This window comes from Hibiscus syriacus, unplaced genomic scaffold (assembly GCF_006381635.1).
Source record: "Hibiscus syriacus cultivar Baekdansim isolate YM2019G1 unplaced genomic scaffold, ASM638163v2 tig00110388_pilon, whole genome shotgun sequence".
Classification (NCBI taxonomy): domain Eukaryota; kingdom Viridiplantae; phylum Streptophyta; class Magnoliopsida; order Malvales; family Malvaceae; genus Hibiscus; species Hibiscus syriacus.
In genome coordinates this window covers 476,795-535,145 of record NW_024062718.1, presented here as the reverse complement: position 1 = coordinate 535,145, position 58,351 = coordinate 476,795, and the positions used below count along the sequence as shown (strand labels likewise).

The 58,351-nt window shown below is 33.0% G+C and overlaps 4 protein-coding genes, 2 non-coding genes and 5 pseudogenes across 6 annotated transcripts; 1 reads left to right on the top strand and 10 right to left on the bottom strand.

Annotated features, from left to right (window-relative positions):
* Nucleotides 1–8,296: 8,296 nt before the first annotated feature.
* Nucleotides 8,297–12,033, bottom strand: LOC120122869 (annotated as a pseudogene).
* Nucleotides 12,034–13,112: 1,079 nt separating this feature from the next.
* LOC120122939 lies at nt 13,113–15,745 on the bottom strand (annotated as a pseudogene).
* A 766-nt stretch (nt 15,746–16,511) lies between these two features.
* On the bottom strand, nt 16,512–18,090 carry LOC120123005 (annotated as a pseudogene).
* Nucleotides 18,091–19,516: 1,426 nt separating this feature from the next.
* On the bottom strand, nt 19,517–21,585 carry LOC120122987 (RNA exonuclease 4-like). The gene is made up of 7 exons (XM_039142008.1): nt 21,527–21,585; nt 21,267–21,418; nt 21,041–21,171; nt 20,725–20,945; nt 20,302–20,511; nt 19,958–20,038; nt 19,517–19,842 (listed from the first exon to the last, which is right to left on the bottom strand). Exons 1-7 carry the CDS (start codon nt 21,547–21,549, stop codon nt 19,605–19,607), a joined length of 1,056 nt encoding a protein of 351 aa, XP_038997939.1. The 5' UTR covers nt 21,550–21,585; the 3' UTR covers nt 19,517–19,604.
* A 1,882-nt stretch (nt 21,586–23,467) lies between these two features.
* On the bottom strand, nt 23,468–24,734 carry LOC120123050 (acetyl-coenzyme A synthetase, chloroplastic/glyoxysomal-like). Its single transcript, XM_039142059.1, has 4 exons — nt 24,560–24,734; nt 24,293–24,448; nt 24,085–24,207; nt 23,468–23,542 (listed from the first exon to the last, which is right to left on the bottom strand). Exons 1-4 carry the CDS (start codon nt 24,695–24,697, stop codon nt 23,468–23,470), a joined length of 492 nt encoding a protein of 163 aa, XP_038997990.1. The 5' UTR covers nt 24,698–24,734.
* A 5,629-nt stretch (nt 24,735–30,363) lies between these two features.
* LOC120122867 lies at nt 30,364–37,299 on the top strand (annotated as a pseudogene).
* A 625-nt stretch (nt 37,300–37,924) lies between these two features.
* Nucleotides 37,925–39,792, bottom strand: LOC120122866 (proteasome assembly chaperone 3). The gene is made up of 7 exons (XM_039141908.1): nt 39,666–39,792; nt 39,084–39,131; nt 38,894–38,940; nt 38,658–38,724; nt 38,534–38,577; nt 38,304–38,361; nt 37,925–38,182 (listed from the first exon to the last, which is right to left on the bottom strand). The coding sequence occupies exons 1-7, from the start codon at nt 39,723–39,725 to the stop codon at nt 38,132–38,134; spliced, it is 375 nt and encodes a 124-aa protein (XP_038997839.1). The 5' UTR covers nt 39,726–39,792; the 3' UTR covers nt 37,925–38,131.
* A 1,498-nt stretch (nt 39,793–41,290) lies between these two features.
* On the bottom strand, nt 41,291–41,390 carry LOC120123117. The gene has a single exon (XR_005516158.1). It is a non-coding gene; the product is annotated as a small nucleolar RNA snoR1 (small nucleolar RNA).
* A 595-nt stretch (nt 41,391–41,985) lies between these two features.
* LOC120122864 lies at nt 41,986–44,050 on the bottom strand (annotated as a pseudogene).
* Nucleotides 44,051–49,748: 5,698 nt separating this feature from the next.
* Nucleotides 49,749–50,531, bottom strand: LOC120122865 (50S ribosomal protein L12, chloroplastic-like). The gene has a single exon (XM_039141907.1). It carries the CDS (start codon nt 50,433–50,435, stop codon nt 49,866–49,868), a length of 570 nt encoding a protein of 189 aa, XP_038997838.1. The 5' UTR covers nt 50,436–50,531; the 3' UTR covers nt 49,749–49,865.
* A 54-nt stretch (nt 50,532–50,585) lies between these two features.
* TRNAP-UGG lies at nt 50,586–50,657 on the bottom strand. Its single transcript has one exon. It is a non-coding gene; the product is annotated as a tRNA-Pro (tRNA).
* Nucleotides 50,658–58,351: the final 7,694 nt, after the last annotated feature.

The following is a 58,351-nucleotide window of genomic DNA, read 5'->3' as shown; positions in this document are numbered from 1 at the left end:
TAACATTCTAATTGCTTCCATCCTAGCTACGGGAGCGTATGTTTCATCATAGTCTATGCCTTCTTCTTGAGTATAACCTTGAGCAACAAGCCTAGTCTTGTTTCTCACTATATTACCACTCTCATCAAGGTTATTCCTAAATACCCATCTAGTACCTACAATAGATTTATTACCAGGCCTTTCAACTAATGTTCATACTTTACTTCTCTCAAATTGATTTAACTCTTCTTGCATAGCCATAATCCAATGTTCATCATTTAATGCTTCTTTAATATTCTTAGGCTCTATGCATGAGATAAATGCAACATAATTACAAATATTTCTAAGAGAAGATCGAGTTGTTACCCCTTTGGATGTATCACCTATGATTTCACCATCCTTGATATAGTTTCCTCATCTTTCATTTCTTCCTTTGATGATGGTTCTCCAACGTCATGTCTAACGTCATTTGTATTTATAATACCTACATCATCATTCAAACAAGAATCCTTCCTCGGAAGGAGATTATCATCGAAAACAACATGTATAGACTCTTCTACAACTAAAGTTCTTTTATTAAATACTCGATACGCTTTAGAACTTAAGGAATAACCCAGAAAAATTCCTTCATCACTTTTAGCATCAAATTTGCCAAGATTGTCATTACCATTGTTTAAAACAAACATTTACATCCAAAAGGATGAAAATAGCTAATGTTAGGCTTTTTATTTTTAAAAAGTTCATATGGAGTTTTCTTCAAAATAGGCCTAATCATTACTCGATTAATAACATAACAAGCGGTATTTGTGGCTTTCACCCAAAAATATTTTGGCAAATTATTTTCACAAAGCATGGTTCTAGCCATTTCTTCTAAAGTTCAATTTTTCCTTTCAACAACTCCATTTTGTTGAGGAGTTCTAGTTGCTGAAAAATTATGACTAATACCATTAGAATTACAAAATTCAGTAAATCCAAGATTTTCAAATTCAGTTCCATGATCACTCTTAACACTAGTTATAGAGTAACCTTTTTCGTTTTGGATTACTTTTGAAAACGTGATGAATTTTTCTAATGCTTTATCTTTAGTACTTAATAATAGAACCCAAGTATATCTAGAATAGTCATCTACCAAGACAAATGCATATTGCTTTCCACCCAAGCTAGTAGTTTTGATGGCCCAAAAAGATCTAAATGGATCAATTGCAATACTCTACTAGTTGATATATCATTAATGGATTTAAAAGAAACTCGCTTTTGTTTTCCTTTAGCGCAAGCATCACAGATTTTATCATTATCAAATTTTAGTTTAGACAGCCCTCGAACCAAATCTCCTTGAATTAATCGTTGTAAAACACTTATACTAGCATGTCCTAGTCTCCTATGCCATAACCAACTATCATGCTCATCCTTAGCAACTAGGCATAAATTAATCATATCTATAGAATCTAAATGCACCATGTAACTGTTTCCTATTCTATGACCAACAAGCATAATCCGATTAGATGCAATGTCAATAACTTTACAACCATTAGTTTCAAACATGACATTGAATCATTTATCACATAATTGACTAATACTCAAAAGATTATGCTTTAATTCATTCACATATAAAACATTTTTAACTTGTATGGAAGAGGTATTACCTATTGTACCTATACCTTCGATGTGTCCTTTTGAATTATTACCAAAAGTCACTTCTCCTCCATTTTTGGCATTAAGCTCTATGAACCGACTTTTGTCTCCGATCATGTGTCTTGAGCATCCACTATCAAGGTACCATGAGTTTGAATTTGTTTCTCGTGCCTTGTAGCAATGCTCATTTTCCTACAAACATAGATTAATTTCTAATTTTTGGTACCCAAATTCTTTTGGGTCCATATTCATTAGTTTCCAAAATCCTAGTCCCCTTAGGTATCCATTTGTGTAGGATATCCTTATCTTTAGTAGTAACGAGTCCTTTAGGAACTCATATACTTTTAACGATTTTTTCATTAGAGGTTCTTCGGGGACCTCTATGATTGTAGTTTTTAAAACTTTTTCTAACAAAGTAGGATTTTGAATTTTCTCCATTTTCAAAACGTTTTGTTCCAACTTTATCAAAAGAAGCTTTAAGATCATCAAATTTCTTTTGATGATCATCATTGACCTTTGAAAGTAAATTTTGCAAATCTAAAATTTTCTTTTCAAACTCTTCTAGTTTGATTTGCAAATCACTAATTTTACTTTCAAAATCATTGTTGGTCTTAGATATGAGCTTATTTTCATTTTTCAATTTTGAAACATCATTTTTATATTTTAAAAATAATTTCTCATAATCCGAAGCCAACCCATTATATTCCTCTAATAACTCATCATAAGATAAATCATCTAATTCAAATGAGTTAGAGGTTACCTTAGAATCTTCCCCGAATGCCATCAAGCACAAGTTTGCTACTTCTTGTTCCTCTTCATCAGAACCTTTTTCATCGCTCCATGTAGCCACATGAGCCTTGTGCTTATTCTTTGATTGACTCTTTCTCTTCAATTGTGGGCAATCATATTTGACATGCCCCGACTTTTTGCATTCATAGTAAATGATAGGGTCCTTCTCTTTTGATTCATTTTTGAGGTCTTCATTTCGTTTAAATTTTCTTCCTCGGTAAGGTCTCATCATTTTTCTAAACCATTTGGCAAACAATGCCATTTCTTCGTCATCGTCATTTTCATCCAAATCACTCTCATCTTTTGTGGATTTGAGAGAAACTCTAATGTTTTTCTTCTTCTCCTTCTCCTTTGGTATCTCGTCAATCTTATCGAGGTCCACCTCATCTTCAAGCATCATTTCATGAGTGAGGAGGGAACCGATTAGCTCTTCAAGAGTTAAGGACTTTAGGTTCTTAGACTCGATGATTGCAGTCTTCTTGGATTCCCACGATTTTGGAAGTGAGTAAACTAACTTCCTCACAAGCTTTTCATTTGGAATGATCTCTCTATATGATTTGAGACCATTATCAATCGTTGAGAATCTATCCGTTATAACTTTGATATCTTCATTTGGTTTCATCTTGAAATTTTCATAGCTATGTGTTAGAATACTAATTTTAGATTCTTTTACCTCGTCGGTGCCTTCATGAGTGACTTGTAGTTTCCTTCATGAGTGACTTGTAGTTTATCCCATATTTCTTTGGCGGTTGTACAATATGAAACTCTTCCATATTCATCTGGTCCAAGAGCACAAAATATGATATGGATGGATTTGGAGTTGAGCTGGAACAATTTTGTCTCTCCTTTACTCCACAATCTTGGATGAGTAAAAAGCTTGATATATCCGTCTTCTACAATATTCCATGCTCTCATGTCACTTACTTGAATGAAATACATCATCCTATTCTTCCAATAGGCATAGTTAGCTCCATTAAAGAAAGGAGGCTTGTTTACGGGCATCGAATCGAGACCAAAGTGAGAGTTTGAAGCGCAGGCCATTGATGACTTGAAAATCGATATAACTCTTCCCGAATCAACTCAAGAAGCGATTAAACCTTAAAATGAGTGAGGCTTTGATACCAATTGTTGAGTTAATCAATCGATGGAGTTGGCCAAGAGGGGGTGAATTGACAAATAAAAATTTCGGTGGAAGCTTTGCAGAAAATTGAAAAGATTTGCACAGCGATTTAGAGTGGTTCGACTTTCTCAACCAAAGTCTACATCCACTACCTTAGCTATCCACACTAAGGATTTTCCACAAATTCACCAATTTTTATTTCTTTTGAGGACAAAGAGTAACCTTACAAATCCCTCAAGAATTATACCCCAAATTCTTGAGAACACTCTCTCCCAAAGAGAATAATACAAATTTTGCAAACTTACAAGAAAATCCTCACAAGGTAAGATGCTTGCATAATTCTAGAACAAAGAAAGAACACTCAAGAATAATAAAATTGAGCACAATAAGTGTTCTTGAAAGCAAAAATGAATATTGAATGAAATAGGCTTGAAAATGCTCAAACTTGAGGTTTGATGCTTTCTCTTTGATTCTCTCTTGATTCTTGTTATTGATCAATGACTTCTAAGCTTGTTTAAATACACCTTCAAATGATTCTGAATGTTGGGGATGATTAGTGGAGTCAATAGAGCCGTTTTAGTGTGAAATCAATTAATAAAATAGCTTGGAGCGTGGGGGGAATCGATACCCCTCATGGGGAATCAGTTCCCTAAGTGTAAAATTCAAATATTTCGACCGTTAAACAGGGGGAATCGGTCGGAGCCAAACCATTTAGGGGGAATCGGTTCCCTCTGAGCAATCTAGAATTTTTGACTTTGAAATGGTTTGAAATATTTTGTAAAATTGTTTTGAAATTATTTTAAGATTAAAACTTAATTTTACACTTGAGTAAGGATTAAAAATGACATTTGAAAGATTTGGAGTAATATTTTGATATTCGAATAATTATATCGAATATACTTTAGAAAATCTTTTGGAAAATCTTAAAATTCATTTAACTTAATTTGTTATATCGAAATATCAAAATGTTTTCAACATTAGGTGATACTTAAGCTTAAGGAAAGCTTAAGCCATCTCAAAAACAAAGAATGAATAAGTTAGGAGAGATTAAGTAAAAGGAGTTTTTAAGTGAATTATTGAAATAGAAGGTTTAAATGAATTTGGAAGTTGAAATTGACTTGTCATCTATGAGAATAAGAAGTTATAAGAGTAAGAATTAAGTTTGGATAACATGGAAAATTGTGGTAAGATTCTTGGTTTTAAGGATTTGGGAAATATATGGAAGAAAACAAGGTGTTGAAATGATAGAAGTTGGTTAAAGTGATTATAGTTAAGTTTGGTAGCATAATTAGGGCTTAATATTGGAAAATTGGGTAAAGTGTTGATAATTTTCGGGTAAAAACAACCTATTCTAAGAATGTGCATCGATGCACTATAAATGTGTATCGATGCACTAAGAACAATTTTGAATATGCATCGATGCACATTGGAAGGCATCGATGCATGGTAATTTCGAAGCTATTTTGTGTACCGATGCACCCATAGTGCATCGGTATACCCCTAAGAGAAAAAGTGAATTATGGTTCATTAAATTCGTTTAAGCTATCAATTTTAAATTTCAAGGTTTAGGCATATGATAATTACCTTAAATCTGATATTTATGTATATATCGAGCTTAGATGAGTTCCGGAACATTTGACAAGTAAGATCAATCAAGGAACGATAAGAGATCAACATTGACTAGTGAGGCCAGGTGAGTGCTTATTAGTTATTATACGAGGTTTAATGGAACTAAGACTTACGATAAGTCTAGTTCCTATATTAGAATGCATGAGTTTATGATTATATACATGTGTTTGATATGAGTATCTGCGATATATGTTATGGTAGGTGTTATATGATTTATGTGAATACGTGTAGTGTGATAAGCCATATGAACTAATATGAATGATCCATATGATTAAATGAGAATAATGATATTCGTAATAATATAATCATTGTTATAAGATATATGATAAGAGCATAATGGAATGGATGAACATGAAAGATGTGAGTATGAATGAAATGTTAAGTGTCTATATGAATATGTGGTAAAAGCTACCTGATATAATGAATGTGAAATATTATAGTGTGAACAATATGACAAGAAGTGATAAGAGCATACGTTTATGAGAAGACATAAGTGAATAAATTATTACACTATGATATCATATGAAATAATCATAAGAGATAAAGTGATATGAGCTATGTGAGCATATAAGAAAGTATATGAGTTATATGTGCTACATGTCACAAGCGATTTCATAAGAAATGACAAGAGATATGTGATATGTAAGTGATCAATGTGTACTTGTGAATATGTGATAAAAATAAATGATACTGCCCATGTATAGAAATTGAGAGCTAGAGATATAGTTGGCATGCCAAGAGTCGAGGGTTACCTATGTCTTTCGAGACATATGGACAGTGTTACCTATGTCATTCGGGACATATGGACAGGATTACCTATGTTCTAAGGAACATATGGACAGTTTACCTAGGTTCTTTGGGACCTATGGACAGTTTCCGAGGTTCTTTATGACCTTTGGATAGGTCATTCGGGACATTTATACAAGCTGTGGTGACAACATTAGTGCACAACCTCAATAGACTCACATATCTTTAGTTCTCCACAGTGTACATGGGCCAATAAAGATATAATATAAATAAGAAGTAATATGATTGTTAAATAATTGTGTAATTGGACATGAGTGTATGGGTTGAATGTATAGCATATGTTACATAGTTTAATGTTATAATTTATGATTGCTCAATATGTTGGATCATGAGAAAATATGTTGAACTTATATGAAATGTTATGAGTAATTATATGAGTAGTGTTATGAACTCCATAAATATAAGTATATATAATGAAGTTGTGAACTAAAGAATTATGTGAACATGAAATAGTATATAAACATAGATGATGTGATGATGTATAAGTATGCATGTGTTCATTATGTGGAAGGGTTTATGAGATTACTTGATATAATAGTGGAAAACATGCATTCATTGTTAGAAGTCACAGTTATATTATACATTTTATATGACTCACTAAGTCATAGACTTAGCATGTGAATGTTTCACACGTAGGTTTTCGAGAAGCAAGAAGAGGAGTTAAGATGAGCAAGACAGGCCAGCTACTAATTTACGAAGTTCATATTAGAAAAGAATTTATGAATTTTATGTATTTGGTTTTATTTAGTTGGCATGTACTAAAAGAGTTGTATTGAATATGCTCTGATAGGTTATGAAATACAAATCGTTTTTATTTTATATAAAATAAAGAATTTTATTTAATGAAAGTTAGATTTTTAATGATTTTATATAAGAGACAAGTTTTGAAAAGTCAATGTGACACTTCGGACTCTGATCCGGGTCGGATACGAGTTGGGGGTGTTACATATGTATTTATATATGTATGTAATATATTAATATGTATGTATGTATAAGTTATTTTTTTAATGCATGTATCATGTATTTATTACTTATTAGTCCTTAAAACTATATTTTTATTTGAAGTCGACACCAAATTATTTATATTTTTTTGTAATTTACTCCAAACCCTATAAATAACATCATAAACTTTATTTTAAGCCCTATAAATTATATCATAATCTCTGAACTCTATAAACTTTTGTTCACCAAATTTTCAAATGAATGCAATTTAGTCCATTTTAATATCAACTTTAGCTTTACATTTTACAATTGTTTCAATTTGGTCCCTACATATTCTTTAATTTATTTAAATTTCACTTTGTAATTTCATGTTTGTTTAATTTAATCCTTAAAAGTATATTTTTATACGAAATTAGCCCATAATTATTTCTATTTTTTGTTTTTTACTCCAAACCCTAAAAATCACATCATAAACTTCATTCCAAACCCTATAAATTATATCATAATCCCTGAACCCAATAAACTTTTCTTCACCAACTTTTAAAATTAATGCAATTTAGTCCAATTTGATATTAATTTCAACTTTACATTTTACACTTGTTTCAATTTAATCTCTGCATGTTATTTAATTTATTTAAATTTTAGTTTCTAATTTCATGTTTGTTCAATTAGTCCTTAAAATTATATTTCTATCAAAATTAACCCATAATTATTTTTATTTTTTGTAATTTACTCTAAATCCTATACAATTACAAATTACAATTCGGCGTTCATGAAAGGCGAAAAAAATTAACCCAAAAATGACCCGAGCTAAAGTCAATCCCGTATTCGGCAAGATTTGACTTGAATTTTGTCTGCTAATGATGTGACCCGATTTGAATGAGATCTGACTGAAGTACATCCGAACCAGAATTAACCTAGTATTTAGTTGCTTCAGACCTAAATTGATGACTGAATTGAAATTAACCCGACATGAATCTGATATCAAATCAACCTGAAAATAACCCGAACTAATTTAACTTGGACCTGGCCTGATTCGAGTCGAACCATTAAATTAACCTAACTCAACCTGTATCTGATTTGACTTGACTTGACAGGATCTGACTGAAACCTAAACGATTATCTGATTTTACAACCCTAGTTGAGTGATTTCGGATTTAGTCAAGCTGATTCGTGTTTCCTGTGAGGTATACTCATTTAATCTAAAATAAAATATTAAACCCTACAATCAAAATACTATCATTAACCCTAATTCCCCCCCTCAAATCCAAACTATTATAACCCCCAACATAATCTAAAATGACGAGAAACTAAAGAAGGATTAAAAGTAAAACCAACAAAATGAAGGCTTTACGAAATGTATGTTTAAGTTAGCGCATATTGTGGTGCATTTCTTAGTCAATAAGCTTCACAAATTTTGGTTTTCAGATCTTACATCGTTTGCATCTTTGCAATTCAATATGAATCAATTGGAACCCTACCCTGAAAACATCTTTAGGGTTCTGCTAATTGTTATCAAGGGCCACGATATTTCCGAAAACATAAAAAACCCTAAGGTTGATCATGAGGGATCATTCCTCTACCTTTCGAAGTATCAATGGCCTACAACATCGACACCACTTCGTCCATCTCCAGTCGTTTTCGGGGTTGGAATCCCAACATAACTTCATTACATTTGCAAGTGAACTTGGACAGCATCGAGGTATCTCCGGCCTTAGGTTCTGTAGTTTAAAAAGTTGAGTACAATTAGTATAGAATCATCTTAGTTTTAAAGTTTTCCAAAACTGAGAACATCATCTGCGATAGATTCGTTTACCTGGCAGATGACAGCGGACGTCACTTCCGAGAAGCTGAGATCAGGATATGGCATGTCACAGCAGTATATCTCCCACAAGCAGATACCAAAACTGTACACATCGCACTTTCTATTGTAGGGATTGCCATTAAGGACCTGTCCCATTTCAATTCATCAATATTAGATGATAGATCGGAACTCAAATGATTTCGATGCCTGTAAAGAAAGTCAGCATATAATCTCATTTAACGAAATCTGACTTATCGATGACCATCCACATGGAAAGAAAGTTTTGAGCACACAAAAGTAGCAACAATCTACCTCGATCTGATCTTTTTTCCAGGAAAACGCCATGAATATCTAATAAGTCATGGATTGGATCTCTTTTCTAGGGTTGCTATATCAACATCATAATCGCAGACCATAAATGCTTTCTAAAACCTTGGGCGGGACATAATCGCAAACTGGCCAATCGAGAGAGAGAGCAAATACAAGATCAAAAACTATACATGCAGTATAGTGTATACCACTGGTGCCATGTAACCAAGTGTTCCAGTCTCTCCGGTCATGTCATTAGGATTCGAAACCTCGAGACGAGCAACCCCAAAATCGGCTATTTTCACAGTTCGTGTCTTATCCAGAAGCATGTTTTCGGTTTTAACATCTCTATGCACAATCTTCTGGGAATGAAGATAGCTCAACCTACAAGGTACAAAAAGAAACAGTGTCAACAAAAATGATTGGGGAACTTTATTTAAATTACAATTTACACTTCAAATAGTCTTTTTTATATTGTAAATCTAAGAGAATAAAATAGAGTACAGAAAAGGCAGAGGACTTTGACCCTCGTGCGAGATCAGGCGCCAATTGAACGAGTAGAGGAATTTGACCCTCGTGCGAGATTAAGTGCCAATTGAACGACTACTTTAAAGGCCAGCTTCCTTCTCCGATTTTTAATCAGGTAAGATTTCAGTGCACCCCCAGGGCAATATTCAACAACACAACAAACATTACTTGGCATGCCAATGGGACCATTTTCTGTCGTTATGTTTAAGTCCAATGAGCCCATTATCGCCCCTATAAACTGCATGAGAAATTTAGAACACGGATTAAAGACAAATGCAAGTATTCAACCAATTTAACAGAGACTCCTCTATAAACATTCCCGGCTTACAGCCAAGCATCAGGTCTTACATATTTAATATACCTAACACTTTTTTCAACATCCTAATTACCGAGTTGAAATACTTAAACGAAAGAGTAACTGAAAATTATTTGATGGAAATAGGATACACCTTAACTTTTAGTACTTGGTGTAAGATAAAATAAAACAACTAAAAGCTTATTCATTCTGACCATGCAAGTTTTGGGATCGAGGTCAAGAACAGTGAGGGAAAGATGATTGTCCGATCTTCATCCTTCCAGCATACTGTACTAGAGACTACTTTAATCTGATTGCAGGGATGCAGAAAAAGTGAAGAAACCTGAGGAGGAAACAATACAAGATAGGAAGCATTACCTTCGTTACATTAGGATGATCAAGCTTATGCCACACAGCAACTTCTTGTGTAAAAGCCGCCCGAAGTGAAGCTATTTCAGCTGCTGATCTGTGACCCTCTTCTCCCCAGTCAAGAAGTTTAATTAAACAAGATGGAATAAATAATGAAAAACATGTAAACATTTACGAGCAAACAAGCAAAGGCCTTACATCTCTCTCTGTTTTTAAGAAATGATTTACCAGAAAATAAACCGAAAATCATGATAGAAACACCAACTAAACCGTCCTATGATCCATCAAAGAGTTATCAACTAAAGACCCAAATCTAGTTATATATTAATGGAGTAGTTAGGTTTATGTGGTTCATCGAAAATACTTGGGTGGTATTTTCCAGTAGATGAGAAGGTCCATTTGGCAGCTTTATAGGTAGCCAAAACATGAAAGTTGACAATGTCAATGAGGCTCTTCTAATTTTCTAGCTTTTTATCTCCAAAAATTGATGACAAAAGATGTGTGCATATGAACAATAAATTAGGACACATAAAAGTTTCGAAAAAGGAATAACATCAATTAAATCATTGCATTAGTTCAACTAACTACAACGTAAAAAAGTTATCGTGAATCATGGATTTCCTGAAGTTAGATCTGCCAGTTTTGATCACAAACTGCTCTATGAGAAAATAGAACTGGTTCACATTAATAGGAACTGTTTGTTAGTTGCCACAGTAGAAAATCATTTTCCGTCCAGGAAAATTCTGGTAGGAGATGTTTTTTTTTTGTTTTGCTTCTTTTTTGTTGTTGTTGCAGCTTATTAAATTTTGAAAAATAGAAAGTTCTGATTTCATTTTCCACTTTAACTGCATTTTCTTGACATCAAACAAATGGAACAGTCTAAACAACATTATGAAAACAGTACCTGCAAAATCAGAACCCTTAACGTATTAAGCCACAAAACGCCCTTAAAAAGTTTATTAAACCATTGGCATTAGAAACTCTGAATTTGGTCAGCTATGATGGAAGAACACTAATCAAATCAGGCCATGTAGACGCTAATCAAATCAGGCCATGTAGAAGTCAACAATCAACACCATTGCCCCCTACTGTGAAAAATTAACAGTTTCAGACTGTTCAACCTCTCAACCAAGAAGGCTTAAAGAGGTTCATTTCAAGGTGGGGTTTCAAAGAAACCAAAGGAGAAACGAAGAGATCTCTATAGTTTCATAATCACCAATCAAGTGAACATAAATTTCTCAAAAGAGAAATGTTTAGTGTTATAACACTAAATGGGTACACTAAAACATATGTTAAACATAAAAAAATGAGAAAGGGAAAAAGTTATAATACCGGCAACATCTTGGCCATCATAAACACCACGATGAACGGTACCAAAAGTGCCACGAGGTATAACACTTTTGATGATAAGCTTGAAAGAATCAATCTCCCACTCTTGTCTTCTCTCAGTGTTGATTGACCTTAGTTGTTCTCCATCACCTCCGCCGTCCTTCCCTTCCTCTTTCTTGTTCTTCTCTATTGTCCATGCTCTACTAAGATGCTTTTGAAGTTGCTCATCCAAGCTCTTCAGTTCTATCTGATCTGCCCTTACATAACCTCATCCATCATTCTCACTTTTCTCCTTCATCTTCCCAAACCAAAAATTACAACTTTATTCCTAAAAAATACCAACAAAGGCCCCAAAAAGAAATCGAAAGAACCCACTTTGCAAACTTTCTGTGCTTAAGTTGTCTTCACTTCCTTTTCTTCTACGGGCTATTTCCGATTCTGGGTCTCTGTCCAATATCTCATCTAAAAACTAGAACTCAATCATGATCTGAAAATATAGTAGTGTGTATATGTATATTATTCCTTTTATAGGTTGACACTGAAGTTTTTCAATTTACACTATAAATTTTCCTTGTAGAATATAAAAATTCCATTAAAATAATTTCTCATATAAGAAAGGAAAAAAAGTTTTTTTTTTGTTTTTTTTCTTTGAAGACGATTGTTTATCCAGAGTCTTGAATTTATTAAATAAATGATTATTCAAGTTTAAATTATTGCATTTATAGAATATATATATATATATATTATCAATAATTTAAGAAAAATTTTAAATTATTATCATATATATTTTTGAGACTATTAGAAAAATTATGAAAATTTTCATTTAAAGTTAAGAATAATATAAACATTATCGCATATATTAAAAGTATTTAAAAATATGTGAATTTTATTGACAATATATATATATATTTTTATATAATTGTATATTTGAATTTAGTTATTTTTTAAAATTTTAAAGTGACAGTTTAATGATCAATCAAATTATTGATATAATATTTATCAATCAAAAATCAAAATAATTTTTTTCATTAAGAATAATATGTGACAACTTGATTGGTTATTTAAAATGTCACATCACTCTGTGTGAATATAAAAAACTTTTCTTAAACTCAAATACAAATATGAGAAGAAATTTAAATAATAATTTTAAAAGTATGTAAACTACAAATGCATCAAACGACTTCGGTGGTTTGGTAAATGAATTGTTATTGTTCTTTGAGATTTCGAGTTTGAGCACCATGAATGTCAGTGATATGAGCGTTCAATGTTAAATGGTTAAAAGTTATTTTTGAACAGATATTATATTGTACTTATCTCAAATTAATAAAACAAAATACATGTAAACTACTCCCATAAAAACATTTAGTGACTCTAATACAAATTTTAAAAGTTCAAAAATCACAATAAAAGCACCCTAAAATTAGTGACTATCAATAGCTAATCCCAATAATTTTAGGATAAACTACATATTTAATCATTCATTATTTTTATAACAAAGCCTAGAGGTCCGTGAGTGATTAAAGAAGACATTACCTATGATTTTAAAACATGCCATCACTCACAATGATAAATAGTCTAAGTTTGCATTATAACCATCAAAACCTGAACTCATTACAACTTCCTTTATATATCGAAAACTTCGAGTTCGAAGCACCATAGATGCCACATTATTTGCAGACTACTTTGATCCGAAAAGGAAACTTTTGGATCACTCAACACACATTATTTCAAGACAAAGAAAACACGAAATCATCGGTACTGAGGAGCAAGTTCACCTTCCTTGACAATATAATTTTGTGCAGGAAATTCTTCACCTTTGAAGTACCTCTCAAGCATATCCTTGACTCCAGCAGCGTACCTCAACTGCACAAGTTCCGTTTTCAACTTAGTTGTTGGCAAAAGAAAGAATGCTAAGTCGGAGAACGAAACATAGAACCAGAACATACCTGTGCATCAATGGTGGTATCAGATATATGAGGAGTATTGCTTGATTTGGCATATAACGCCATGGATGATCCTTGGGGGCTGGTTGCAGAAACCAAACATCTCCGCTGTAACCTGAAAAATTGGAGAAAGAAGTAAAACATTTTACAGCCAAAATGTATAGATTTCGCCTATTATTAGGATTTGAATGAGAGTGTCATATTTGAAGTGCATGTTTAATTTTTCTAACTTTTTCATGTGTTTGGAGGTCAACAAAAACATGTCGATTTTCAAATATAGGAACATACCTGCAATGTGTCCACTTGAACAAGCATCAGCAACTGCCTGAGTGTCCATAATTGCTCCTCGAGCATTGTTAACGATTAGGACTCCCTTCTTCATCTTCGCGATCCGATCTTTGTCGAACATCCCCCTGTCATACAGATTATTATAAGTTTAATGCAAAATTTGAGCAGTACAAAGGAAATTAACCAGCATAATATAAGCATTGGGACATTCAACAGCCAATGTAATGAAACCGGACCTTGTCTTCTCAGTAAGAGGCATGTTTACAACAATAATGTCACATTTTGGAAGCATTGTATCAAGATCCTCCTCAAATTTAGCTCCGGTCTGCTTCTCCAATTCCGGATCTATCTTGACTCGATCATGGTATGGGGATTACAGTTGAATGGTTTCAGTCGTTGTAATAAGAACTTGCCAATACGACCTGCACCGATAGTTCCGACTGTCTTCCCTTCTAGATCATAAGCTCTGTAAGCAATGCCTGCAACATTCCAATCTCCTGTAATAACTTGATGGTAGCCAGGTCAGAAATTTCGGACAAGAATAAGAATTCTCATTAGCTCATCCTCGGCAACCGACACAACATTGCTTCCAGTAACCTCAGCAACAGTCAAACCAGCTTCAGCTGCTGCTTTCAGATCGACATGATAGGAGCCAATCCCTGCAGTTAGCAGCAGTTGCAAGTTTTTGGCTTTCTTGATCCTCTCTGCAGTAACGTATGCTGGGTGGAATGGGGTGGATATGAGGACATGGAGATCAGAGATATGCTTATCGAGTTCTGCAATATGGAAACGAGTGATTAAAACCAAACTTGTATTCAAAATTTTCAGAAACTATTTTGGATGTTCAAATAATAGATCAAAGCAAGGGATGCCATGGACTAACTATTTGAATCATGGCACCAACATATTGTAACAATACCGGTATTCTAAACTGTAAACTCAGCTTTAATTCTTACTATACGACTACAAGCTCATATAACACAAGAAGCCAGTGCTACCCCAACTAGAGAACACGTGTTCTACAAGCTATAATTTCCACAAGAATTACAGAAGGAATGATTCCATGACAACATTCCTGTGCTACCTGCACTAGGAACAAGTATGAGTTGTTTATCAATTTCATGTAAAGCTCATTGCACTATCCCGGACACACACTGCAAATTAGTAAGGTGACACCCTCTGCGTGTACCAAACAAATTTACTTTCCTATGCAAATGCAAGATCATGGAGGCATCGGCATCGGCATCATGCAATGATGACAGGTAATACATTAACTGCATATCGGAAAAAGATGGTAGGGATCATTATAGTTACCACAGTCCGGTCCATCTTTGTCGTCGGTAACAATATATTGGTGCCCCTGTGATTCGAGCCACTGGCGCAAGCCCAAGGCTCCCTCCACACAACCAACAAAGTTGGGATTCTTTGTTAAGTACTCGTTGGCCTTGTAAAACACACCAACAATCTTTTTGCTCCCAGGAGAAGCCTGTAAGACAAATATTACAAGACATCAACACTTTAGCCACTAGTGAAAAGGGGAATAGCAGGGAAAAAACATGAAATTCGTATCAATCTTGAAAATTTAAGTTACTTCAAAAATAGTAATTAAATAATCTTCCAATGCATGCAAAGGAACTAGCCAGGTGCTTCATTGTTTTTCGATGATCTCAATTTCCAACCATCTCAATTTCCAACCATCAAATTCACTTAAATCACTTGATGATTTAACAAAAAAAAATCTAAACTTGGAATAGTCTTAACAACGAAAAACCTAAACCAAATTTCAACTTAAAATGAAGAGGAAAAAAGAACATGGATTAGCTTACATGGAGTTGTCTGGTAAGAACAGAGGACGACCCAAAATTTGTCACTGCTTTGATAGCAGAGGAAGCAACTTGTTTCATAGCCATCTCAACAACACTTTGAAACTGACACGTAATTCAACTTGTGTCGTTGAAGAGATGATGACGAAGATGATCTGTTTTCCACCCTTTTATAGTAAAAAAATCAGTTTCACAACCGTCGAAAACCCGGACAAGGCACATTTCAGCTTGGCTTTTGCTTCTCGTCTACTGATATGTTGACTTTCAGTACGTGTCGAATTTTAGTTTGTTCTTCTCAAGCAGCCACTAATAAGTATAAAGGTAAAATTTGTAAATAGTCCTTCAGTTATAAAAAATTATAAAATGATCATCAAAGCTCAGGATCCAACTTAAAGAGAGGATGATAAGGAACAAGTTCTCCACTCCTATCTTTTTCCATGAGCTCCTGGGCTTAAAGAAAGGATAGGAAAGGCACAAGAAGAGTTTACTGCACTTTATATGACAATAAGGTGAAGCAGTTGCAGATCCATCCTTTATCTATCTTTAAATTTATTTTTTTAATTAATTATTTATTTTACTGATTGTTCTGTCTTAAAATTTTATTTGTATTATATTGTTAATATATATATATATATCTATCCTAAAAAATATTTTTAAATCGGTCATTAAATCAAGTAATTAAGCATCTAAGTTGCTCATGTTTCCTTCGAGAGCAAACTGTCATAAGCTTCTTAAAATGTTAGTTTTTTAAAAATTATTAAATCATCGATATTGACTTTTATACCATCACGAATGATGCAAGGGAAATTCACAATCATTTACTTTGAAGTAATTACAAATAAATAAAAGAATAAATTTAATATGATTACAAAAAAAATAAAAAAATTCTAACATGAAGATGAGCAAGAACATCAAAGTCATTGACATCACTACATCAGCAAACTATTCTTTTTATTAATGTTCTTCATGATGAACAAGCATGTTTAGTCGAAGCTTTCTTGAAACGGGTTGGCGTAGACCTGATCCAACTCTTGCCACCAATCATGTTCTTCGTCAAGAGAAGCTCTGCTTCATTATCCGTCAATTTTCCAGACCATTCAACCCTTTTCCATGCATTGGCTCCAGGTCCATAACATTTTTATTCTCTGTAGAACACCGTGCTGTAGTATCAAAGAACCCAGAAAACCATTTGTTCAGTCTCAAAACTCTACTTTAATAATGTAAGAAAATGAGCGAGTTGATCTTTGTCTGAAGTTTTGTTGTTCTACCTTTGCTTGGATGAGTCTCCCCAGTCATCCCACCCTTGGGCAAGAATGACATTAGACATATAGGTCAGGCAAAAACCACCCTGGAATATGCACCCCATTGCCTTCCTAGTACAGCACTCCTTACACCGGTTATCTTGCAACCCAAGAAAGTAAAGCCTGTGTCCTCCGAAGGAGACTGCCTTCGTTGGGCTGTTACAGCTGCATCTCCTTCCGAGAGTGTATGCAAAATACACATCTGAAACAATAATATTGAAAACAAAGTAAGTTCTGCTAAATAGACTAGCAAGTAGCAAGTAACAGATTATACTATATATATTAGTGAATTTATCATTAATTACCTCAAAAAGGGAAGCTGCATTTCCAAAAATGAAGTCGACTGCTCCTTCAATGTAACAGCTTTTGTAATAATGTCTTCCAGTATCATCTAGCAATGTATCCTGAAAAGATGAAATTCTGCATCCGAAGAAAGCTGCCCTATCTCCAGATACCCTTAACGCAACTGCTTTAGCTCCAGGTCCAAATGTATTCTATTAAAAATAAAAATATTTAAAGTTTAAGTCTTCATTAAACTACTGAAAAATCAGCATATTCTATTAAAAATGTGAGATACCTGAATTGTGAGGTATCGGCCAACAAAATCTGAAGCCAACACAGTGAAGGTAGGGGATTCAAATATCTCCCCACTATCATTCCAGGTTATTATAGTGCCATTTGCCTTGGAGCCACTTATGGTAATGAAGGGCTTGTCTGTAGGCACAATGATCTTTTCTTTATAGATGCCGGGCTTAACCATTATGAAAACGAGTTCTTTGTTATTGGATGGCACTGCATTGATGGCATCTTGTATCTTCTCGTAGTCTCCGTTCCCCGATTGGTCGACTGTTACGCGTATGGCAGCCGAAGTTACCGCAGCAGCATTAGCATGAGAACTTTCCAGCATGAACATTAATAAAATGGATACAAATATGCAAACGTAGGTAGAATAAGCAGGAGCCATTGTTGAAACGATCAAGATGAAGCAGCAAATGAAGATATGAACTATGCGTCTATGCATAGATATTGGTGGATATGGTTCTTTTATATATATGATCAGGGGTCGTTTTCTTGCCATGGAAGTGTGATGTAAATCGATTTTGAAGCAACCGTGTACGCGTTTTATTAGAAAAAGGCCAAGGGTAGACCCTAATACAAGTTACCTGCGAGTAGAAATTTTGTGAAGAACTCGATGGATCATGGCCGCCATTTGATATTCTTGCAGCTAGCTAGGATTGGTAGTCTTGGTTTAGCTTGAAACCTACACTAAGCATGAAACTTTGTGGTTCAAGTTCCTTTTTACTGCCAGTCTAAGATTAGTTGACCAGTTTCATGTATGTAATATTTGTTTGGATAGGGGAGTTGACCTTGGCTCAGCCGGTTTCTTTACCTCCAAGTTGGTGGCTGCCAAAGGCCCGGGTAAACTAACTATTTGGTCACCGTCTATTACTTAGTTTCTATTTTAGTCACCAAATTGTTATTTTTTTTCTTCAAAATTATATATAACATTATGTTTTGATTCTGTTTGTCACTCACCGTCCATTTGTTTCATGAAAAACATATTCTAGAAAATGATTTACATAATTAAATTTCTTGAAAAACAATTTATGGAATTCATTTTTCTCTGGTTGATAATTTTTTTAAAAAATGAATTTTTATAAATATCAAGTACAATAAATAATATTATTTATTAGAAAAAATTAATATTATTATTTTTAAAATATTAGAATAATTTATTTAATATTATTTATGTTAATATTATTATTAAATAATATTTATAAAAAAATTAAATAAAAATATTAAGGATGTTATATTTTGAATATTATTAATAAATATATTTTTTTCATATATTTCAGTAAAGAGTTTAAGTGGAGTATAAAACGTGGCTGGGAAATTAAATGCACTAGAGAATAGAGATACGTATACATTTGCATCCAAAGGGCCCAAGAAAGCTAAGAAAAAACCGAGTTCGAATTCCTTGAAATCTGATTCCAGCAGAAACCAATGAGATCTAAAGATGAACTTGTGGGTGTTAACTGGTCCTAATAAAAGGGAATCAATTTTAACTATGAGGTGAAGATGCTGCCACATGCATGGTAAATATTAATCTATTTACCGAAACATGTGAAAAAATGTTCTCCACGACTCCCAAACTGATCATCCTCCAAAAACTTGCAATCACTATCAAAGCCAAGATGACGGGCAGCTGATAATTGCAGACAATCACTGATAAATTTTGGTACAGAATTGAAATTTTGATGACTCATATTTCATCGCTAGTCTCTTTATATATGTTGAATTTTTTTGTTTTGGGAAGATTTTCATGTGTCATAAGGAGGAAATCATGGAATTTGAACCAGTGGACAACGATTCTTAAAAGTGATTCCACAAACCCTAGCTAGTCCTTTGAAGTTTCAATGGCTTTCTTCCTAGTTTATGATAAGGATTGAAGATGTCAAACAATGTGGGATTTGGGAAGATGGTACTAGAATTATCATATAATACTACTATTTAGATGATTTTATTAGCATATTTTATACTGGCGCATGCATGCATACACATACATGCAATCCTAGAAATTGTTTGCTAGTACAAGTTAACACTATGGGAATAATAAATATTCTTCCTTCTTATTGCTAGTACAAGTTATGGGGGATGAAATACTTGAAAACTCTCTCATGTATTCTCTTTCAGAATGCTGCCAGTTCTCATAGTTTTCATGCAGAATCCAAGCACCAACAGTAGTAATCAGACCTTGAGATCGCTAGCATTTCTTCAGGGGAGATCCTCTCGAGCTCGCTTTGCCTCCACGATGCGAAGTTGTTCCGATTTTGAGGATCGTAAGCCAGTGGACAATCTTCTCTCATGTGAACTTGTCTCCTCATCCTCAGGTAAAGCCTCATTGTTGCAACACAGTCCTCATAAGGATCTTGAATGCCAGTTTGGATGTCATATCTGATCACAGAAGATGATGATGTATCAATATCTCGTTAACAATCACCGACTGATTAGTAATCGATACGAACATGAATCAAATAGGGAGAAAAATAGATGATCCATAAACATTTACCCCAGATATGCTTGAGTTAAGTACTTTAGTGAGTTGCTGAGTTTGCTTGTTTTCATTAAAGGAGGATATTTTGCAGTATCCCTGTAGGAAAACAATCTTATACATTAATTTCATTGTTGAGCTATATCTTTCAAAGAAAAGCAATAACTTAAATGTTAATCAGACTTCGATGTTAGTATTGGATATGAATATATATTTGACCTGAATACTTCGCCAAAAATTAAATCCCAAGAAACATAGAGAATATAGAGATAGAAAAGCTGAATCTGCAAATTGAGCTCTTGGAAAGAAGAGTGCAGGTTGACTTTTATGTGTGTTTATATATAGCATCCATAAACTTTTACCTTATCATGATTGGTGGATATTCGAGTTGCATTTTATCTAGGTCATGATCGAGACCATGACCTACGAGAATCCTGGCTTTTCCACCTTTAGGTGATCGAATTTTCCAAATTGGTTCTCCATTGCAAAGGAAATCTTGAATCCTTCTTTGAACTTGTCTCAATGGCATTGCGTCTCTCAAATGTTCAGGTCTAATGCCTGTTGTTTCATACCTGAAAGTAATTCAAACAATGAATCTATATTACTCGAAATTGTTTCATACCTGAAAGTAATTCAAACAATGAATCTATATTACTCGAATTAAGGTGAGAGTATCGAACACATGTATACGTGTTCAATTTTTTTAAAGTTTTTTCATATATTTAGAAGATCTTATCCTAATTTCCATGTCTGAAATTATAAAGATTTATACCCTAGTGGCATACCTATAGTTCGTAACTGGAATAGGAGGTTTCACATAAGAATGGAAGATTATATTCTCATTTTCATCAATGATGCAAACCCTTGCACAAAGATCCAGTGACCCGTCACTGCCACCACCAACTGTTTTGCATGCGAGTGCAACCACCTGGGGTCCTCGTGAATAACCATTGTCGATCGTCAAGCTATCTCGAAGACCCAAGTTAGCCATATGAGCCTGTATCCCCTATATTAAGAAGAAGAAGAAAAAAAACTGAATTACAAGATACCAAAAACGCCATTATATACATATACATATAGTTGACTTGAGCTAATACATACATAGTTTACTCCAAGGAGCCGGCATCTATCTTGATGAACCCTAAGGGCATAAGGGCTATCCAGAATGGCCAGGCAGAATTTGCAGCCTCGGATGTTGAACAAGCTCTTGCATTCTTGTTTAGGCAACGGACCTATGTTTACGAACAAAGTGTTTAGTTTTCATGAGTCAAGTTTCAAGAATCTGTATATAAGTGTGTGTGAATAATTAATGACTTGAATTACTTACCTATTAGATGTTCTCTTAGAGATTCAAAGGATCGGCAATGTTTCTTACAAACTCCACAGGTGGGTTCATGGACGGAATGATACGAAGTTCTCATATGATCAACAAGATGCTCCTTTCTGTTGAACTGTCTGAAGCAGGCCGCACATTTATTCCTGCATTACAACAGTAAATTATTCAAACTGCATCTGGTATGTTGTTTTCACTATTAATGTCGTTATTAGTGTGGGTTTACATGATGGAGAATGGAGATGGAAGTATACCGTAGGTTATCAGCATGCTCCATAGCTAGTTTAATTGGCTGAAAAATTTTAGGGTTTTGGAAACCTTATAATGAGGTGAGGAAGAAAGGGGGAGTAGGGGAGGGTATTTATATTGGGTTGAAAAATGTTGGTGTCCCACTTGAGCTCTAAAGGATGATTCCTTGAGAAAAGATTGATATGGAATTTTGGAGCTGTAGTCCTGTATATGCACCAGAACATTCGTAGTGATCCAGATGCTCAAAAGCCCCACTCATCAACTAGAATATTTCATGCTTACTACAACATCAAATTTTGTTATAGTTCCTCCAAATCTTCTTTAGAGTTCTATATCACTAGCTTACTACAACATATTGACACGATTAGTGATAGGCCCACATGATCTGACAACATATTTATTTAACCTGTCAACCTACGAGTAATCATTATGTCCATATATATGTTACAAACACTAAAGATTAATATATAAACCTTCTTGACCTATAAAAAGGGTTTTTTCTATCTCTTTTCCGAAGATAAAAATAATAATTTATTATCTTCAATCTATCATTAACTGTAAACTTATCAGTTATAATTTTTCATTTAAACTAAAAAGATGAATCATTCCTCAATACAACTCAAAAGTTGTCATTAACAAATATAAATTTAAATCTCTATAAGGAATCTTCATAAAATCGTTTCTGATTGGGATGTTACAACATGTATTTTCAGCATTTTGGTAGTGTATGTGACACGATTGGTTAGGACAAGGGGATTCTCTTACTGGTCTTTGACAAGGTTCTTGCAAGCACTGACCATAGATTTGGTCAAAGATTCGTGGTTCCCAGTTGTTTACTTTCTTTCCTTCTTTCTGGTATCGTATAACATAGGAAGAGGCAGTGTTAGCAAGGTAGCCTAAACTCCTTGTCTTTCGGCGAAAGATTAAAGGAAAGGGGTTTGACTTGAGACCCATAAAGAAACAAGGGAATGTCAGCGAAGGCTCACTTTTGACTGTAAAGGCGCATTATGAAGCACCCTCCTACACTGTAAATAAAAAAAGTCAGAGAATACGTGTCTTCTTTTGGGACATTGGTCCACCCATGGATTTATGGTTGTCGATGAACAACATCATATGGGCGATTTTACCCTAATATCAAAAAAAAACTAATATCTAAAATAATATTCGTTTCAGATTATTTCTTAAATTCATATTCTTTTGTGTCACGTAAAAAAATACTTTCTATAAGAAACGATTTTCAGAAGACGTTTATTTTGTAGAAAACTTTTTCCATTGATATGTTAGAAGTTGATCATAATTTTTAAAGTAAGACTGAATGAAAGGGAAATAAAGAGAAAGACTAAAAATATAAAAATAAAATTTATTTAAAAAATAAACAAATGTTGTACATGTATAAAAAGAATAAATATAAACATATATTTTACGTAACATATCTTCATCCTGCATAACAAAAAATATTGATTTAAAATATAAAACAAAATAAATTATACTTCTTCCTTCGAAATTTTATACTCATGTATAAAACAAAATTTTACAATAAAATATGTATTATACTTAATTATCTCATTAACCAGGTGTTCTAAATTTATCTCCTACACTAAGATATTTCTTTCATAATTTAAACATTGAATCTTATTTTATATAAAATATGATATTTGATCGTTAATATATCTAATTCAATTTAATCATTAAAAATCTGATAGAATTAAGAATGGATGTAAGATTTTATATTAGATTGTATGAACTTAGGAATTTATATTAAGAATTCACTACAAGAAATTTGTATTGTTTCAACAAAATTATTTATCACTAAAAGTACTAAATCATTTGTTACAATTTGTTATTGTGAAAGAATATTATTTGTCATTGTGAAAGAATATTATTTGTCACAAATACTTACCAACTTGATTAACATCAATCATGCTCTACATGTTGCTCTACATCGGTTATGTTAAGCTATATTTGGCTAGCATACGGTACTTTCCATCAGGAATGTAAGGAAAATTGGCAACCACTCTAAGCTATTAAAACATTCTGAATATAATAGAAGGAACAGTAGCAGAAGGGGATATTGTAGCCCAATATTTTCATTGATATGAAAACCAAAATTTAGGTAAAAGATAAGTGCTCCAAAGCATTGTCTTATGTAAAAGACCTAAGATTCAGTAGAGAAAAAAGGTTTGATCCGGTCTAAACTCTGAATATGCATGAACTACTATGGAGGAAATCATCTTCAAATCAGATACTGGTTTCTTAATGTAAACCAACCTATGGGGAATCCATTATTGGCCGATTCAATAAGGGCAGCATCAACAATGTCCTTGAGATGGATGGCCTTAGGGCCTCTTTTAACAGATTACAAGTAATAACAACTTTTGGTTTGCAGTCCACTATTCGTAGGGCAAGAGAATCTGAAGAAAATCCAGTAAATACAACTTGAAAAGGAAAAGGAGTTGGGAATTTATTCAATAATAAAAAATACAAATTAACAAAATAATCTCTTATGGTATAGTAAATTGTTTCACATTGTTCATCTTATTTATGTGCAAGAAGGGGTGCGTACCGAGTGAACTGCACCAATGCGAGCACAGGCGAGCATGGTAATCGGGAGTTCCAATAACATATGCAAATAAACAATAACAGCATCACCCTTCTTAACTCCAATACTTTTCAGGTAGTTAGCGAGCTGCAGAGAAGACGACAATAAATCAGATGTGATTCCAATTGAAGAAGTTGTAAAATGCGGAGAATTAATATAAAGTTGAAGAAACCTGGCAAACTCGGTGCAGTAGCTGGGAGTAAGTTAAATGGGCATCAAAGCCAGGTTCATTGGATTCCCAGTGAAGGGCGATTTTGTCTCCAAGCCCAACATCGATGTTTCTGTCTAAGCAATTGTAGCATATATTGGTGATCCCGCCTTTGAACCACTTGCAAAACCCCAAAAATAAAGTAATCCAATCAGCGTTGACCTTAATGCTAAACTAAATAAATCCAAAAAAAAAAAGAAAGAAAGAAAGAACAAGGATAGAGAGAAATACCTCGATCTTGATATTTCCTTTATTGACATCGAGATTCTCAGAGTAGATATGATCTCCCCATTTTTGCTTCCAATAGAACTCCCATAAGGCAATGTCTGACCAAAATCCAGCGGGATCCTCTATTGACTTTTTGTACATCTCCAGATACTGATCTCATCTCTCCCCACAAAGACAACTTCGTCAAACTCATCGATACAAATGCTAGTGAAGTTCAAAATAAATCCACCGAAAAAATAACCGAAAACAAAAGGATAAATCCCTTGTATACTACGAAGCATTTTAATGTAGCCCTATTTTTCATTTACCCTGACATTTTTTAAAACACCATTAGTATACTACGAAGAATGACCTTGAAACCCTGGAGAGAGAGTCTGCAGCGGCTGTTGACAGAGGAATGGAAAAGGGTTTAGCAAAAGTGAAATACTTTATAAATGTAACCCTATTTTTCAACATTTTAATGGGTCAATTGGGCTAATATTCTCGTCTCTTTTGTTTGGGTTTTATGGCTGATGATCCACTCGGTCAAAACTCGGTAAAAGTTCAACTCGGGTTAATTATACTCGAGATCTTAATGAGTTGAGTCGAATAAAGTTTAACTCGAATCATAAGTTCACGAGCAGCTCGTTAATTTTTTAATAATTTTTAGTAGTTATTTTAAAAAAACTATTTCATTCAAAGATTACTAGTTTACTAATAGATAAATTTGACATAAATTTTAATTTTGACTAAATTTACTATGTTTAGTACCTCTATTTCATCTTTTCAATTGACTCAACAGTAATAATTATATTTTATCATTATAATCAAAATGTATAACTATAAACATATTTTTTCATAAAAAACTAAAATCATTTATTAATTAAAAAATATTTTTTGTTATACTTTTTCTATAACAATAACTATATAACATTTTTGGCACAAAAAAATAGGCAGAAATGTTTCTGATAGTATAATTTTCATAATGACTAAAATATGTAACTACAAAAATAATTGATTACAAAAAACTTGAATTTTATTATCTCATGAGATAATTATTTTATAACAATAACTATAAATTATAATTACAAAACTTATCAATATAACTTTTTGAAATAAAAAAAGTGGAGAAAAACATTTATCACAATATATGTTATCACTATAATTAAAATTTATAATTACAAGTATAATTTATCACAAAAATATGAATACCGTTATTTTTTGTGACAATGGTTTTTGTAATAATTATAAACACTTATAGTTACAAAAATTGTTATTATATGATTTTTTTTGGCGCAAAAAAATATGAAGAAATTTTTTTATGACAATATATTTTGTTACTATATAACATTTTTGACACTATATAACATTTTTGACACTAAAAATAGGAAAAATGATTTTGATAATATAGTATTTTATAATAATTAAAATATATAAGTACATAAATAATTAATTACAAAAAACTTAAATTTTATTATTTGATATGATAATTTTTTCTATAACAATAACTATAAATTATAATTATAAAAATTGTCAATATAACTTTTAAAACAAAAAAGTGGAGAAAAATAGTTATGACAATATATGTTATCACTATAGCTAAAATTTATAACTACAAATATAATTTGTCACAAAAACGTGAATATCATTATTTTTTGTGGTAATGTTTTTGTAATAATTATTAACACTTATAGTTACAAAATTTGTCAATATATGACTTTTTGGCGCAAAAATATGGAGGAAATCTTTGTGACAATATATTTTGTCACTATAATTAAAACATATAACGACAAACACTGTTTTTTATTAAAAACTTGAATCTCATTATTTATTGTGACAACTTTTTTTTTGTAACAATAATTATAACTTTAGTTACAAATCATGTCACTGTATGATTTTGTTTTTGTACAAAAAATTGGAGATAATCATTTATATGACTATACATTTTGTCACTATAATTAAAATATATAATCACAAACAAAATTTATCACAACAAATCTAAATCTCATTATTTGTTGTGACAATTTTTTTGTCATAGTTACTAAAACTTTTAGTTACAAAATTTGTCATTATATGCCTTTAATTTGGCGCCAAAAAATTGGAGGAAAACATTTGTGAAAAAAATTCGTAATAAAATTTATTTTGTTACACATGTTTGCTAATTGTGACAAATTATTATGAAGATTTTAGCTTTTGTCATAATTGTATACCTTTTTTTAATCTAATGTGACGATTATTAATTTTGTCACTAAAAAGCTATTAATAGTGACAAAATTAATTTTGACAAATTAAATTTGTCACAATAGTAAAAATTTCTTATAGTGATTTAGGAGGTGTAGAATTACAAAATTTTAGGAGTACGAAATTATATTATCGATAAAAAATATAAAAAAAATCTAAATTATATAGAAATTAAAATTTTCAAGAGTAAGATCGCATCCCTAATACCCTTTGATCCATCCATGAATAGAATTATACTTTAATCTTAGTTCCAAAGCTCACATTCAATATTAAAAATTAAGTTAATAAATAATGATTTTAGTTTATCAAGGCTTACAAAAATTACTCCATCTGTCCCAATAATTTTGTACTTTGTGAATTTTAAATTGTCCCGCTTAAAATATGTTATTAAAAAATAAATAAATAATAACATTTATATTTTAATTTTTTACAATGCTATCAAAATCGGATTGGATCGGTCGGTTCGATTGGTTGAACCGGAAACCAGTTGCATGTCCTGTCCAGTCAGCCTCCAAAACCAGTTTTACAAAGAACCGGTTGGGAACCGACAAAACCGGTGTGAACCGGCCAAACCGGTGTGAACCGCAAGTTCAGTTTTTAAAAAAATAAATAAATCAAACGACGTTGTTTGTTATGATTTTTTTTCAGCCCTAAATTTATTTTATGATTTTAGTTATATAATTATATTTATTATTTAATATCTTTTACACTTTTACTTTTAATTGTTAAATATTGTTTGAGAATTTAAATTTAACTTTGTATTTATTTATCATATTGCTAGTTGATGAAGATTTTGATGTTGTGGACTTTCAAGTTCAAAGTGATGCTGTGGACTTTTAAGTTCAAAGTGATGCTGTGGACTTTCAAGTTCAAAGTGATGCTGTGGACTTTCAAGTTCAAAGTGATGTTGTGGACTTTCAAGTTCAAAGTGATGCTATGAAATTTTAAGTTCAAAGTGGTGATGGCGGTGGTAGTTTAACTAATGAAGAAGTTTTTCCTAATATTTTGGAATTTGAGGGAATCAATTTTAATGAATATTATGATGATTGATACTTGTATCAATTATGTACTTTTTTTTATTTAGTTGTTGATGAATTTCATTAGGTATTGACATTAAATATTATGTTGTAGTCGATTTGAATCATTTTGTTTCACTTTATATTATGGTATTTAACTTATATGTTATGACTTGTGATATTTTTATACCTTTTAATATTGTGAACTTAAAAAGAGTGTTATATATATATATATATATATATATATATATATATATATATTAATATTACTTTGAATATTATGTAAAATTTTAAAAAAATATTATTTTATATAAATTTGTTCAACCGCGGTTTAACCCGGTTAAACCAGTGAATCAGTATCTTCGTCGGTTTAAGGTCCAATCCGATTTTAAAAATATTGATTTTTTATCATATTATTCCAACAAAACAAGTTTATTAAACCTATCAACCATTTTTTAAAAATAATTTTATCATTTCTATCATTTTATACTGTTGGGCATGTGATTAAATTAACTTACTAAAATTATGTACTTAATTAATAATAAACAATAATAATGAGACGAAAAGAATATAAAATAATAGATCGAAAAAATAAATTTATCAACTTAAACCATCCCGTCATTCGAACACGTCAATGTCACGTTGAAGAGATTTAAACTTTTTTTCAACGACTTGTCGTTTTGAGGAATCCAAAATTCAGCCTTGTGATAGATACAATTATTTTTAGAATAAAAATATCAAACGTGCCCTTTTCTTCCTTTGTATTATTTCAGTAACGTAGAATTCTGTTTTTCTGTTTTCTTTTTATAATATTGAAGGTAATATTTATTTAAAGATAAATTTTTAATTATTTAAAATTAAATGTTCATATTTTTTGTATTTCTGGTGTTCGAACTAAAAACCTTAAGAAATAACAACAATTTATTTGACCATTGAAATCACTAGGATTCATGCAGGTAGAATTCTATTAAACATATGCAAATTGACGTTTTACCATCATATAAATTATTGAAATGATTAGTGTTGAATTTAACTCATAAACTATGTTTGTTTTCTTATTTTGATATTTAATTTTTATACTCATTTTTAATATTTAGTATTATATTTTGTTAAACAATCTAATCTATTTAAACATTATAGAAAAAAATTGAGAGTAACATCAATAAACTTAAACTTAAACAGAGAGCTACGATCCATCAATACAAATTATTAGCCCAGAATTTTATGAGGGTGGCCTCCACTTATTAACGCCAAACAAAAAAAGTAACGAACGTAAATTTAATTGAAAATTGGCCGGTGCAATGAGATGCACAAGATTATTAGTGGTGGAAGACGGGGCCATGAAAGGATATATGGTTTGAAGGAAAGAGGAAGATGAGAAAAATAACCAAGTAGAGAAATTCTACTTAGCTTTGATCACCATGTAAAAGATTTATATATTTGATGAATATAATATTTACAAGTGATGAATATATATGTGGGATTATAAGAAAGCTTAATTATACAAAGATAAGAAAAGGTTTACACAAAATAAGATTTATACAAGATAATTTTAGATTAAATAAGATTAAATTAGATAATCTAATCTGATCTTTATCTCTGATATAGAATACAACGCTTGTTATTTTTTTTATTTGACATTCATGTGAATGTCAACGACAAACATGCTATGGATATTTTCATTAAAGAGAGGTGTTTATTTTAGTTCTATTATAATGTGAATTTGCAAAGAGTTTTGCAAGGGGTGTCGTTGTTTTTCAATAATAACCTTATGATAACGCACAAGTTAGAAAGGAGTGAAGATTAATTATTAGAATAAAAAGACGTAAAATTTTATGTTATGGATGATTTTTTTAAAATTTTAGAGAAAATTGAATTTATAAAATTTTAAAGAGATAAAAATAAATTATTAAGAAAAAAAAAGAATATATAATAATTTTAAAAACTGAGGGGAATGTTGGCTGTTAGTTCGCAGTAGGAATATGTTTATGTGAAAAGGTTCATGCACCGTGCAAATCTCAATGGTAATATATGAAAGTGATTGTGTTCGGTATCAAATTTATATAAATTCACGTATAATTATAAATAGATTTGTTCAAATTTAAATTATTTAAGGAGAAGAACATTTCCTTAAGGTTTTTGAAATGAAATTTTTACGTTTATTCTTTTTCTTTTTTTTTTGAATAATTTAAAGTAATTATAAAATAATATATATTCAGAACCTTTCTTAATTATCGATAGCATACATAAATCATACAAATATAATTGTTCGAACTCAAAAATTTAAAAAGAACAATATTTTCTTTAATTACGAAATGAAATCTATGTACACTTACTTTTACATGAAATATTAAATATCTAGAAGAAAAAAGGTCATAATTTAAATACTTGTTTTTAATCAAGCAAAATATAAAATTACGATAATTTTAACTGGGTCGGGCCGGGTCGGGTCTCACACCGATTTGCATGACTTGAGCTTCTTCTCTCTTCACGTTGCATTACAACCAATATATTTCCTTAATCCCTCATTTATAAACTCCGCTAAATCAAAGCGTAAATTAAAATGAAAAATCAAGAGGCAAAGAAAATTGAAGTACTAATTATTTATTTTATTGCAAACTGTGAAAAGTGGAAGATTCGATCCAAGGATCCGAAACTCTACAGTTTCTTATTATTTTTTTTATTGTAATTTTTTCGACCTATATTATTGTTGCCAAATGATTATCGTTTGAGTCGTCTTCATAGAAGCGAACAAAAAAAAAACCCGAAATTTGTGCATAAGCGACTTAGTATGAAGGAGTTGGTGGGGTTGGGATTCAATGCAAATCAGGTTTTCAGACACGGATTTGATTTGAATCCGCTGAAACACTAGGTTTGTTTCAAACCTATGTACAATTTCAGTTTTTCCTTCTTTTACTATTAATTAATTCTTTTTAGATTGAGAGGTTGGAATTCTAGAGGAAGTGTTGAAACTTTGAAGTGATTCTATGAATGCTAAGTTACTTTGATGGTTAGGTAGAGAATTGTAATTTAGGCTAGTTTTTTTAAAGCTGGAATTGTATAAAAAAGTTGCCTTTGTTGATATGGGAAATTTGGAATTGCTTTATAAAAGCTGAAATTTGAAAGAAATGCATTGGTCTCTTTTATTTAATTTTTGTTTTTGTTTATGAAAATTGATGGTAAAGTAGAGTTTTTTGATTGGAACCTTTTGGTCTAGAGTATCTAAGAGTTAGCATCTGATGGTTTTGATTTCTGTCGGAAAGTTAAAAGTTTTCTTCTGCTTTTTACTATGTCTTGTGTTTTTGTAACTAAGAATTAACACCATTTTACCTTTAAAATAAAATAATTAACACCATTTTCTTCTGGGATTTCTACTTGATTAGTTTACACCATGTTTTTGGACTGTATTTATCAGTTAACATGTTCCAGCCTGTAGGTTTGTATTTGCTACCTGGGGTAAATCACTCTTCGAACAGCTTGCTGTGCTGAGTGCTCCATTCTACAGTCGACAATGTATTGGCTTGTTCCAATAGTTCTATCATAGAATACTTGTTGTCATGTGTTTCTTTTCCCCTGTTATCAATTAGGATTTTGGGTTTAAACACTTTTTCCATTCAACAAAAACTACAGGTAAGGCCATTAACTTGATGAAGTCAATGTACTTGAATACTGCTGAGCCTGTGCGTTAAAGAAGAGAAAATGCTACCAAACTGGAAGAAGCCTCACATCAGATTGACGGTCCAATCCTTAGTTAAACTTTTGTTTTGTTAATCGGAACATCTAGAAGTAAAGAGGGTGGTAAGGGTATGATGTAAAAAGAAACCATGGAGCATCCTTCAGAGAAATGGTATCCAGTCAATGCAAAAGACTACAAGATATATGAAGAAGTTGGAGACGGTGTTAGTGCCACTGTGTACAGGGCTTTATGCATTCCACTTGATGAAATTGTTGCTATCAATGTTCTTGATTTGGAGAAGTGTAACAATGATTTGGTAAGTATCACATTTCATCATTTGTTTATTGGCAGTAATGCACTTGTGCTTACTTGTACGCATATCTTATGAGTCCTAACAATGCCACCGCATCAGAAGTCAATCTAAAACATGATTTGAAATACTGAATGCTTTCTGTTCACAAGTCATGCAGGATGGCATTCGCAGAGAGGTGCAGACCTTGAGCTTGATTGATCACCCAAATGTATTGCGGGCACATTGCTCATTTACTGCTGGCTATAACCCTTGGGTTGTGATTCCATACATGGGTGGGGGTTCCTGCTTGCATATAATGAAATCTAATCATCCAGAAGGTTTCAAAGAGCCTGTCATTTCGACCATGTTGCGTGAAGTTCTTAAAGCTCTTGTTTATCTGCATGCCCATGGGTACATTCACAGAGATGTGAAGGTATCCAATTGCCCTTTATTTATTTTTATTCCATGTATTTTCTTGTTTACTTCTGCTAGTAGTTTTTTTTCAGAGGCCTATCCAATTAGATATTGACTGTCATCAGTAAAGATACAGCTTAAGCTATTATTTCTAATATTTAATATGAATGCCTATGGTTATGCTTATAATCTAAAGTAAAATATGTTGAATGTGGGAAAATTTTCTTCTGCTCTCCATAGACAAAGGCTTACACTGATAGTAGCTGTTATGGCATCTATTAGTCTGTAGTTTGAGAATAATTGTTCTCTTGTTTTTTTTTTCGTTTTTTTTAACAAGTAGGATACCAGTTGTGCTACATATTCCAACTGTGTACTGCCTGTTATTTTGTCCCTGTCCTTCTTTCTTCTCATTTTGGAACTTCTCTGTTATACTTATCTGCTTGCAGGCCGGGAATATTTTAATTGACTCTGATGGTGCTGTCAAGTTGGCAGACTTTGGGGTATCAGCATGCATGTTTGATACTGGGGACAGACAGCGTTCTAGAAATATTTTTGTTGGAACTCCTTGCTGGTATTTGTTTCCCTTGGCCTTTCTACTGGGATTTTACTTTCATTGGTGCTTTTATTATGGAAATTCTGTCCACACTGTGTCTTCCTATTGTTGCTTTTATATCAGGATGGCTCCTGAAGTTATGCAACAATTGCATGGTTATGATTTTAAGTGATTTGATTGTTTTTCTGATGTAGTCCTTTTATTTCAATTTCCTTTCTTTATTTTCTTTTTATACCTTTTAAATCATTCTTTTTCCTTCTCTTCTTTCTTGTAAACAGAGCGGACATCTGATCTTTTGGAATAACAGCACTTGAACTTGCTCACGGCCATGCCCCATTTTCGAAGTATCCGCCAATGAAAGTAAATCTCTTAGTTTTCTAATGCTTATACCTTGATCCCTTTTTTTGCTGCAGGTTTTGTTAATGACTTTGCAAAACAATCCTCCTGGTCTGGACTATGAAAGGGACAAGAGGTTCTCAAAGGTTTTTGCTATTCAATTGTGTCTTACTGACTAGTATCACTTCGTTAGTGTCTGATAGTAACATTCTCATAGTGTTATGTACTTTTCTAGTCTTTCAAAGAGATGGTAGCTACCCGCCTGGCGAAGGATCCAAAGAAACATCCAACTTCAAATAAAACGCACGCTCCTACGGTTATATTAGCTCGTACCATTCTCGATGACCTTGCTCTATTAGAAGAACGTTTTAGGTTGCTTAAGGTCTCTTGCTTACCCCTTTTCTTTAACTTTGTGACCTCTGTGTAAGGTGGGGAATTGATTGGAATTCTTATCTGGTCTTTATGTTCAGACAAAAGAAGCTGATCTTCTTGTACAGAACAAGGGACTCTACGAGGACAGGGAGCAATTATCACAGGTGAGTAATGAGGCAATTTTTTTACAATTTGTCAACAAAAAGATAACCAATAGTTCTGGATTCTTTTCTTTATGCACCTACTAGTATTTGAGGGCTTTATATTCTGCGTGATCCAATCCAATTTCTTTCCGTTCCATATTCATCTCAGGTCTTAAAGAATAAGGGAACTGTTGCACCTTGTTTTACTTCTACTAATGAATGCCTATAATTTATTGAAGGATTAATTTGAATATGAATTCCTTTCACCTTCCAGCAATAGTACATAAGAGGAATCAGTGCCTGGAATTTCAACTTAAAGGACTTGAAAAGTCAGGCTGCACTTGTAAGTAGCTTAACTTCCTCATGTCTTTTTTTTTTCCTTTTCTATTTATCTGGAGGTAGTTCGAGAACTACTCCATGATCTTAATATCATCATGATATACATCTGTTTCACATGCAGATTCAAGACTATGATGATATTCCAAATGCAGAAGATCAAGAGGGGAGCAGGAAGCAAAGGGATGAGCATGATGTAGTCATATTATCAGCAGACAGGATATCCTCAGAAACAGCTTGTAATTCCATTTCTGCCACTAGCCAGGAGGTAACTTAAAAATGGTTTCTGTATGATTAAATTGGCGGTGCTTCAATCCTCGATGCTGTGATTAAGCTTGCACTTTAAGATTAACTCTCCTTTTACTTGTTTCAGGAAGGGATTAGTGATCATGATTTGAAGAGTTCACTTGCTTCATTTCCTGTTAAACCTCTTCAAGCACTCAAGTACGACATTTTTATGCTTGCATGATTTGGTTATTGCAAACAATTCATTTTAATAACTTTTATGTTGAATATCATTTTCACATCCAAAGGGATTTTAGATTGTAATTTTTCAAACCTAAAGTAGTACTACATCACAATCTTAATCGATCAATTCTCAATTGATTTTTTTGGTATTATCTTCTGCATATATTTTAAGAAAAAAATGATATATATTAGTCGAATTACTTTTTGCTTGAAAAAATGGTTGACTAAAATTGATTTCAGTAACTTAGTTTGTCCTTTATTTATGCAAATATTTTATAATTGGTGCAGAGGCTGTTTTGACATTGTTGAAGATGATGGGGTGTAAATAGTCCAAATCATAAAGGTGTTACCCAATTGGAAAGTGAGCCGTTCATTACCAGCTCATCAAGAGCCATGAACCAAGATGCTGGAAGATTTGAGGGAGAGAACTCCCAGCAAAGTAGCTCTTTACCACATCAGGTCTTTCCAGAGCATAAAAAATTCTGGAGCGGTTCACTAATACCGGATAACTTTTCTCCCAAAGAAGTTACGGGAAATGGGGATAGGTAAGCTTTGTTCTAAGTTATCCCTAGGCTCAAAAATTTCACCAAACATGATAAAATGCTTAAAATCTTTGAATTATCACATAGGAAGATCTTTATTTCCATTATAAAGCTCCAGATATGATGAATTTATGAATTCTATGGTTGTATTTTTCTCTTTTCCATTGGTGTTTTATATGTATTTATTTTTTCCTCTAGAGGAACCCTAGATGTATGATGTTGGACACATGGACTTCTTCACTTGGTTCATTGATTCTACTATTCCGTAGTTAAAAAGAAAACTGTTGCATTGTATTTTCCATTTACTTGACCGGGAAGATTTTTATGTCATCTGTATTAAATCTGGTTTATCAAAAATGTTCTGAAGGGATTTCCCACAGCCTAAATTTCAATCTGAACACAGCCACAGTGGTCCATTGTTGTATTGCCAGAGGAGAGAAACAAATAAGACCCCATCTGGTATTTCGCGGTTTTATTTTCTTCCGTTTTACTTAGAAGCAACACCACTTAGTTGCAGTGTAATGAACTTAATTTGATTTCTTTGCCTCTTCTCATGCACCAGAGGATGCATTGGAGGGACCAGTTGTTCGACGGGGACGCTTTAAGGTGACTTCAGCTGATCTCAGTCCTAAGGTACATCTGCAACATTATGAAACTATGCACAGCTTATTGGCCACAATATTCTGCTGTTGTGCAATAACATGCAACTTTGTACAAACAAAATCTTTTCTTGAAATCAGCAGCACAGTTTGGAATAGATTAATATTGTCAGTATCAATCTGTCAATAATGATCTACTGCACTAAAACTTATCAGCAACGATATGTATCTAGATGGTCTCCGATTTGTTAGGCATTATGCAATATGCTGCATTAATACACCTAATGCCATCAACCATTATACTTCAATATCATATATAATGATTTTGCTAAAGGGCAATGTTCTAAATAATTCGCGTGCAGACTTCCGTTTTCTAGTATTGTTCGACTTGTATAATTTGCATTACCTGTGCTTGTTTTGATGAATGAAAGTTATCTAATTTTACATTGTAGTTTTCATTGAAGATGAATATTAAAGATGGAACTTAGCAATCTATCTTTGAGGCAATGGCTCTATAAGCATTCCCATTATTTTTCCATACAGGGATGAACAAGCTGCAGTTTTAACCCTGCTACTGGAGGTTTAACCCATTCAACATCTCTAAACAAGACGACTAGTTTAGTTCTCCCATCTCTACAAAGTATTTTGCAACAGAACACCATTCAAAGAGTATGTTTCTTTTTGTGTGTCTATCTCAATTCGTTCAAATAGAGATTGCTTGTATTAAATATGTTTATTTTGGTCCTGGTTTTTCCTTCAGGAGGAAATCATCAGACTGATCATGTATTTGGAGCAAACATCTGGTAATGCTACTATATTTTGATCGTCTGCATTTTCTGCTCCGCTTAATCATGAAAGATATTATGATGATAAATTTAACTTCTCTTGCTTATACACAGTTAAGCTTATACGCTACTGAACCGTATGTGCTTTTCTTAATGTTAAATGTCCCGTGGTGTAAATTACCTGATTATTGATTAAACTACTTAGTGGGTTCCTGTAATATAAGCTGAAGAGCAAATTTGTCCCTTAACCTTTACTGTAAAGGTGAGCAATTTAACACATTTAATTTTGAAGAAAAAAATTAAACTTTAAACGGCTGTTCATCTCTTATTCGATAGGAAGAGCTTATTTAGGATTTTATTTTTCTGAAAGAGTGATTAAATTATATATTAATTGTATGTGCAGATACCACAACCCTCTGCAAGGGAGAAAGAGCTGCAATCTCAGGTGCTTCAGCTGCAACAGAGGTACAAAGTGAAAGCTAAGACAATGCTGATTTTGTTTCTTCATGCTCATTTTACTGACTGTATTTCTGTTTCAGTATTTTGAACATTTTCGAGGAATTGCAGCAACAGAAATCGAAAAACATTCTGGTTTGTGCATTAACATGCGCTTCTTGTTTCGGTTGCAATAGATTTTCCGTTTTTTCTCTTCCTACTGGAAACGGAGTTCATTTTACTTCCTGTAAATCACCTTGCAGTTAGAGAAACAATTAAATGCATCATCAGACAACAAAGAGTGAAGGCAAGACAATTAAGTTTGGGGTGATGACTTTCTATATATTCAAGCTTCCGGATTATTTGTCTTCAGTGCTAGGATTTGTAAGGTTTCAAAAGGTGTCGGCGCACAGGAGTGGTTTTGTTTTTGACGTAATTGCTAAGGTACATATCTACGGCCATGGCAGAGTTTTAAGCTGGATTTGCAAACTGAGATCCCATTGCTTGAATCTCACGGTACTTGTATTTATTGACAGTATATTGTAATATAATTACAATCTCTTTCTCAGCTGTTCATTTCATTCTCCGTTCTTTGAACAAGATACACAATTGAGCAAATATAATTCTTGTTTGTAACAGTCAAGGTGATTACAAAGATACTACAAAGTAGTATATGTTCAAATTTTCTTAATCTTTTAAGAATGCAAACGGAACTGTTCAAACTCAAAACCTTTAAAAAGAACAAATATATATAAAAATTTTATCGTTGGTTTGTGGTCTCGTAATAATATCTATGTTTCTTGTAAAATAAATATCATCCTTTACCATTAGAACCTTTCCTTGATTACCAATTTTTATTGAATTTAGATAATTATAAATAGTTCTGATTTGACTTCAGTTTACACGCTGAAAATTCTTATTATATTTAAAATATTATTAAATAAAAAATATTTTACTTTAAACCTAGAAAAAACATTTAAAGAACTTTTTTTGAATTAAAAAAAATGAATCTTTAGTTACTCGAGGTTTCTAAAGAAAATTTTAATTTGATCATTGTCGAGTTAAGATCGAATTTGAATAGCTCAACCAATCAAACAAGTCAAATTCAAATATTTTAGTTGGGGTTTAGAAGCATTTTTGCGATGCCTTGATTTGCAAGCAAAATATGTACAGCTGAGCAGTAACTGAGAGAAATTCAGGGTTTATGACCACTCCAATAACAAAATTACATCAGGTTCATTTCCTCTTTTAAGGTATTGAATTGAAATATATATAACGTGATTCGAAACCGACCTGCGCTATATGATACCTGGTTTAGGTTGATCGTGAAGATAGAATACAATCAAACACCCTGACACAAAAAACTGTTAAACACTAGCATAAATGCATTACCAGAGACGGTTCTCAACCACAGCTGAAACAATGCCCTTCAGTGTCTCCTGCATAACATCAGATATCATAGGAATTTCACTACTTTTTCGAACATGATAAGCATTCATAAAACATATGAAGCAAAAGTTAAGCAAAAGTTAATCACAAACACGTGTTATAGGATGGTACCATGCTATGGTCTTTGAGACCGAGAGAAAGAACTAAAGGCATAGATGACCCAGACGAACTGCAAATACGAACCAAGATATAAAACAATGAGTACCTTAGTTCAAACTGCCAGGTACATTTGCAAGTTTATGGTATTAAATTCAACTGGAAAATTAATGGTAGAATTCTAATATAAAGATATCTTCGTTTTACGACATGTGAAAAGTCTATCGAGTTGAAAATAAAAATACCTTATGATTTCGATGAGCTGACGGGCAATCGCCAGTAGCATTGGCTGCAAATCGTGAATTCATTCAAGATTCAGGACAGGTATGAACAACCAAGCTAACATACAACGGGAAAAATCTGGCTTACCTCATCACGTTTGCCAAATATTACAGACACATTGAAAGTTGGCTCGACCGTAACCCCTTCCTCTTTTCTGGCAACCAGCAATACACATATATGTCAGATGCATTTTGGATTACAGTCATCATCATAATAATCTAAACAACTCAAAGAAACACTTGGTAATAAAAATAAATCTTTATCTTTAATTTTGAAAGAAAAGAAAATCGAATAATTGACTCAAAGAAAAATACACCACAAACCTTGCATGCAGTATTGTTCCCATAGTTCCGATTTGGGTAGCCATGACCTGAGAAGTCATTAAGCATGTTACAAGTTATTGCTGAAAGAGGAGGGATCACCATCCCACCCTTGAGATCACACATATACACAAATGCACTAACAAAAACTGAAACTTGATTGTAAAAAAGAAGTGGAAAGACTTGTACTCACAAGAAAATGATCATCGTAACGGCAAATGACTAGATCCGTGTTGTTCCCCTGCCAAGCATAAGGTATGGAATTGAGAATGTCTAATTACATAACATTTCCAAAGCAATCTTTAACCAAATAGAATATTAATGAATTGAGAAACCAAACTCAAACCAACAAAATCCGCTTCCCAATACGAAAACTCATCTTCGAAGATACCCATTAGTAAACCTAAACCCTAATTTATTTTTAGCCACTATATTATTCTCCTCTGAAGAGTTTAACTAAGTAATATATTTCACATTGTAAACCCATTAGTAAATTTTAAAGCTTTTCTAAGATCGTATCTGTACTCGCATATCCCAATTTCTGCAATATTCATGGAAACAGCAAAAGGAATACAATCCAACAAATCAAATTACTGTCAACCGTATGATTCATCTTTGGTTTAAGATTAAAAAAATGCAGTGATAAAAAATCTTAAACTTCCTTTCTAATTCATGCTATTAAGGTAAAAACATCAAAACCCAGGAAAAAGCTAATATGATTCTGAGAAAAAACAAAATTTAAGAGATGAAAATAAGAAAGAACACTTTCCTTTACCTTGATTTCCACTGATAAATTCTTGAAGGGAACGGGAAAACGCTGTTCTAAGCCACCCATTACTTCTTCCCGTTTAGAAACTGTGAATTTGAGAACAACTTTTTTTTCAGTACAAGTGTATCCCCCATTGTCTTCTCTCTGTCTTGCCCTTTTTGTGTGAAAAAAGGAAGGGTAAAGTACAAAGTGTGGTCATCAAACTTTGGGTTTGGTCTATTTTGACCACCTAGCTTTATATATTTTATTTGGTCATTATATCTTGAGAAATTTTATTTTAATTGGTGTACTAACAAAAATTGTCAAGTGTGCCATATATATAAGTTCTGACAACATTAATTTAGGTGAAAAATAAATCTATATTTTTATTATTAGATTAGTTAAAAAATTTAAAATTCGTTGAATCTACTGCAACAAAAATATATATTTATATAACCGATATTAGGTTATCGTGAGAATTTTTTTATAACCAAATACACTTTATCTCACAATATTTTCTTTTCATTTTGACCAATCATTTTTTTATGGATATTGTCTAACTAACATTGATTCATGATTTATATTATCATCCAAAATCTCTAATGTTATATTATATGTAAATATTGATATATATTTATATATCTTTTGATTTAATGAGAAATAGTGATAATGCATGTAATATTGTCTCCAAAGAAAATTTGAAAGTTTTAACTCAATGGTCTTATAATTTATTGAAAATGTTTGATAAATAATTTGTGTATGAGCATAAATTATAGGATGTTCCATGATTATTCCATGGACATGCAAAAATCATTGAAAGCTTGAAACGTAAATTCATCAACATTATCAAGACGAATTATTCTTATAGAAAATTTAAAAAACGTGCTCGTAAGTAATCTAACCAATTAACAAGTGATCTATTGCATTTTGATAACAACGATACATGTGACCATTTAGTATAATATTTTTTATGCTCAAGTATAATATTATTAGTTGCATTGTATACTAAACATAAATTTTAATCATTTATCTCAAATTGTATTTGATAAATATGTCTCGAGTTTAAGTCCTTATTATGTATGCAAAATATCCTTATTAGGAGACCCACCCACTAAAACTAAATGTACGGGTCGGTCTCAATTAATCAGAGCAAAACCCTAACTTTCGAATCATAAAAGTTACTCCTTATTTTAATACATTATTAAATTGATATTTAAAAATAAAATATTTAGATAAAACATGATTAAACAACGATAATTATAGATTTAAAATTACAATTATAATTACAATAATATTTTTAATAAATTTTTAAAAGATGAAAATGTTTTTTAATTTTAATTTTTAATTAATAATAAAATTATAATTATAATTTTATAATGGTTAAGATAATTTACAATCCCACAATAATTAGACAACCATTTTACAAATTAATTTACAATCCCACAAATGGCATTGAAATATATAGTTGACAAAAAATACAAAAATATTTTATTAAAGAAAGAGAAATAAACGCTTATGTTGTAGGTGTCAAAATAATAATAAATTAAAAACGCAACAATATTATTGCATTGAAATACTATTTTTGAGAAGAAAAAAATGAAAAACATTTCCTTCCCCAAACCCCATAAAAACACTGATAATACAATGGGAAGGGCTCATACTGTTGCCATCTCTGCTCAAAGAAAATGCTTTGGAAAAAGCTTTTCTCATACAAGAGGTGTCAGAAATTATAAAGCACTATCCATCTTCGCCCTCTTCCCTTCATTTTTTTTTCTAATTTATGGAGGAAAAAAAAAACACTTAACACGACGAATCACAGAAAGAACGATAGAAAGACACACCAATGTAGCTAAAGATGGCTTTCGAGATTTAGGTGACGTTTGGTTCGCTGGAATGTTTATGAAAGAATTAGAATCTGTGAAAGAATTGAAATCTGAATCTGAAACATGTTTGGTTAGTAGGAAATTGAATTAGAATCCAATTTCATATTCTGTTTGGTCCGCAGACATATCAGATGAATTTAATTTCGGTAATGTAAAATGATAAAATTACCCTTCTTATTATTTTTTTTTGTAGAATTTTAGTTTGTTTTATAATTTATATGTAGCAATGTATTATAAAAATGGGTAAACTACGTCAATGATCACTGATGTTTGGGTAAATTTTCGTTTTCACCACCAATATTTTAAAGGTTACAAATCAATCACCAATGTTATCGTTTGTGACAAATTAATCACTCGTCGTTAACAACCGTTAAAAGAAGACACGAAAAACACACGTGAACCGTTAATTGTTTACCTGGATGGTTTGACCGCCACATGTACCCGCCCCTCCTTTGTCTTGATTTTCACGGCAATGACTTTACACACAAAATCATCATCTATTAAATTACCCAGAATTTGCTGTCTTGGTTACCTTTTATATACCAAATCGGAAAGTTTTGGCCATAACTTGTATTTCCAAATTTCATCACTTGTGCCGGCGTTAAAATCGCGGCGGCACACCTCCACTATGACTAGTTGTTCCGACAACTGGTGGATATCGACGACGAGGAGATAATTACCATTTTACGCTTCCAACCTTATCGCATTCTCTATTTTCTTCTTCACTTTCAGGTTGTATGTTCTACCGACCTCTTCCTCGATTATCTCTATGATTTTCTCCGGTCTCTCCTCCGATATAAACTTCTCTCTCTGCACCGGAGGCTCGACCTCGTCGAACAAACCAGAGAGGTCGAAATCCAACGAGAATGAGATTATGTCGAAGGCGTTTAAGAATTTCTTGCTCTGGGTTTCTTCTTTGAATTTGAAATCATCGTCATGAGATTTGATTTCTTTGTAACCTTTCTTGAACCAAGGGTCGTTGATGATTTCATCAACGGTGATCCTCGTATCTGGATTCGGATCGAGAAGCCGGCATATGAATCGCTGGAGTTCGGGATACGTTCATTTCGGGAATCGGAATTCGCCTTTATAGATCCGGTGGTACATCATCACCATCAGATTGGGATCGTTGAACGGTAAATAACCGGCGTGCATGACATACAAAATGATGCCACATGACCACACGTCGACTTTGGCGCCGTTGTACCCATCAGATTGAGGTTGTCCGTCATTAAGGGATTTCACTTCATCATGACCACATTAGATTCCACATCAAATTGCTCTGAGACCTCTAAACTTTTCATCGTCGGAACTGCTGCTGTAAGCTTTGGTTTCTCCTCATTTAACCCAAAATATGTAGACAACGACTGATAAGGAGCAGTGGATGCAAGAAGAAAATTGTTCCCAAATTACTTTCTTCAGAGAGGCGTAAATAGATGACAAACCAGAGAAAATGGCTGGATTATATGGCTCCAAAGATAAAGCAGAACTATAGTCTAATATTGACTTCACGATTTGATCATCATTTACATGGTAACCTTCTTCATGGTATCCATTAGAGATGGGAATGTCAACTTCATTTGAACCAATTTCAGCTGTAAAGTCATCAAGACAAGGAACACTTATATTACTAATATTTAAGGTATGAGATTTCTGATCTGTTGGCAACACGTCTGCTATTCCACATAAAGGAATTGTAGAGAACATTGCCTTCTGATCCATAAGGAAGGAAGTTTCAAGGATTAAATGATGCGCCATGACAACAGTATACTGAACAACACACTTAATCTTTTTCAGTTCTTCAGAATGACTTCCTCTCAGCAAAATCTACAACATCGTGATATCAAGTTAACTAGGAAGTACACGGACGGGAACATGCCATAGATATACCAGAAAAGAAACAAATGAAGAAGAAGCTTGTTATCTGGCAGATAGCATCACGTCAAATATCACGTCAAATCTCCGGCGCCACGTAAGCCGGTGTCCCACATAAAGTATGGAGGAGGCCGTCGGGTCGTATATGTTCCTTCACCGCACTGAGTCTGAAATCTGTTATTTTCAGATTGTAGTTATCGTCGAGGAGGAGATTCTCCGGTTTCAAATCGCGGTGGAACACTCCCCTCGAGTGACAATATCTTACGGTAGAAATCAGCTGCTGGAAATACCGACGGCTGAGATCTTCACTGAAACGCCCTTTCGCTATCCACGTGAACAGCTCGCCATGATAGCAATCTCCCTCTTAAACTGCTACACGAACCCGCCTTTCAGAACCTTCTGCCTGCTCACGGCCTTGATCGCCACGTTCTGCCCCGTCCTCACGTCCCGAGCGTGGTAGACCTTCGCAAACGCCCCGCATCCCAGCAACTTCCCGATCTCGTATTTCCCAGAAAGGGTGTTCGTCGATGAGATATTCGACGACTCACCAGTCGTGTTGTAACTTCGATTGTCTTCAACCTCGGGCATTGTGGATCAAACACAAAGAATCAAACTTCGTATTTAAACTTTAACGAAATGCCATCAAAGAGATGATTATGGGATCGTCCTTATCGTTTAAGAAAGAGGAAATGAAGTTTGAGCTGGAAATCAGTTCAGTCCACGTGTGGCAGTCAAACCATCCAGGTAAACAGTTAACGACGTGTGTTTTTCGTGACGTCTCTTAATGGCTGTTAACAGCGAGTGATCAATTTGTCACAAACGATAACGTTAGTGACCGATTTGTAACTTTTAAAACATTAGTGGTGAAAACGAAAACTTACCCAAACATCAGTGACTATTGGAGTAGTTTATCCTAAAAATAAAGAATAAACTACATGATTGATCACTTATGTTTGTGTTGCGTTCACTTTTTTTACTAATTTCAAAAAACATAATATATGGTCACTTTTGTTTTTATTTAGTCATCACGAGTTAACTAAAGTTAAATAGTTTAGTATAACCACACATTTTGTCTGTTATTTACATATTCTCTCAATTTAGTCATATTTTTAATAAATTAAAATATATTTAATCCTCCAATCAGATGATACCACGTGTCACTTGTATCACATGTCACCATTCGATTGGAGGACTAACTTTATTTTAATTTAGTATATTTTATTCTTATCTTACTTCAAAATATTTTATTCTTATCTTACTTCAAAATATTTTAACATAAAATAATATTAAAAGTAGGACTAAATTAAAATAAAGTTAGTCCTCCAATCGAATAGTGACATTTGGCACTAGCGACACGTGACATCTTTCGATTAGAGGATTGGATTTATTTTAATTTATTGGGTAAATTACACGCTTACTAACTGAACTTTACTCTATCTCCAATTTCACTCATCGTAATTTCAATTTTTTCAATTTGTTCATTGAACTTTATACATTTAACTTTTTTTATTACTTGATCGTTAATTTTATAACACCGTTATGACATAGTTTATTTTAATATTAAAATCAGCCATGTAGATAAATATTAATATTTAAAAATTATTTTTTAAAGTCAAAATTCTTAACTTTAAAAGTTGACTGTGAAAAGGAATGGGAGAGAGATAGAGAGAGAAACAATTTTTTTCATCACCTCTTTCAAAATCCATCTCTGAAAACAATTATTTTTAGGGTAAACTATGTCAATGGTGACTGATGTTTGGGTAAGTTTTCGTTTTCACCACTAATGTTTCAAAAGTTACAAATAGGTCACTAACGTTATCGTTTGTGACAAAGTAGTCACTAGCCGTTAACAACCATTAAGAGGCGTGATGAAAAATACAGCTGGACCGTTATCTGCTGAGTTGGATCATTGACCGCCGTTTTAACTGGATCTTCTTCTTCTTCAACCTATTCCTCATCTTCTTTTTCTTCACTTTTCTTCTTCTTTCTTGCTTCATTATCATCATCACTATTTCTCTACTTATTGGAGCTCTTTTCACCTATTTAATCAAGTACAAAGAAATACCAAATTATAAGGCCAGTCTTTTCCCAGATGTATTACTATAGACCTAAAATTTTTAGACAATTTTCCATCTTGTCTTCTTCTCTGTAAAGAAGCTTAAAACCCAAGACTTTTTTAAATATTATATTGGGAGTTGAATTTTTTCCCTTTTTTAAAACTATATTTCTTCTCCATTTTTCTGTCTCCATTTCCCCTACAACTAGTTTTTTTATATTCCCGTTGAATTTGTTCATTTAGTTAAACCTCTAAACCATCAACTTTTCCCTCAAAATATTCATAACTTAATCTTCCAAATCTTTTTCTTGTTAACTGTTAATGATACTCTCCACAACGATTACAAGTCTAAAAATGGAGAAGCGATTACAAGTCTAAAAATGTGAATGAATGCAGAAGCCAGAAAAGAGCCAAACGTGATGGAAAACCAGTGCTCATGTTTTCCGATCTAATGGTCCCTTTCACTCTCCGTAAAAAACCATTGATTCTAGACATGCACATGTCCTAAAGTATTCCCACTCAAAATCCTAAAATAATCAATACCGCTCTTCTAAACCGACAGCTATACCGCGAATTATTATGCACCAGAAAACCTAAACCTGGTTTTCACTTTATCCTGCTTTACAACCCCACCAATGATCATGACTTTTCCAATAATGGCTGTCACTCGAAAACCAGACCATTGTTAATCAAAACCCACTTTCTATTTACAAAGCCTTTATTAAGACCTCCAAAACCTTAAAAACCCACTAATCAATTCACTTTCAATAGTTTCTGATCATCTCTCTCATTTTTGTATAGTTCTTAACTCTAAAATTTTACTGCATGGAAGCCGGTAATAAAATCGGTTCGACAGCTCATCCCAGTTCCTTACACCCCTGGTCCGCGGAGATGCCTCGAAACCCCAGGTGACAAAGAATTATTCTGCATGCTTGTCATGTTGTTAGGTTGCATTGCTGGCACAGAACCTTGTAAATTTATCGACTGTAACTGAGGGTTCTTTTGATTATCAAGAGATCGTGTCTGATTAATTTATGTTTGTGCTTGTCTTTTAACTGAGGGTTCTTTTGATTAATTTATCGACTGTCATTGCAGAATCATAGAGGCAGACTTCCTTGGCCTATTGGAATTCAATAAATTTATTATTTGTTTCTCATATGAACTCAACTTCTCCTTGAAAGGGGGTGTTATATTCGCTTTGGGAATAGATAAGAAAGCTAAAATGCGCTCCAACATGGTCTTGAATAGTTTCAACTTGTCAAGCTGCTCAGACTTTGGTTGCTGTGGATTAGAATCATGATGGAAAATAGAACACATAATTGTCTTAAGTAACCCAAGTAAAATTGCAAACCACTATTCCACCAGATAAGCATAAGTGAGACCACTGAACACCATCTAAAGGAATAGGATTCAAGAAGCAACACAAAAAGTGGGGTGGGATCAAAAGCTTTAACATAAATTAGTGACTTGCTCTCTAAATTTTGTTAATAGATACAACAACAAAGTATGATACAGAAGGGTTTTATCACTCTTGAGATGTTAAAGAATGTGGAAGGGTTTTATCACTCTTGGTAGCAACGTGTGTGATAAGAAAAAAAAGAATAAAAGTGAAGAGAAAGAAAGAAGAAGAAAAGTGAAGAAAAAGAATATGGGGAATGGGTTGTAGAAGAAGAAGAGCCAGTCAAAATGGCGGTCAACGATCCAACTCAGCAGATAACAGTCCAGCTGTATTTTTCGTCACGCCTCTTAACGACTGTTAACGGCCAGTGACCATTTTGTCACAAACGATAACGTCAGTGACCGATTTGTAACTTTTGAAACATTAGTGGTGAAAACGAAAACTTACCCAAACATCAGTGACCATTGGCGTAGTTTACCCTATAAAAATTTAAAAAATATTAAATTTTCATTTTATTGATTGATTATTCATTTCAATAAATTATAAAAATCATACTAATAAACATCATAAGTTAAAATCATCCCAATTAGGGATAGCCTTGGGTCAAGTTGGGTCGGGTTTTTGGTCCACCCGACCCGACCCGAGAACAATGGAGCCTCTACCCGAGACCCGACCCGACTCGACCAAAATAAAGTTTCACTCGACCAAAATAATATTTCACCCGACCCGACCCGAATATATGAATTAGAAACCCGACCCGAAATAATAAAAAATATTTTTATTCAATAAGACTTAATTGGAATATATATATATATATATATATATGAGTATTATTGTAATTATTTCTAAATATTTATATATCAAACTTTAAAAAACCCGACCCAACTTGAACCTGATTTTTTTTTTAAAATAATCCGACCCGCATATTAAAAGATTGATGAGGGTAGTATGATCAAATTTCACATTCCCTCCTCCAAAGGATTTCAATTCCATCATGTTATGGATGAAATTTACTTTCCCTCCCTTGATGGAATTGGATTCCAATTCCCCCTTTGAAAACTTGAACCAAACATGGGAAAGTGGTGGAATTGGATTCCAATTCCCCTTAATTCCTAGGGATTCCAACGAACTAAACGTCACCTTAAGGTTTTCGGGTTTCGCCTTTGAGAATGTTGGATTTTTATAGCTTTCTGTTGACATTATTTTCAGGGAAAAGCTTAATAGGGCCAAAATATTTTAAAATTTTGGGTCTCAAAAAAAGTTTTTTTTTTTAAATAAAGAGTAAACTATGCGAATAATCTTATGATTTTGATTTGACCGTAATGTTATCGATTCGTTCAATTTTAGTCTCTCAGTTATTAACTTTATTCAATTTTAGTCTTTCAGCCGTTAACTCTTGTTCAGTTTTAGTCTTTCAACCATGTTAGATACTTAAACAAAAGGGGTTAACGAAAATTAATAGCAGATTAACTTAAACCGAACAGACTGATAATATGAGATACCAGTTGCCTTTAATTGTTAAATTGATAACCATAGTCCCCTAAACAAAAGGGATTGTTCACGTAGTTTACCCTTATATAAATAAAGATTAGTATACGACTGGTCAGACTCGAAGTTCTCACACAAAAATAGATAATACAACTCGTACTCGAGTTATATAACATGAGTACATGCATTGGCAGAGCCAGCATAGAACAAGGGTGTCATTTTTTTGAAATTTTTTATATATAAATTTAACATAAAAATAATTTTTAAAATAAAATAAACATATTTTAAAATAATATTAGCATCATCAAATATAAATTTACACCCATTAATAATTTTTATCCACTTAAAAAAATTCTTCGCATAATTTCTAAATTTTTCACCCAAAGTAATTTTTCTATGTACCTGAGTACATGACACCATTTCTCAATGAGACTATTCTTTAAGGTTTTTTTTAATAAAAAATATCAAAACTAAAGAATTTGAATTTATAAATAAAATTTGTCTAAAGCAAAAAAATATTAACAATTAAAAAAAATTGACTTTTAAATTTAAGAATTTTTTTCTTTTATAAATTTTAAATCTAATCATAATTCTATCTATCTAGACGTGAGGGGAAGGAGACTTTAGGAAAATGAAAGAAAGTAATCTTAATAAATCTAAAACTCGTGATTTAAAGAAATACGAGATGACAAAAATAAACAGTTTGACCAATCAACCAAAAAAAACTATTTTAATTTCAGAAATGACTATGTTTTACTCATTTGTTAAATATTTTTTCTTTCGTATACGTGACGATTTGCTAACCTTGATTGAAGAATAAAAAGTTTTGTATCAAAGAATTATTTTAAAATAATACTAACAACTGCATATTCATATAACCACAAATAACAAACTTTAACATCGATATAATACTGACAGCAGTTATGGGCAATTAGTAATAGAAAACAGGATGATAATATAGAAACCAATTGATCAGTGTTTTATTTAATAAAAATGCTAATGAAAATTTATAAAGTTTAATCCTACATAAGATAATAAAAGGAAGTGGTGATAATTTATATACTATTTTTTTCTTTCTTTGTTAAGCATTAGTGGATATGTTCCTTGTAAGCGTGCACCACCGGTCGGTTCATGGTTCAAGAAAATTACATGTCTTCGAGCGTACAATGATTTTAGAGAAAATTCGGACGAATTTCTAAAATGTTTGATTTGACTGTCGTGTGGATTAATTATCGTTAATTAGTTGATTGAGAGAATCTATTAATCATAATGAATGAGATTTTGAAGAGTCATGTTATCCATTGCAAGTCTATGAATGGATGCGAGTTTCCTAAGTTAGCGTAGACAGAGGTTGGTTGTAGTTAGACACAGAATTCAAAGGGTATTTAGGTTTAGATAAATAGACATGGTAAATCGAAGAACAAAATCTGAAACTATTTTCATTTAGCAAGTTGGTCCGTAAAGGAAAAGTTCACTTGAGCATTTCAACATACAGAATAGAGACACACCTTGAAAATGTTTGTTGTCTAAGCAATGGAAACTTTAGCTCCTGCTTCTTCCAGCTGTTTCTTGGCATCATCAGCCTCCTCTTTCGAAACTCCTTCTTTGAACTTCTTGGGCAACCCTTCAATCAACTCTTTCGCCTCTTTCAATGCCAAACTCGTCAGACCCCTAACCGCTTTAATCACCGCAATCCTCGCATTGCTAGGAACCTCCTCGATAACCACATCGAACTCCGTCTTCTCCTCCACCACGACTGCTCCGGAACCTCCTGCTTCGGGGGCGGCGACGGCTACTGCAGCAGGGGCGAATGCAGCGGCGGAGACACCGAGTTTCTCCTGGAGGTAGTCGACAAGGGTCCGAGCTTCTTCGAGGGTCAGATTGGAGATATCGGTGCCGAGTTTTTCGATTTTTTCAGGAGCTGCGGTTGCGTTGAGAGGACGGAGGAAGGTGGTGCGGTGGATAAGGTTAGAAGTGGTGGTGGAACGGAGAGGGAATTGGAGAGAAGGGGTTTTGACAAGGAGAGAGGGAGTACTAGTGGTAGAAGGATAAGAAGGGGAACGGAGAGAAAGGGTTGAGACAGTGGAGGAAGCCATTTTTATCTTCTTTTCTTCCTCTGTTTGGATTGAAAGAAAATGGGAGAGGATTCGGATAAGGTTGAAAGGAAACGGAAGGAAAAAGGAGTATACAGTGAATATATAGTGAAACAACTATTGTGGTAAAAAAGGATAAGAGGCAAAAATAAAGGGGCGTTCCGAGAATCGAACTCGGGACCTCTCGCACCCAAAGCGAGAATCATACCACTAGACCAAACGCCCGATTTGTTCCTAGACTTTTTTTATGTACTAGATATTTTTATTATAAAACACAACTTCTTCTGCCTTCTTTTAATTGTTTGAAGTAATTTATTTATTAAACAGTAATTATATACATTGCAATATATTCATCATTTATATGTTAAGATCTTGAAAGTGAGGGATTGTATAGAATGAAAAATTCTTGGTGTAATTTTTACTGAATTCAAAATATTTACACAAGTAACCATGAAAGCATGTGATTGATTTCCTCCTTTCACAAGGAGGTTCTTCCTTTTGCTCCTTTGGTGATTCAATGCATATAAAACATGTGATCAAATAATACCTTATCACACTACAAAATTCCATTTATTTCAATGGTTACTCTCTAGAAACTAAAAGTCATGCAGTAATAAGCAACAAATTCCATTTCCAAAACGGCCGGAGTATTTGTTTAAGCAGAGGTTAAACACAGCACAAATCACATCGAATAAACATTCCATCACTACGAAAGTTCCAAGATCGAAGATGAAGATATCCTCTCTGAGTCGCGAGAAATTCCGACAAATCAGACTAACAATCAAACATCAATCCTCTCTCATGTCTGCAAAAGGAAGCAAAATATTGCGTTTTATATATGACATAAGAGTTTATTTATTTATTTATTCTACTCGGATATTGTGGTTCATGCACTTGCCTTGCTAGCGAAGTTGTTGGAAAGCCAATCGAGTCCCTCATAGAGGCCCTCTCCAGAAGTTGCACATGTACTCTGGATATACCTGCATTGAACGCCAACCAACATCAGAAAGTTGTACAAATAGTATGAGTGTAATACATTCGGGGTTTCGTGGGGAGTAAGGTGAATATTACCAGTGGTGCTGGCGGAGAGAATGGAGACCAAGCTTATCGGTTATTTCAGCAGCATTCATTGCGTTGGGAAGATCTTGTTTGTTGGCAAATACAAGCAAAACAGCATCTCTCAATTCATCCTGAACGGGAAAAACAAAAGTTAGCATTGGCTTATATATCCCTTTGTCTGAGTAAGAGACGGAATAAAATGGTTCATTGGATTTTCCTCATTTCACCATGAAACATACCTCATTCAACATCCTGTGAAGTTCATCCCTTGCCTCAGCAACACGAAAATAAGACCCTGAGTGTTCTGGAAATAGTGTCTCCACAAGGGACGGATCTGTGTTTGAAAGAAAGAAAGTTGATGACTATATAGGTTTTCAAATTAAAATAGCAGAATGAATCACAAGGTAGGATTGTATATCCATATCCATATCCATATCCATATGCATTCTGCATTTTTTTTTTAAAACAATGCTTCATGATTTATCATCTTAATGTCACAATAATTACCTATGTTCCAGGACATATGGTGATATGGGATGAATCCAAGTAATACACAATATATTTTAACATAAGAACCTCATAGGACCACGTTCCATTAGATTTTTAAGATGCATACCTTGTCTTGACCACCAACATGCCAAACAGTGAAGCTGATAATCTTGTATTCCGCTGTCTCGACATTGAATCCTTCAAAAGAAAAAGTACGAATAGACCTTTTAACATTATATACTTTGGTAATTGACCAAAAGCCATCTCGATATAAAATTCATACACAATATTAAGAGGATCAATCATCTCTTGGATTGGCAGTACCTAAGGAGATGCAACATTTCGAACTATTGTTTTGCGAGTCAAAAACCTTATAGAATAGATAACAACTGACCACTCAACCAATCGAAGAATTATATTTAATAAATTATCCACCCCCAAAATTATACGAAATTGGGTTCATCGAGAACCATTTCCCCTCCAAATAAAGATAAAATTACATGGTTCACAAACAGGCCTACAATAACATAAAGACCAAGGCCACAATCAGTTATCAATAAGATGGCAAGATTCACAAAACAGTAGAATCAAACTCATTTGGTTCACAAACCAACCGACAATAACATAAAGATCAACAGCAAGAACATGGTCAGTTTTAAATAATATAATAACATAGCAGTTGAACCAGATTTAATTACAAGCAAAAGGAAATATTTTCAATCATTTCTTTCGATCCATAGTGTCACACCCCCGATTTTCAAATTAAAATTTATTAAATAAATTAATTGCTTTTAGGGATTAAATTGTGAGTTTCTGAAACTTTCAGGCTAATTTCAAAAGTTTGGGAAGTTTAGGGAATTAGCCCTGAATTTACCCAATTTACTGGTCAGTGGAAAAAAATGGAAATGGTATTGGTTAGGTTTGAACTCGAGACCTAAGGTATGTTAGACAATTTCCCTACCATCTAGGTCACTAATTGATTTTAATAATAATAAATATATGTTTTATTATATTTGGGTTGGGTGATAACCCGTTTTATTCCAAACTCCTCGGTCGAGGAACAAAACCCCCAAAATCAACCCACCCTAAGCTATTCCCGTCGCCCCTCCTGCCAGCTACCTCCGAACAGTGGTTGAGTACACCGTCGTTACCAGTCGATCCAACGTCCTCCGATAACCCGTCTTCATTCGATAACGCCCCGAATCGGCCATCGTTTGAGCCAAAATCAAGAGCGAAGTCGTTAGAACCCCTCCCTCGCTGCTCATTCGTCTCCAGTCGTCGGTGAGAGACACCGACCACCCCAATCGACACATCTCACCAGCCCGACCAAAACCCCTAAGGTTGATCGGTGCTACCTGTCGCCGTTCGTCGTAGAGAGCTTGCCAAAGCCCATTGAATCCCTAGCCTCATCGATCAGTTTTTGTGAAATTCGGTCGCTTCACTCATCGTCGTGCTTCACCGTTACCACAGCCGAAATCCTCATCACCATATGTTCAAAACCCAACCGGTGGGTCGAGTCATTGTCGTCGTTCTCACCGTCCACCATGGGTAAGCTTCCAAACACTTTTATTTGATTATTTATGGTGGTTCTTGGCTATTTTTTTTATTGAATGTGGTTTGGTTTTGGTGTTTGGTTACTTTCAGTTTAATCGGTAGTTGCCCTTGTCCCCGCCGCATGCGCCTTTAGTGTGCAAGGGCTTCGTTTCAGCCGAGGTAACCGAGCATTCTAGAAACTGAGACAACTCGATGAGTCAACTCATCCAAGTCAACTCGTCTGAGTCAACCCATTGACTTTAATCGTTAACTTTGACCAAAAAGTAAAATTTTCTGACAAGTCATATTTTATGTTTTTTGACATTCTGAGTCTGAATCTGAAGTCTGTTTCCCCAAATTCAAACCCAGTAAGCTATTTTCAGTATTTTACATTCTGATTCAATATATTTTTCGCAATTAAGACCCGTTTTTTTTATGTAATTTCTGTTTATATGTATCTGAATATTATTGGAAGTTGGATTCAAGTTTGATAGTGATTGAATGGAGTTTAAATGTTTGATCGTGGAGCACAAAAATCGAGGTAATACATTACTACCTTATGCATACTTAATAGAACATGTTGGTATTGGTAAATACATGGTTTAATATATATATTTACTTGTGTGTAGTTAAAATTTCTAAAATCGATCCGAATATGAAATAAAATAAAATAAATTGAATAAGGCTCATACTACATGCATAGACACAAAAAGACTGATAAGAAATGATTTCAAGTTCGATGATTATCCGGAAAAGAAAATAACCTCAAAATCTCTAAATTCTATTTATCATTGTTAAAAATTTAATACCGAAATTATCTGGTTATGAAATTACAAAATTACCCCTATGAGGTAAAAATGGCCTCGACTGACCTTGATAATGAAAGTACCCTGAGAATTCATAATTAATTTGATAAACTACTGATTTACCTGTGAAATTCCTGACCTGCTCGAATATTCATTGATAATCAGATCCTAACATTCGAGAAGGTACAAGACCTATAATTATTGATTTATCAGTAAGCACCTAAAGACTAAAACATCGGAAGTAATATTCATGTTTAAATTATTCAAAAAAATTGAATTAAATGAAAAGACTAGACGAAAGGAAAGAATTGAAATACCCTTTAACTTTAAAATACCCCTGGAGTGTAAATGACCTAAGATACCCTCAAGTTATGGAATGACTGAATACATGTTTGTCTCCTCTAGGTTCGTTCGATGATAATTCTGAAAGTGTTCAGCTCAACTTAACTTTATGGCACAATTAATACTAAGAAGTGAATATTCGTGAGACTACTTTACCCGCAAACTCGGTAAGTATCATATTGTTGGGATCTGATCAGTTCGAATGGATTTAGAAGTTGGATAAGACACTTGAAATCTGAAATACTGTAAATCACTGCTTGACTTTATTAAACTGAATTACCAAAATTTATCTTGAATTTAAATGACTATATGCCCTTACTTGTATGATTTACGAAATCACTACAGAAATATCCGAATCTTAAATAATTCTGATGTAGCAGTTTCTGACACATCCTAGGGTTATATCCGAATATTATACATACTAATGTATCATTTTCCTAATGATTGATCAGTATGTTAGTAATCCAACTTTTTAAAAAAGGATCTTATTCCTCAAGTTTGATCAGTTGAAGAAGTTTCATGTTTATCTCGCTGGATAATTACCAAGTACCTTCGGAAAATAACTTGATCATTTAGTGTGTTCCCTATGTGTTATATGATTGTTTTATCTATTTTGAAATGTGTTTTACCGAGATTTTTGAGTTACTGAAGATTTAAGCATGTCTGTCTGATTCATGATCTCTAGATAATTTTTCTACTGAATTGATATGTCTGAACCTTGATTTCTCTGCTACCGTAATATATTGTCTGAAAACTAATTTCTTCGGGGCACTCTGGGATCTGGTATGAAGTCTCTGTAGGTTCAACTCTGATTAAGCTGGTAATTCCTTATACAGGTTTAGCACCGATCGGTTGGTAATTCATCATATAGGTTCAATACCGATCAGCTAGTAATTCCTTATGGATTTAAGGTGACCATTGGGTGGGCTACTAGGCCCAATGGGCCTAGCAGTAAGACCTTATAAACCCTAAAGTACTCCCTTAGGGTGACACCTCTACTATGTTCTTTGGGTAAGTCCTTATGGACTTAAGGGCACACCGCTCAGGTGGGCACCTATGCTTTGGCTAGGGTAAGACCTTATGGACCCAAGATGCTCCCTTAGATTGACACCTTTACCTAATAAGCCTAGCGTAAGTCCTTATGGATGCAGTTCTGGGGAACTGCATATTGGTGTTTGGATGGAGGGTTTTACTATGATCTTAAAAATATGTTTTAAATTGTTACTGTTTTAAAAAGATTTATACCTTTTCACTGGTTTTGGTTGGAACACACTAGACATCCTATTCCGATCTCCTGAACCTGGTCCTTTGAACTTTTTTCTCTAAACTATAAGCTTTTTTTTTTACTCGAAGAAATATCAGTGGAACCTCAGCTCATCCTGAAAACCTATAGACGTCTGAATCAATAAGGAAAAATTTATGCTTTTCCATTTATTTGCATGTCCTTCAACATCACTTGGTAGTTCTGTATTACTGAGATTCCCAAAGCTCACTCTTTTACTCACCATTTCAGGTTAAAAGAATTGATTCAGTGCAGCTATCGACATCTATAATGGGAGTTCCTTTGGCTTGGGTTGAAGAGTACAATACAAGTGTAATTAGGAGACATGTAGGTCACATTTGATTTTTATATTGAGCAATACATTTGTATGATTTTAATTATGTTTATAATATATGAATGACTTTCTGAACTTGTATTTTAATTATAAATTATTTTATGATTTTACTCGTTTTTACAAAAATTTTAAATTTTTTAGATTTTTATTGTGGGTCACTCTGGTAGTCCTAATGTGATACCTCGGATTGGATCTGATCATCTGCATCGGTTTGAGGGTGTTAGACATAGTTACAATCAAGGGATCATAGAACAATCAGATTAAGAATTCTCAGACTATTGATTACAAAATACACCTCTTCTCTAATTTCCAGGGAAACATTAATTTACCATATTCTCACTAATGGTTGGGATTGTGGTGACGATTTCGCCGAGCTTGAGCTTGTATAAAATCGTGGTCAAGAACCACCATTAAAATACACATCTCCTTCTTGGAGAAAAAGCGGCTAAATAGCTTTGTGAATGTCAGCCCCATCTCTCTTTTTACTGGAAGTTCTATCGTACGATAACCTTAATATACGGTTAAGAAAAGTCGCTATCGGAAATGTTATTATTTTTTAACATTTCCAGTAAAAAATTTTACCTAAAACATTATTATTTTTTACCTTAAACATTAATGTTTTTTAACATTTTCGGTAAAGTGTCCAATATTAACATTTTCAGTAGAAAAAATAATGTTTTATGTAGCGCTTTATCGGACATGTTAACAAACCCGGTAAAGCGCTCAATAATAACATTTCCGGTAAAAATAATAATGTTTTGGGTTATTTTTTACCGGAAATGTTAAAAAATAATAACATTTCCGATAGTGCCTTTCCTTAGCCGTATATTAGGTTGTCTCACGTGAGACTTCCCCCTTATACGTTAGTTCCGTTTTGGTCGCATAAATATTATTTTCTTAAAAGTTATATATAAAATTAAGATTTAGTTCTGTTTCGATCTTTTATTATTAAAATAATAAAAATGATATCGATATATCATCATAAGTTTTGGTAATATCATATTATCATTAAAAATTAAGAATATTATTATATCAGTAGTTCTATTTATTTTTTAATGACAGATGAACGATAGCAAAACGTAACATTATGTCTCTTATTTATTTTGCATATTTTATAAAAAAAATCAAAGTAATCGACTAAAATTTCAAAGTTATCATTTAAGATATTTGACCATTAATATTTGTTAAAAAAAATCGTCACTCTAAATGTGACATGTTTATAATTTTTAAAAAGTCTTATTTGAAAAACTTAATTTTATTATCGTTATTGGTCATTGTTACTATCGTCGAATGTCAGCCACCCGTTGTCGGATCCCACTATTGAACATTCTCTTTGTCGTCACCCCATTTTTTTAAATCCTTAAACTTAAATCCTAAATTTTCTCAAAAACCCTAAGTTCCTTATACTGTATATCCAAATCTCTAGTCTCTTTTACCTCCAGTCGTCATTTTCCCTCCCTTGGAAATTTACTGTTGAACAGACTCTTCGCCACATTCCATTGTTGTCGCACTACTGTTTCATTCACTCATGTTTTTCTCTCTCTTTGTTGTTGACTATTTTCCTATATTTATTGCGAAACTAACGTCGTCGCCCTTCTCCTTTTTTCACTGTCGATCGTCGTTTACTTGCATCATTCACGGAAGAGACATCAGTGGTGACTGATTCAACATTAACAAATGAGATTTAGAGATTAGGAATTATAGTTTGTGAATTTTGCGTTTTATGAAAAATATGAGATTTTAGATTTTTTTTTTAAATTTATGAATTTTACTTTTTAAAAAATTAAAGGAAGTTAAAAAAAGGTAATGCATCAAACATTGATTGGTTGACATATTTCAACAATTTTTTTACACAGTAAAAAAAAGTTATAGAATTGATCTTAAAATGATAATGGAGAAAACATTAAACACATTCAAACTTTAAGCATCTAAAATAAATAATCTGTATAATTTTTTTAACTAATAATAATATGTATAATAACACTTATTTTTAGTTAAACTTTTTATATTAAGAACCGAAAAAAATGGTTATTAGTAGGGGTGTTCAAAGTATTCCGTTACCGTTAACAGTAAC

What these genes read in the sequence shown, in the direction of transcription:
- LOC120123050 (XM_039142059.1), bottom strand. Translation starts at nt 24,697, where the DNA reads ATGTACAAAAAGTCAATAGAGGATCCCGCTGGATTTTGGTCAGACATT. An exon ending in AAGGAAATATCAAGATCGAG is followed by an intron (nt 24,449 to 24,559) that starts GTATTTCTCTCT and finishes GGGTTTTGCAAG; the next exon opens with TGGTTCAAAGGCGGGATCAC. An exon ending in GCATTGGTGCAGTTCACTCG is followed by an intron (nt 23,543 to 24,084) that starts GTACGCACCCCT and finishes ATGTTTTAATAG; the next exon opens with CTTAGAGTGGTTGCCAATTT.
- LOC120122987 (XM_039142008.1), bottom strand. Translation starts at nt 21,549, where the DNA reads ATGGAGCATGCTGATAACCTACG. An exon ending in TCTAAGAGAACATCTAATAG is followed by an intron (nt 21,172 to 21,266) that starts GTAAGTAATTCA and finishes TCGTAAACATAG; the next exon opens with GTCCGTTGCCTAAACAAGAA. An exon ending in TTAACTCAAGCATATCTGGG is followed by an intron (nt 19,843 to 19,957) that starts GTAAATGTTTAT and finishes TTCTGTGATCAG; the next exon opens with ATATGACATCCAAACTGGCA.
- LOC120122865 (XM_039141907.1), bottom strand. Translation starts at nt 50,435, where the DNA reads ATGGCTTCCTCCACTGTCTCAACCCTTTCTCTCCGTTCCCCTTCTTAT.
- LOC120122866 (XM_039141908.1), bottom strand. Translation starts at nt 39,725, where the DNA reads ATGGGTGGCTTAGAACAGCGTTTTCCCGTTCCCTTCAAGAATTTATCA. An exon ending in GGAACAATACTGCATGCAAG is followed by an intron (nt 38,725 to 38,893) that starts GTTTGTGGTGTA and finishes GCTGGTTGCCAG; the next exon opens with AAAAGAGGAAGGGGTTACGG. An exon ending in GTCTCAAAGACCATAGCATG is followed by an intron (nt 38,183 to 38,303) that starts GTACCATCCTAT and finishes GATGTTATGCAG; the next exon opens with GAGACACTGAAGGGCATTGT.